Source organism: Pyrus communis, chromosome 16 (assembly GCF_963583255.1).
Source record: "Pyrus communis chromosome 16, drPyrComm1.1, whole genome shotgun sequence".
Classification (NCBI taxonomy): Eukaryota; Viridiplantae; Streptophyta; class Magnoliopsida; order Rosales; family Rosaceae; genus Pyrus; species Pyrus communis.
Window position 1 is genome coordinate 13,555,181 of NC_084818.1, and position 72,089 is coordinate 13,627,269.

General features: G+C 37.5%; 4 protein-coding genes and 1 pseudogene across 8 annotated transcripts; 2 read left to right on the forward strand and 3 right to left on the reverse strand.

Moving 5' to 3' along the window:
- Positions 1-3,120: 3,120 nt before the first annotated feature.
- Positions 3,121-4,373, reverse strand: LOC137719842 (protein ALP1-like; annotated as a pseudogene).
- Positions 4,374-7,527: 3,154 nt separating this feature from the next.
- LOC137721504 (protein RMD5 homolog) lies at positions 7,528-11,839 on the forward strand. 4 transcript variants are annotated; one of them, XM_068460598.1, is made up of 2 exons: positions 7,528-7,678; positions 10,182-11,839. In XM_068460598.1, exon 2 carries the CDS (start codon positions 10,246-10,248, stop codon positions 11,404-11,406), a length of 1,161 nt encoding a protein of 386 aa, XP_068316699.1. In that variant the 5' UTR covers positions 7,528-7,678; positions 10,182-10,245; the 3' UTR covers positions 11,407-11,839. The 4 variants fall into 4 exon arrangements, with proteins under 4 accessions (XP_068316699.1, XP_068316698.1, XP_068316700.1 ...); XM_068460597.1 differs by having other exon boundaries at positions 7,530-7,678; positions 10,232-11,839; XM_068460599.1 differs by having other exon boundaries at positions 7,560-7,678; positions 10,158-11,839.
- A 1,827-nt stretch (positions 11,840-13,666) lies between these two features.
- On the forward strand, positions 13,667-17,304 carry LOC137720678 (protein RMD5 homolog). 2 transcript variants are annotated; one of them, XM_068459774.1, is made up of 2 exons: positions 13,667-13,797; positions 15,513-17,303. In XM_068459774.1, exon 2 carries the CDS (start codon positions 15,577-15,579, stop codon positions 16,735-16,737), a length of 1,161 nt encoding a protein of 386 aa, XP_068315875.1. In that variant the 5' UTR covers positions 13,667-13,797; positions 15,513-15,576; the 3' UTR covers positions 16,738-17,303. The 2 variants fall into 2 exon arrangements, with proteins under 2 accessions (XP_068315875.1, XP_068315876.1); XM_068459775.1 differs by lacking the exon at positions 13,667-13,797 and adding an exon at positions 13,873-15,192 and having other exon boundaries at positions 15,513-17,304.
- A 2,988-nt stretch (positions 17,305-20,292) lies between these two features.
- On the reverse strand, positions 20,293-22,839 carry LOC137720521 (probable E3 ubiquitin-protein ligase EDA40). The gene is made up of 2 exons (XM_068459603.1): positions 22,273-22,839; positions 20,293-22,133 (listed from the first exon to the last, which is right to left on the reverse strand). Exons 1-2 carry the CDS (start codon positions 22,690-22,692, stop codon positions 20,364-20,366), a joined length of 2,190 nt encoding a protein of 729 aa, XP_068315704.1. The 5' UTR covers positions 22,693-22,839; the 3' UTR covers positions 20,293-20,363.
- Positions 22,840-65,373: 42,534 nt separating this feature from the next.
- LOC137720034 (auxin-responsive protein IAA9) lies at positions 65,374-70,308 on the reverse strand. Its single transcript, XM_068459033.1, has 6 exons — positions 70,168-70,308; positions 67,909-68,575; positions 67,596-67,822; positions 67,348-67,489; positions 66,308-66,369; positions 65,374-65,647 (listed from the first exon to the last, which is right to left on the reverse strand). Exons 2-6 carry the CDS (start codon positions 68,559-68,561, stop codon positions 65,610-65,612), a joined length of 1,122 nt encoding a protein of 373 aa, XP_068315134.1. The 5' UTR covers positions 68,562-68,575; positions 70,168-70,308; the 3' UTR covers positions 65,374-65,609.
- Positions 70,309-72,089: the final 1,781 nt, after the last annotated feature.

Consider the following 72,089-nt stretch of genomic DNA (forward strand, 5'->3'; position numbering starts at 1 on the left):
TTCATATAGGGAACTTGATAAGAATAATTTGATTGCGTCACTGAGTCCAATTCAATGAACTTAGGAAAATCTGAGAGTTAATTTGTTCAGTTCACGGTTAATTTGGGGCATTGTCATTCGTTGTTTATAAGAATAATAACTAGAAATTGATTTGTATGCATATGTTTCATGTGTGGAGAAGAATCCTCTAGCTCGCCTTTCACCCAATTTTCACACCAAGCTTAATTTGTTTCTTCAATTTACTTGTTTTAAGTCGAAATTCATCCAAAAACCTCTCCCCTTTTTGTTTTGTGTCAGTTTAGCCTTGTTTTCAGTTTTTAAGTCTAATTTGTGTTAATTAGCATCCCTTCTAATCCCCGGCCTAGAACGATCCCTACTTGCTCATACTACAACTATCTAAAAAGGGTTTAATTTGTGTGTTAGTTTCTACCACATCAGAACTCACATCTTTCCTTACGGAAAATCGTGACGTCTTTGCATGGTCACCTTCTGACATGCCCGGCATTGATCACAAGATAACTTGCCACAAGCTACACGTCGAACCTGCTGCTAAACCAATGATCCAAAACAGAAGGCATTTCACACCCAAACGAGTGGCGATCATCGAATCGGAAATCGACAAGCTATTGGAAGTTGGATTCCTAGAAGAAGTAGCACACTCAACATGGCTTACCAACGTCATGATAGTAATAAAGAAAGTGAAGGACAAATGAAGGGTTTGCGTAGACTACACTGACCTTAACAAAGCATGCCCAAAAGATCCTTATCCAGTTCCCCGAATCGATCTACTAGTAGATTCAACTTCCGGGAATCACTTCAAGAAAACATGGATTAGGTGACAAATTTTTTTGTGGCGCATGCAAATTCATCACATTTGGATAAAATAGGTGACACTTTTTTGAAAATCATCACATTAAGATTTTCATAGGATACCAAAATATTTTGCGTCACTTATACTTTTAGATTCGTCACAAATAAATGAGCGGGAAAGTTTGCCGCCCAATGAAATGTTAATATGTGACGAAATTTAATATTCATCACATAACAAAAGAAAAAGCCACCTGACCATTCCTCACATATAACATTAAACTAAAAAAAATAAAAAAATATTGAAATTAATTATCAAAACCACCAAATTGTAAAACCTATTTCATTTTGTTCTCACCCATCCCATCTTTAGTACGCCTTCGTTCTACTCCATCGCCTTCACTCCGAGGACTAGCCATCTGGTGGTTACCAGTGACGACGACCACAACCTCTCATTCGTCTCCCTCCCTCAACCACTCGTCTGTCTGTTTTCTGTCACTATCGAAGTGCCCGGGCATTCAAGCTCTGAAATCCCCAATACAAGGGGCTTTTCTGCATTTCATTCTCCAAAACTTTGGGTATGTTCTCAATCTCTAGATCGTATCCTTTTCCCTTTAGCTTTTTCTTTAGTCTCAACTTTATGGTGCTTTTCTTAGATTTGTTCTATCACTGTAGTTTTAAGTTATTTTAGGTAGTGAATTTGGTTGAGAATCTTAGTTAGGTTTGTAATTTTTTTTCTTCGTTGCCTGGGATGATTAATCCACTTTCTAAATTTTAATTACTTTGAACTTTGATTTTTGGGAAACTACAATTTCAAAAATCCAGACATGATTATATCTCCATAATTTCTATGACAAAATGTTCGCAAAAAGATTCACATGCACTGCCTGATTAGATTATTTGTCCTGAATCATGAGGTAGATCTATAAATGTGGACATTTTGCTTAGACGGAATAGCTTCCACCTTAATGCTTCAACCATGTTTTGTGTCCTTAAATCCAAGAAAACTGACTAAACTAAAATAAACCCTCCCAGTCATTTAGCATGGGTGGTGAGATGAGGACCGGAGGAATTTTGGTCAGTTTCTGGTCCACCAATTTTAAAACAGCCACATAGCCCCAAGAAAATAGACAACAAGTGGTTTTTAGCAAGTTGCCTTTTTCACATCCAAACTTGTTTTCCCACTTTACAAATATTCATTCGAACTTTAATTTGCTATATTGAACCCCCTCACGCATTTTGTTTGACAAGCCTAAGACTTAAGTCATAAGTTGCTAAATCCCAAAAACATATAGCATCTCTAGCAGCTTTAGCAGCTTTAGCTTTACTGCATCAACACAGATCCCAAACTCTAAAGATGAAACAGACTAGTACTAGAATGTGTCTCTCATCATTTCTAGCCCATCATCATCACAAACGTTTATGTTGGAAATGTTCCCTAAAACCAATCATATGATGATACTTTACGGACATTTCACATGTTAAACTAATGTAGTTTAATATAAAGGGCAAAGATTATTGTTTTAAGCTGTCTCATATAAATGTTATATGCTTAAACAATAAGTCTAAGGAATATGTAATTGGAAGAATGTACTACAAACTACGAGAATGAAATGACATTGATATGGGACATTGTCAACCCTTCGATCATCTCAAGAACAATAGTGATGGATAGTTTTGCATTAATCAAAGAATTTACACGGTATCGACAAAATCAGGGGTGGAACCTAGTCTAGTATGAACCCTTGAGCAAATGCGAGTTTTATGGTTGGTGTGGAGCATTCAACATATGTAACCCCTTAGGAACTTAAGGCTTGAGCGAGTTCAAGTGCAAATGCCTCCTAGGGTTTCAACCCTTGTTGGAAGTTGAGTGGAACATGAAAAATGCATCGAGTGGTTGTGTGAGGAAGCACGAGGCATGCAGAAATGATGAAGGTTTCATCAAGGTTGCCAATGTGAGAACTCCTAACACATCATGGGCACTAGTGGATACGAATTCGAGTTGGAAACAATGTGAGGATGAGTGCTTGAGAAACTACTCTTGCTTGGCATACACAAAATTACGAGTTGGCTTAATTTACAAAATCTTGCTTCTTAATAATTCCCCATAATTTACAAAATCCTAGTTAACATTAGCCAGAATATTTCACAGTGCAAAGCTAAGTTAGAAGCCATAACCTAAGATTGTACGATTAACAAAATACATCCCATGCCAAAAGGCACCACATTGACACATTGCCTTTATATTTGAATTGAGACATAACACATTGATAGCTTTTGCTACTTCAATCAAAGTACCTTGTTTGAAAGCACCTACGTCACATCGTTGCCTCCGAGCAACAAAATCCTCAAGAACAGATAGTAATGCTTCCTCCTCAAATGCTTCCGATTTACGCCTCCTTCCTTTTTTCCATCTTCTATTATTGGTAAATTCTCCATTGGATCTATAGACATCTCTTGCCTAATAAGATTGTGCAGTAGGCAACAAGCGGTAATTATTCGACCTTGTGTCCTTATTGGATAGAAAGATAGACTCCTTAGTATCGCCCACCTTCCTTTTAGCAAGCCAAAACAACGTTCAATTACATTCCTTGCCTTAGAATGCTTCATGTTAAAATATTCTTCCTTATTGGAAGGTGTTCGTCCCTCCCATTTAGATAAATGATAAGGTATTCCTCTATAGGGTGCAAGGAATCCTTCACCATTTGTATAACCACCATCTACAAGGTAATAATAACCTAATAATAATAAATAATAAAAAAAAAAGGACCTATTAGTATTTGCAGTTCACAAACAAAACTAGACCTAACTTACAAATTTGAGACTAACTAATAGTCTTACCTGCTGGTACCTTTAAACCATTAGGCCTAGTAATTGCATCATGTAGCACTCTAGAGTCTGATGCGGAGCCTTCCCACTCCGGAAACACATATATGAACTACATATCCCCTGAACACACCTAACACATTAGTTGCGACTCGACCCTTTCTTGTTCGGTATCTAGATTTGTCAATATCAGGTACATGCACATCAATGTGCGTTCCATCTAATGCTCCCAAGCAATTCAATTCTAAAAAATTAAAAAAAAAATAGAAAATAAATAAATAAATAAGGCCTTTTGTTAATTTATACAAAGGGAATATCTAGTTAAAACTTAGAGAAAACTGAAAAAATTATCAATATACCTTAAAACACCGCCACCTATGATATGTAGAATCAATAGGCACATGCTGAGGGACTTTTAGTAGGATACCTTGTAATCGCAAAATTCCTTGCAATACACTATTGAAATATCTACTTATAGTCTCTCCCGACCTATAAAATATAGCACCAATACTACGATTCTTAGTATAATGTGCTAGTATTTGTAAAGTCATACACACCTGCTCCTCCAGAGACACCAAACCATCATCTTTTACCCTCCCATCTTGACGAAGTAAGTCACATAATATGCCAAATGTCCTTCCATCCATTCTCAATTCGTTGACACATTCAATATTAGTATTCCCTATTATACCATTCAGATAACACAAGCCAATATTTGATGCACGCCACAAAGTATACATAAAAAAATACAAATTATTTGATGCATGTAGCTACATGATAATTAAGCAGCCACATGCTAATTAAGCAGCTTACTTCAAACAATTACAAACCCACTTTGCTCCCACACAAATAAATGTAACTGGAATGGGTTCCAAGGGAATTTTAAAACCCAGAAAGAGAAAAAAAAAAAAAAAATAGGCATCAAGATTTAAGCCTTTGGCTCCAACCTAATAATTAAAAAAATTAGGATCAAAAGAATTAGTTACTCCCAAAGAAGAAATCTCAAAAGCAAAATGAATGGATTCCTAGTTCTTGGACCTCTAGTTACTCAGATTACCCGAAAATAGTAGAACTACAACAAAGGTAAATGCTTTCAAAGATTTACACTAGGGTGTCACTTAATGAAACCAAAAGCAAAAAGTCTAAAGATCTCTTCAAGCGTAACTTCTGCATCTTATCCAATACGAATCACGATCTACAACCCAAGTGAGAAAACAAAACCAAATGGAAGAATCTCAAACACTAAAAATTAGGCAGCAACTGATTCCAAACTGTCCAATCTCAATCTTCAAATTGACCCTAAAAATCAAAACCCTAATTTGTTCAAGTGCAGAGGTCTATTATTGAAAATTTCTCAAACCCAAAACAACTAAATCAAATAATGCTCAGTAATATCACGATCTGCAAAACAAATCGAAGAAATAAATCAAAGATTCGAAGTTTACCAGGCAAGAGGAGTAGCTAAGGGCGAGCAGGATGTAGAGATGAGGTTGAGGAGGATGAGGATGAGGGAGCAGGGCAAGCAGGGAGCGATGTGCGACAACTCTCTCTCTCGCAGGATGAGCGAGGTTCTCTCTCGCGAAGGTCTTACGAGTCCGGCCGAATTTGGGGTTCTTCGCTAAGAACTCCTAGCGAAGCCATTAATCTGAGTGAGTCCCCCCTAATCCCATTAAACCTAATCCTTGTGCAAACCAAACATGAGACTACACTAGCAATTAGTCTAGTCTAGTCCAATCCCCTCTAATCCGGTCAAACAAACGCCCCCTAATTGTATTGCTCCCACTATCATAAGCCTTGTGGTTGTCATTAAGATAAATATCATAGATAATTCATTTAAACTCTCTTTGTGTATTGCAATCATATGGAGAAAGTAATGTGTAACAATTATAGATCCATTTTTATCTTAATTAATTAACTTTAAATTGATCTGCATATCACACTTCACAATTCAAATAAACCATAATCTAACAATTATGGAGGGAAACTTTCAAGAATATGCTTCTTGAATTGACAAGGTGAGGTTTGGTAGTGGCTTTAATTTAGAGGAGGAAAGAAAAGTAACCCACTAATAAGAGTGCTGAGTTTCTACCTATGTATTCTAGGTTCAAAATTTTCTCTTTTTCTAGATTAATGTAATATTTTGAACTCTCCCTCTCCTCTTAATAAAAAATTTAAAGAAAAAAAAAAAACAACTGGGATGGGACTATGGGGTAGAGGCAATTATATGTTTATTGTGACATTGATGTGTCAAACTAGAGGAATGGAAGTATGAATATAATATGGTATGGCCAGCATTTGTCTGGTTTGGGGGGAGGTGGCTACTATATATTTCTATTTCTTGAAGAAATAAATAAACAAAACAGATGATGGTGGGAGTTCCAAGCTTGGAGGAGATCAAATTCATATCCCTGAGTGGCCCCAAATTATATGTAATAATTGGCTACATGTCAATCGAGAGAGATGGGATATGAATACGTTTTATCAAATTCAAGTTTTCTTTTTCTTTTTTCTTTTTTCTTTTTTTTTTTTTTGGTACAAAAGTAAAATTCATTACCAACAACACAAATTACAATACAAAGACTCAAAGACAAAAAAGCACAAACAAGCAAAAGTGGACCACCCACACAAACCAAAAAAGAACCCAACCAAAAGTTGAGGCTCAAAACAAAAACCAAAAAAAAAAAAAAAAAAAAAGCTAACAAAACTGAGATTTCCAGTGCGTCTCGACCAGCACAAATCCATCTCCCCAACCAAGCATCTCCTCGTCGATCTCATCATCGAACCCCAATCATCTATTCAAGCACAGCCATGAAGTTAAGAGAACCACCGATCAATGACCACGAGCAACATTGTTAATAAAGGTAGACGGCAAAAAGAAGGTGGTGGTAGCACTGAAGCTCTACTAGTATACACTTATATATATTTAAAAGGATAAACCTACTAGTATACCAAAAACTTAATTGAATTTATACATAAGCATATACCAAATATTAAGAAAATACAAAAAACTGCAAGTATGAGAAAGTCCAAATATATTAAAAAACATAAATGATCTGAATTTTTGAAATTTTTAGAATTACTTCGATTCTGAAAATTCTGAAAATTTGAATATAAATAATCCAATTCGATTCCAAAATTTAAAACGAAATTGAAAAGTTATTTCCGGTTCAATCCGTCCAAAAACATCCCTAGGCCTATATCCTTTGATTTATTTACAAGAAGCCAAGATCAGATAAATATTTTTTTTTTTTTTAACAAACAGAAAGCAGAAAATGGGTAAACAAATGCTCCTCCTTGAAATATTTCGTGACTAATTCATGAAACTTTGTGTCTATAATCGAAATCGTCAATATTATAAATCATTATATAAAGCTTTTTTCTATAAAAAATCAATAAAATATAAAAAAAAATCTAACCATGAAACTATATAAAAATGATAAACAAAATATTTCGTGACTAATTCATGAAACTTTGTGTCTATAATCGAAATCGTCAATATTATAAATCATTATATAAAGCTTTTTTCTACAAAAAATCAATAAAATATAAAAAAAATCTAACCATGAAACTATATAAAAATGATAAACAATTTTGGTAAAAGCATTACAAACTGTCAATCTATTTGTTACAAGTTATCACTAAACAACCTTAGTTTTACTTAATTTTTTTTTCTTTTCTTTTTCAAAGATGATTTTTTACACAATAATATATAATACGAATTATTTTGAATTATAAACACGAAATTATTATGTAAATCGTCTATGGAGTGTTTAGAGTATGAATCCTTCCTCAACCTTGATGAGCTAACCATTATTCAAAGAAAAATATTACTCTGAGAAAAATAAAAATAAAACAGAGTTTTGGTACCGTTTTACCCTTTATAATAATTGTTCTTACAAAATCGACCCCTAAGAATTTTAACTGACAAAACCTAAATCACACATATCCACCGTCTCTGACGCTGATCTGCAACTCTCCTTCGCCATATCTCCGGCTGATGTGCAGAAACCCTTCGCTACTCTCCCAACTTTGAATTCATCTCACGGTACTCTCTCTCTCTCTCTCTCTCTCTCTCTCTCTCTCTCTCACGGCACAGAAATATGAAATTTCTTTCAATTGCGCAAGTTAAAAAAGATGAAAGATTTAACGTAATAGCAGATGTGATTGTTCAATGAATATTTAGTTTCCATTAATCAATTTAATTCATATGCATCACTTGAAATCTCAAAGAGAGAGAATTATCGATCGCTTGATTTCTGAAACAAAAAGAAAAAAAGCTTCAAACTTGTATTGGACTTCTCTATAAAGCAGTGTTGCTGTTGGTGTTCAATCATCGTATTTTATACTTGGTATTACGTTAATTACCCTAAAAAAATTGACCCAACATGTCGAATTAGGTTCTTTTTATATATCAAGGCTTTCCCTCTTCATACCATATTGCCGATTTCCGCTGTGGATTAGGCTAGTTGGCCAGTACAGTGTGCTCCCTCCATTGAATCTGAGTTCAAATCTCTCTCCTTGTAGATTAGAGTAGTTTAAAACATAGCCGTACAAAATGTTAAAAGAAAAAAAAAATGGTTGACCCTTGTACCAGTTTGTAATCTGGGGAGGATATCATAGAATTCCCGTGCCATAATACGCCTGTAAATGATTTACAATTTCCTAGTAACAACCAAGAAGAAGCCTAAATAAGTGCAAGTGATTATTCAAAATCTTTTAATTGACTTAGATTTTTAACCCTTTTAAGCTCTCTGATTTTTACCTTGCTAACTCGAAAGGCGATTAGTGTAGGGAATTAACTCTCTCGTTATATTTTACAGAAATGCCATAGTTCTTTCACTTTATGTACACTGCATATCCAAATTATTGTATGTTAAGGTGGCTGTATGTTTTTTGGGGCAATAGACAACTGTGGAAAGAATTTGGAAATACACTGTCAGTCTTTGTTTTTTCTAGTGTGTAAGATGACTTATGCCATTGCCCTTGCCGTATGGGTCCAATGCCTAACTAGCTCCAAACTCATATGGTTGATGTGTATCCCCCGTTGGGAGGAAACAAAGCATAGGGAGACTAAAGCCACTTATAAATCACATGGTATCCAAAATATGTGAGAAATACGATTTTCCATATCATTTGAATGAGTCAAGGGACTCTTCTACATTTTGATAAATTTGTGACACCTGATTACCTGTGTTTTCCGAAGATTTTCCATAATCCGAAGATTTTCCTTGTAAGAATTTTTCGTTTGCTTAAAGCCATCAATAAGAACTTTGATGCCCATTATATTCCCATATTGTTATTTTGTAAATTAGAAAACACCTCAATTGAAGAAAGAAAATAAAAACCCTTGTCTATCCACTTGTCCTGTTCTAAATGATTCTTAGTTGTGAAATTCCTATGGAATTACGAAGTAAGTTAAGTTTTTCTCTGAAGTGTTGAGTTTTAACTATTAAGGCCTCGTTTGGCACACCGTATAAAGCACCGGATAGTACTAATTATACGGAGTCCGTTCGTATTAAATAGCCATCGGATTAAATAATCCGATCCACCTATTTTATCCGGTGACTACCCGCTTCCTTATACTCTCCAAAACCACGGGACAATTTAGTCGGGGCTCTCTCCCTCCCTCTGTTCTTCTTCTTCGTTTCCCCTTTCTCTCTTCTTCTTCCCAGCCGCTCTCTCTGCTTACAAAAACCAACCACACTCCCTCCATTTTCCCAATCAAAACTCCCCAAAATTCCAAGTAGCTTCCAAGAAACCAAAGAATCCCACAAATCCCAAAACCCAATTCCTCCGCCAGCCACCATGAACCACCACCACCAGCAAGTTCCATCCAACCACCCAGAACAAGACTCTTCTCTCCCTGCATCTTCTTCTGGCTACTGCAGGATCTCCCTCCCTCCTCTCCGCAGCTGCATCTTTCTCCGCCGTTGCATCTCTCTCAACTTCCTCCACCGCAGACTCTTCGATTCTCTCCCTACATCTTCTTCTGGCTATTGTAGGAGTTCCCTCCCTCTTCTCCGCCGCTGCATCTCTCTCTGTTTCCTCCACTGCAGACTCTTCGGCGCTCCGTCTCGGATCTCAACAAACAAAGAAACAAAGATTTGTCAATTTTTTTTCTTCCCCTTTCTTATCCGTTCAGTACCAAACACAGTATAAATAATACGGTTATTAGTCCGATACTGCACCAAACGCCCGATTAATTTAGTCAGTACTATCCGGTGGCTATTTATCCTATCCGACAGAAATAGTCAGTATAGTCCGAGCTGCCAAACAAGGCCTAAGTGTGATGTTATCAAGGGCTTAAATTTGAAAAGCCCTATCCCTTTTTTTGGGGTTTATATCTCTATTCGTATTTTGAGAATACACTATTTCATGTGAAGTTAAGCTAACCTTATTTATGTTGTTTCTTAATGTCTCTGTATTGGAACTTATTTGGCAGTTTCCAATCAGGCCTTTGATTTCTCGTGTGCATTTTTATCAGATACAGTTGTACGCTATGCTTTAACGTTTTAAGCTTGTAGGAATTCTTTCCTCTTTTTTTGTAGATCCTTTCGTGTTCATTTCTCATCCCAAACTACTGCTGATACCGATACAGTGGTATAAATAAAAATGGAGCTGACCACCATTAAAGATGCATTTGATCGTGTTACAAAGAAACAAAAGCTGTCAAGCTCTAAAGCTCAAGAAGTGTTCGATCTGATCGACAAAGAAATCAAGCAGACATTACAGAAGCTACAATCATCGAATGATCGTGAATCTCAGATTGATTGTAAGTCTGCTCTTGCTGAACTTAAAGCCAAGTTAAAAGATATAGCTCCACTCAGTCAGTTGGAAAGCACACAGAAGGAACTGAACCTAGCACTTAGCAAGTATCCAAAGATTCTGGAGAAATCCTGCATTCCTGATATATCCAAGGCTTATAGAAACATTGACTTTGATACCCACACAGTGAATGAGATAATTGGCAGCCATTTCTATCGGCAGGGCCTATTCGAAGTTGGTGACTGTTTTATAAATGAGACTGAGGAATCAGAATCTGCAGCCGTTATGAAATCTCAGTTTCAGGAATTGTTTGGGATAGTTGAAGCAATGAAACATCGGAATCTAGAGCCAGCACTGAACTGGGCCGTGACCAACTCTGATAAACTCAAACCAAATGGATCAGACCTATTACTGAAACTTCACAGTCTGCAATTTGTCGAAATAGTGCAAAACGGAAATAGAGATGGGGCTCTCCAGTATTCAAAAACTTGTCTTGCTCCCTTTGCTTCTGACCATATGGCTGAAATACAAAAGCTCATGGGGGGTCTTCTGTGGGCTGGAAGGCTTGAGCACTCCCCATACTCTCACTTATTATCACCAGCCAATTGGGACAAAGTGACGGGGGAGCTAACCAGGCAGTTCTGCAATATTCTGGGTCAGTCTTACAAGAGCCCATTGAGTGTGACAATGGAGGCAGGGATTCAGGGTTTGCCACCTCTTCTCAAGTTTATGAATGTAATGGCAGGAAAGAGACAGGAATGGCAGTCTATGAAGCAGTTACCTTTACCAGTGGAGTTAGACCGTGAGTTTCATTTCCATTCTATTTTTGTGTGTCCAGTATCAAAGGAACAATCAACAGAAGAAAATCCGCCTATGTTGATGTCATGTGGACATGTGCTCTGCAAGCAGTCGATTACGAAGATGTCAAAAAACGGTACAAAATCTTTCAAGTGTCCATACTGTCCTTCCGACGTCAATTCCGTTCAGTGTAGGCCGCTTGTTTTCTGATGCATCTGCAAAAGGAACTAGTTGCAACCGTGTTTCTCCCCACACTGGGTTCAGCTTGTAGAAACTAGTCATGCTGTGTTGTGTAGTTACGATATGTTGTTATGGTGCCGTGTCAAAAGTGTCAAAAACCGGTTTGTTTGGTTTGTTGATGCATTTGTTGTAAACAGAAAATTCCTTTTACTGGCCGGCGGTTAAAGAACTCCACTTCCCCTGGGGCTAATTTGAATGCATCATGATCTGGACCCCAAGACAAGGACATGCTGCCTCATCCGTCTGAGTAAGTTATACTGCTCCTGCTGTCTTCTGCTGGGTCATGTAAACTCTAATGTGCTCCTCAGGCTTTGGGGCCTAAGTGTTGACCCGATATTACAAAGCTGCATCATTTGGGTCATGTAAACTATAATGAGGAATATTATCAGACCGGTGTTCTAAATGGCGCATATATATATATATATATATATTAAAAAAGGATAAACCTACTAGTATACCAAAAAGTTAATTGAATTTATACACAAGTATGTACTAAATATTAAGAAAATACAAGAATTTTCTTGCATTTATGAGGAAGTTCAAAGAAATATCAAAAAATATAAATGATGTGAATTTTTAAAATTTTTAGAATTACTCCGATTCTGAAAATCCGATCCCGTTCCAAAATTTTGAAATGAGAATTGAAAGTGTTATTTCCGGTTCGATCCGTCCAAAAACACCCCTAGGCTTATATCCTTTGATTTATTTTCAAGTTACCAAGATGAAACAAATAATTTTTTTTTTTTTAACAGACAAAAAGCAGAAAAAGGGTAAACAAAAGAAAAAGGAATTAACTTGGCGTTCCTCCTTGAAATATTTCGTGAGTGATTTACAAAACTTTGTGTCTATGATCGAAACCGTTAATATTATAAAGCATTATGTAAAGCTTTTATTATCAATAAAATCTTAAAAATTTACCCATTGAACTATATACAAACAATTGGACGAATTCGATAAAAGCATTACAAAACATCTGTGACATCCCACATCGTCCAAGGGAGTGATCATTATATGTATATTCTCATCTCTACCTAGTATGAGGCCATTTGGGAGTTCACTGGCTTCGGGTTCCGTAGGAACTCCGAAGTTAAGCGAGAAGGGGGTTAGAGTAATCCCATAATGGGTGACCTACTGGGAAATTACTCGTGAGTTCCCAAAAACAAAACCGTGAGGGAATGGTAAGCCCAAAGCGGACAATATCGTGCTACCGTGGTGGAGCAGGGTTAGGAAGTGATCCGCCCCAGGCCGGGATGTGACAATTTGGTATTAGAGCCTAACCCTGGTCGCGTGTGTGCCGACGAGGACATCGGACCCCTAAGGAGGGTGGATTGTGACATCCCACATCGCCCAGGGGAGTGATCCTTATATGTATATTCTCATCTCTACCTAGCACGAGGCCTTTTGGGAGCTCACTGGCTTCGAGTTCTATGGGAACTCCGAAGTTAAGCGAGTAGCGCGTGATAGCATTCCCAGGATGGGTGACCCATCGGGAAATTCTCGTGTGAGTTCCCAAAAACAAAACCGTGAGGGCGTGGTCGAGGCAATATCATGCTACGGTAGAGTCTGGCCCGGAAAGTGGTCCCGCCCTGACTAGGATGTGACAATTTGGTATCAAAGCCTAACCCTGGTCGCGTGTGTGCCGATGAGGACGTCGGGCCCCTAAGGGGGTGGATTGTGACATCCCACATCGCCCAGGGGAGTGATCCTTATATTTATATTCTCATCTCTATCTAGCACGAGGACTTTTGGGAGCTCACTGGCTTCGGGTTCCATGGAAACTCTGAAGTTAAGCGAGTAGCGCGCGAGAGCATTCCTAAGATGGGTGACCCATCGGGAAGTTCTCGTGTGAGTTCCCAAAAACAAAACCGTGAGGGTGTGGTCGGGGTCCAAAGTGGACAATATCGTGCTGCGGTAGAATCGGGCCCAGTAAGTGGTCCCGCCCAGGGCGAGATGTGACAACGTTTATTTATTTGTTATAATTTATTGACTAAACGACTTTAGCTTTACTTGATTTTTTTTTTTCTTTTTGCAGAGATGATCTTTTTGTTCTTTTCTTTTTTACAATAATATATAATATGAATTGTTTTGGATTATAAACACGAAATTCTATTAATCGACCATGAAGTGTTTAGAGTAGAAAATATTATCCGGGGAAAAATAAAAATAAAACAGAGTTTTGGTAGCGTGTTACCCTTTACAATCATTGATCTTACAAAATCAAGCCCTAGAACTTTAACTGACAAAACCTAAATCACACATATTCGCCATCTCTTTCTCCGATCTGCAACTCTCTTTTGCCATCTCCGGCTGCTGTGCAGAAACCCTTCGCTACTACTCTCCCAACTTTGAATTCATCTCAAGGTATCTCTCTCTCTCTCTCTCTCTCTCTCTCTCTCTCTCTCTCTCACGGCACAGAAATATGAAATTTCTTTCAATTGTGCAAGTTAGAAAAGATGAAAGATTGAAGGTAATAGCAGATGTGATTGTTCAATGAATCTTTAGTTTGCGTTGATCAGTTTAATTCATATGCATCACTTGAAATCTCAAAGAGAGGGAATTATCGATCGCTTGATTTCTGAAATAAAAAGAAAAAACAAATCTTGAAGCTTGTATTGGACTTCTCTATATAGCAGTTTAGCTGTTCAATCATCGTAATACTTAGTGTTATGTTAATTACCCTAAAAAAAATTGACCCAGCATGTCGAATTTTTCGGTTCTTTTAGTATGTCAAGGCTTTCCCTTTTCATACCATATTGCTGATTTCCGCTGCGAATTAGGCTAGTTGGCAAGTACAGTGTGCTCCCTCCATTGAATCTGAGTTCAAATCTCTCTCCCTGTAGATTGGAGTAGTTTAAAACATAACTGTATAAAATATTAAAATAAAAAAATGGTTGACCCTTGAACCAGTTTGTAATCTGGGAAGGATATCTAGTATTCTCGTGCCATAATACGTCTGTAAATGATTTACAATTTCCCAGTAACAACCAAGAAGAAGTTTGATTAAGTGCAAGTGTTTAATTCTAGTCTTTTAACTGACTTAAATTTTTCACCTGTTTTACGCTCTCTGATTTTTACCTGGCTAATGCGAAAGGCGATTAGTGTAGGGAATTAACTCTCACATTATATTTTGCACAAATACCATACTTCTTTCACTTTATGTACACTGCATATCCAAATTATTGTATGTTAAGGTGGCTGTCTGTTTTTGGGGGCAATAGACAAATGTGGAAAGAATTTGGAAATGCACCGTCAATCTTTGTTTGTTCTAGTGTGTAAGATGACTTCGCCATAGCTCTTGCTGCACGGGTCCAATGCCTAACTAGCTCCAAACTCATATGGTTGATCTGTATCTCCCGTTGGGAGGAAATAAAGCATAGGGAGACTAAAGCCACTTATAAATCACATGGTATCCAAAATATGTGAGAAATACAATTTTCCATATCATTTGAATGAGTCAAGGGACTCTTCTACATTTTGGTAAATTTGTGACACCTGATTAGCTGTGTTCGCCAAAGATTTTCTTTGTAAGAATATTTCGTTTGCTTTAAGCCATCAATATGAACTTTCGCACCCATTATTCTTCCATATCGTTATTTTGTAAATTAGAAAAACACCCTAACTATAAGGTTTTTTTATTTTATTTTTTAGAAAAAACACTTGAAGAGCTCAATTGGAGAAGGAAAATAAAAACCCTCATCTATCCACTTGTCATGTTCTAAATGATTCTTAGTTGTGAAATTCCTATGGTGTTACGAAGTAAGTTAAGTTTTTCTCTAAAGTATTGAGTTTTAACTGTTTTTCTGTAAAGTGTGATGTTATCAAGGCCTTAAATGTGAAAAGCCCTATCCTTATTTTTTTTTGGTGTGTATTTCTCTATTCGTGTTTTGAGAATAAACTATTTCATGTGAAGTTAAGCTAACCTTATTTATGTTGTTTCTTAATGTCTGTGTATAGGAATGTATTTGGCAGTTTCCAATCAGGCCTTTGATTTCTCATGTGCATTTTCATAAGATATAGTTGTACACTATGCTTTAACATTTTAAGCTTATAAGAACTCTTTCCTCTTTTTTGTGCAGATCCCTTCATCTTAATTTCCCATCACAAACTACTGCTGATACCACTACAGTAGTATAAATAAAAATGGAGCTGACTGCCATTAAAGATGCATTTGATCGTGTTACAAAGAAACAAAAGCTGTCAAGCTCTAAAGCTCAAGAAATGTTCGATCTGATCGACAAAGAAATCAAGCAGACATTACAGAAGCTACAATCATCTAATGATCGTGAATCTCAGATTGATTGTAAGTCTGCATTTGCCGATCTTAAAACCAAGTTACAAGATATAGCTCCACTCAGTCAGTTGGAAAGCACGCAGAAGGAACTGAACCTAGCACTTAGCAAGTATCCAAAAATTCTGGAGAAATCATTCGTTCCTGATATATCCAAGGCTTATAGAAACATTGACTTTGATACCCACACAGTCAATGAGATAATTGGCAGCCATTTCTATCGGCAGGGCCTATTCGAAGTTGGTGATTGTTTTACAAGTGAGACTGGGGAATCAGAATCTGCATCGGCTATGAAATCTCAGTTTCAGGAATTGTTTGGGATACTTGATGCAATGAAACATCGGAATCTAGAGCCAGCACTGAACTGGGCCGTGTTTAACTCCGATAAACTCAAACCAAATGGATCAGACCTATTACTGAAACTTCACAGACTGCAATTTGTTGAATTAGTGCAAAAGGGAAATAGAGATAGAGCTCTCCAGTATTCAAAAGCTTGTCTTGCTCCTTTTGCTTCCGACCATATGGTTGAAATACAAAAGCTCATGGGGGCTCTTCTGTGGACTGGAAGGCTTGAACACTCCCCATACTCTCACTTATTATCACAAGCCAATTGGGACAAAGTGACGGGGGAGCTAACCAGGCAGTTCTGCAATATTCTGGGCCAGTCTTACAAGAGCCCGTTGAGTGTGACCATGGAGGCAGGGATTCGTGGTTTGCCACCTCTTCTCAAGTTTATGAATGTAATGGCAGGAAAGAGACAGGAATGGCAGTCTATGAAGCAGTTACCTGTACCAGTGGATTTAGACAGTGAGTTTCATTTCCATTCTATTTTTGTGTGTCCAGTATCAAAGGAACAATCAACAGAAGAAAATCCACCTATGTTGATGTCATGTGGACATGTGCTCTGCAAGCAGTCTATTACGAAGATGTCAAAGAACGGTACAAAATCTTTCAAATGTCCATACTGTCCTTCCGATGTCAATTCAGCACAGTGTAGGCCGCTTGTTTTCTGATGTATCTGCAAAAGGAACTAGTTACAACTGTGTGTCTTCCACACTGGGTAAAGCTTGTGGAAACTAGTCATGCTGTGTTGTGTAGTTAGGATGTGTGGTTATGGTGCCGTGTCAAAAGCCAGTTTGTTTGGTTTGTTGAAGCATTTGTTGTAAATGGTAAATTCTTTTTACTGGCCGGCGGTTAAAGAAATCCACTTCCCTGTGACTAATTTGAATGCATCATGATCTGGATCCCAAGACAAGGACATGCTGCCTCATCCCAAGACAAGGATGTGTGGTTATACTTCTGCTGCTATCTCCTGTTGGGAAATGTAAACTGTAGCGGGCTCCTCGGGCTTCGGCCTTAAGTGTTGATCCGATACTACAAAGGCTGTTCAATAATTTCTCACTTTTCTCTTATATGTATCTGTTTCACCAACACAACTCAGAGTAAATTTGTACTTTTAGTAATTCAATCAGGTCAGCTTTCTCCATTTCTTGTCTTAGCAAACAAATTTTAGATAGATCTTTGGATTCTTATCTTGTTTGTTGTTCCGGAAAGATAATGAGTGGCACTTTTGGCTTCTTTCCTCTTTTCTTGTTGCCTCCATGATCTGAGAAAAGTTTCATTCATCTTGGATATTTCTTATGTTTACGAGGGTTCTTTGCAAATAAGCCCTCGAACTCCATTCATAGCGAAAGACCCCCGTTTTGAAGAAAGAACCCGTGAACTATACTGTTATCACCCCGACTGTTATTTCACTAGAGAGTAACGGTTTTACTCTATAGTTTAATCCTTTAGTTGTTTCTCGCTAACACGAACAAACGAATTACGTAATCTTATGAATCCCTGTTCATGTCACACGTTGTGGTAACTAGGATACCCCCACAGTTCCACACGCACATGTAATCATACCATGGTGGTGAATTATGTAGGCAGAGTTATAGTGTTAAGCTTATATGGATATGCCTTTTGGGATATAAATTATTTTGGTGGTGCTTTTGAGATGAGCACATTTGAAAAGCAGCAGCAGCAGCAGCAATAAAAAAAGCAGCCACTCATGGAAAAAGTGCTTCCAAATTGTGCGAAATTTAAGGAAATGATGAGTTTTCCCCCTAAAAAGTGTTTCCAGTGACCAGAAGAGAACCATGGAAGAAGGAAGAGTGTGTGATTCAGAATAAATCAAAGCCCTTTTTGCAAGCTTAAGTTACTGTCACCTCCCTTCCTTTATGTAAAGATTTAGCCTTTTAAAGTGTTTGAGAACCTTTTTATTATTTTTACCTTTTTAACTTTTTACTAACGTGCAACTCAAGTCATAGTATTAGGAGTAAATATGATGGGAATGTAAGTGGTCCATGAATATAAGCATGTGATTAGTTACTTACTAGTTACTTCCAGGGGAGGGGAAGATTATTTCTTAATTATACGAAGCATGTGATTATTTCCTGGTTAAAGGTGGAGATTTGGACATCTTGATATATTTACAAGTTTTGTTTTGTGAGTCTTGTTCTCTTGGTCGTATGGTGACTAAGAATTGGATTGGATATTACAAGTGGAGAATGAATGAATGTGCTTTCACTTGGTGACCGGAGAACATTTCTGTTTGTTTTGGTAAATTAGGTTGCTCGCAAGCTTTCAATGTACAAGCTTTCAATGTTCGATTACAAAATGACATTCTCGGAGAGTGAATATCCGCAAACAAGTTATTTGAGTGAGTTTTAAATATCAAGTTGTAGCCACTTAATATTACAATTTAGTGATATTCCTCTTCATTTGTAAGTGAGAAATCTTAAGTTTGATTCTCGCCGAAAGCAAATTTGAACAACATTATTGTTAGTCTATTATGAGGCTAAACTCGCCCCTCTCCCCCATAGTATGATCATATCATTTATTCCAAAAAAAAAACACATCAAGTTGTAGGACGTTGCCAATAATAGTTGCATCACACAGATTCACACAAACCAATATATGTTATATGAAGGAGGGAAGATGGCATGTCAATTCAGAAACTTAAATGTGGTTGTGGTGATACAATCATACAAACTTATATACATACACACACACACACACTTATATATAATTTGTATTAAAGTAACGTGCATGCATCGTATCCAAACAAGTTCTCATGACCCCCATTTCATTTGTGACAATCGTGGGATCTCCATTGATTGGGAATGACCCTCCTCTCCTAACATTATGATGGAAAAGGGAACATGTGCACATCTCTCTCTTTCCTTTCCTCCTTTTGTTTTTATATTTTATGTATATTTTATTTTTGTGATACAAGTGAGAGAGGTGAATCCAAATACAAGACATCAGGTGAATGGTTAGACGTCTTATCTACTTGAGCTTGAGCTGCATGTAATAATTTCGAAATAATAAACTAACAAATGAATTGGGATTTACAAAATAGGAACTGATTTTCGCACTTCCTTTTTAATCTTTTGCACTCTTATGCTTAATTATATTTATGGATTCTCTTTTGATTAATTCAATCTAATAGCTAGAGCAAGATGGGAACGTAGAAATCACTACCCTTACAAAATAGGATAATAAATCTAGAAGTGCCCCACACATGATAAGCCAAAAAAAAAACAAAAAAAGAACAAAAGAACAAAAGCAGTCAAATTTGAACACATGCAATGTATCATCCATATCTAGTGCTAAATTCCCCTTTCATTAAATCAATCACTTGGTGTCCATTAAAAAAATCCAATTTGTTCATAGAAGGTGAACACTGATCAGGCCTAATCAAATCCCCTCAACTCTAAAATTCTTAAGCAAATGCAAAAAATACAATCGAAAAGTCCCAGAAGTATACTCTGAAACAGCATAGAATTATTGAAAAGAAAAAGAAAAAAACAATCTATATTCAAACTGTTTTGGCCCTTGGCATCAGCTGCAAAAGCATGATTGTTTGTCATGGAGTCAGTCATTTGGTGGCCAAGTTGTCTTTAAACCCACCAAAAACCACACCAACATCACACCAGCTCAGACTAACTAACAAAACCATTTCCTAACCCATACATTATCACCTGCACCTCTTTATTGATTAGACCCAACCACCATTTCCAAAAAAAGCCGAAAACAAAAACATGCATCATCGTTTAAAAAATCCATAACCCATCCCCTTCTGCTTCTTTACATAATATATATATATATATATATATATGGATTAAATAAATATCACATTATTGGGGTTTGAAGTATAAGATGTGCTAGCTTCAGTCGCATGTAAATGCTGATATAGCCGTTGATGATGATCGATCCCACTGCAGCTCTCGCCTTCATCAACGGCTAAGACGCCATGCGACTAATAAAGCACAACTCCTTGGGTTTTTGGTGGGGAATATACTGATTGATAGAGACAAAACCAAAAGAGTTACCCCCACCAACAAAACGTTCCATATAATTTTTTTCTTGTGGGGTTTTGTTCAATGTTTTTTCCTTTTTTCTCTCTTTCTCTCGACTATCACTATCACCATCCACTCCCTTCCAAAAGGGCCACGCCGTCCGTTACTGCTTGTCGCCATTATGGGCCTGGGCCCATTATTTGAAATATTTTTTTCTCATCATCATTTAATTTTTAATATCATTATATTCCTTTTTGTATTACACTTACAAAATATATCAAAAATTAATTAAACTAAAATCTGGCATTTTCGAAGCCGTGTAAGTCGCTTACTCTGTTCATCGACTTCCTCATCGTAGCCACCTTAGCCAATTTCTCAGCCGCGCGCCAAGCCGACGTCGGCGTTAGCGGCTCTTGCTTCTCCTCCGCGTGTCCATTATTGCATCCCTTCTTGCTTTGCTTCGCCTCAACCTCCACCAGCAGCTGAATCTGCCGCCGCCGCTGAAGCTCCGCCATCTCCCCCTCCAAGCCGCGGAGGAACTCCTCCGCCGATGCCGAGCACGACTGCACGAGCAACGTTCGCGCCGACGATAGCAGGTGGTACGCGCCCGAGAAGTCGCTGCTCCTCTCCACGAACCTCCGCGACTCCGCCACCGCTCTTGCCGCCAAGTGGAGGTTCCTTAGCCGCTCGATGTTTGGGTTCGACGATGACGATCGGACGGTCTGTGATCGAGGTACGAGGAGGACCAGCTCTTTTGAATACACAAGCTCATTGGACGACGGGTCCCTGTGTGTGGACCTCACGGACATCACGTTCTGGGATGAGTGGGGCCCGCCGGTGGCGGAAACCGGTACTTTTAGTTCGACTAACAACTCTCGCTCCTCTCCGGCGTAGAGATCTCCGAGTCGGATTGACCCGGATCCTAGAGCAGCGGGCCGACCCGTGAGTGAATACACAGCGGCGATCTCGGCCGGGCTTGAACCCGAAACGAAACCAAGTTGGAGACTGAGATCCTGGACCATGACGCGTAGTAAGCCTCCGAAGCACTTCGCTAGCTCGTCGTCGCAACCATCCCCGAGTGCGATGGTGTGGACAGGGATGTCGAGGTGAGGGAGGCGCGTGGAGGACACGACGGGGGAATAAGATCGCTTCTGAGTGGCTTCTGGTTGTACGGCATCCAATAGAAGCATGATACTCGCGACGGCGTTTTTCTCGCGCCGGTCTTGGATCACCTTCGCGGCCTTCTTGAGCGCGTCATTAACACACATCCCCTCGCCGACGCCGCAGAGCGCGTCCACAATCCGACGCGCCGAACGACGACCAGCAGAGGTCATTCGCCGGAGAGGTAGCAGCCTCTTCGAAGTGGAGGAATACGCGACGATTGAGAGACGGTCGGTGTCGCGGAGTGACGAAACGACAAGTCGCATCGCGCGCTTCATCATCTGAATCTTCGCATTGCTCGCACTTACGCTCACGTCCACCACCGTCACCAAGTCAATCGGAGCTCGACGCTCTAAAGACGCCGTCTTGGACTCATTGGTTTGCGGTGCTTTGAGCTTCAGAACCACCGCGTGCGTCTCATAACTCCTCCCGATAGCCACAACCGCCGATTCCGGCAACAGACTGACCTCCACATTCTTAACATTCCGGTCAGCCGAGGCAAAACGCGATTGAGGCTTGGAACTCGTATTCACAAAGAAACCCTGGAATTCAACGGCCTCGTTTTCGTCGTCGTTCTCTTCTGGTATTGGGTTGAAGCGGGAACCGGAAGTTGGGGACGAAAGCGGCTCATCGTCATTGTAAACTCTCAGAGGCTTGGTCTTGACGTCTCTGGGCTTCTTGGGCGATGAAATGGGCGGCGGTTTGTGTTGGGCTTGTGGTTTGTGGACGGAGATTAACGGCAGCTCCTTCCAGGCGGTACTGCAGACGGGGCACAGGAGGAGGCTGTTCTTCTTGACGTGGGCGGAGATGCAGGCGAAGTGGAAGGAATGGGAGCACTCCGCCGTAAAAATGGCGGTGCCCTGACCGCTTTTCACACTCTGTAAGCAGATTCCGCATCTACTCTGCAAAAAGAAGGAAAAAGAATCGTCACTATAATGTTTTTGGTACTAAAAGTTGAATTTTTTTTCCTCTGTTTTTTTTTTTTTTAATAAAAAAAAAAAAGGAAATTATGAAAAGGGGATTGTGGAAAAAGCAGCTTACTTTGGAGAGGCGTAGGGTGGACTTGAGGAGGGAGAAGCTGGAGGGGGATTTTGGGGACGATGGGTTGGAGCGCTGGAAGTGGAAAAGCAGTCTAGGGCTGTAGCTGCTGGCTTTTTTGGGGGTTGTGGCGGCGGAGGAGGCGTTGCATTGGAGTTTTGGGGAGTTGGGTAGCGAGGAAGTGGGGGTGTTGGTGGCGGTGGTTCGGCAGCGGAGGCCGGGGCTGGAGACTACAGATTGAGCTTGGGATTGAGATTGGAGGCGTGTGGTTGAAGTGATGGAAAAGAATCCAAATTTGGAGTTGATTCTGGGGCTCTGCTGATTGTCGTTGTTGTAATGTTGCTGCTGCTTCTCAATAAGCACTTTTGAGTTTCTGTCTTTGGTGATGGATGTGCAGAAGGCCCTTCGCCAGCCAGTCACCATTTTCGAGCCTCTCTCGAAATCTGCTTCTCGAATAAGCACTTGTGGAGAAAGAAAAAGGGGGGTTTGATTTGGAAAGGAGTGGGATTTAGGAAGAAGCAGATGGGCTTGTCACCTTGGTCTTTCGCATGTTTCCATTTCCCTTATTACTCTGCAGCCTCTGAGTAAGAAGTACTTTTGCTTCTGCTTTTCTTACTGCATCAATTGCTCTGCGTTCTCCTTTGTGCTTTCTCTTTCTTTCAGAACACAAAACAGCAATCGGAAAGTCTTTCGCTGCTCTTGCCAAAATTCAATGCTCTCTCTTTCTCTCCAATGTTTCTCTCTCTAGAACTCTTTCTCTCTCTGGGCCTCTACGGCTCTACCTATAGGATGATAGATCTAGGATATAATGCCAATATACAACAGAGGCATCCTTTCCCTTCCATTATTATCAACATTTATTTATGATATTTATACTTTAATTGGGAAAAAAAATTAGAAGATTGATGCCATTGGGATTAACATTTTTAATTAGGTGACCGGCAAGTGGAGGTTGTTTTTAATTTTACCTTTCTAGTAACATGTCAACGGGACCCGCTCTTGGAATTGAGGCATCACTGCCCCCATTTCCATGTTTGGACCGGACACCGACCTCTGCTGCACGCACATAACGATGAAGTAGGCCACGTTTTGAACCGAATAGTAACTTTGGTATACCGTGTAAATCATGTTTTTCAACTGTTAAATCTTTTACGTTTTGGCTTTGTTAATATACCGAAAATTTTAGTCATTAAATCATTAATCAACAGTCTAACTATCAGGATGTAATGACTAATAAGTTAAGATCTTGAAAATACACCGAAGTATAGTACAATTTCGGACCTCTTACAGTACCATATATTTTTTCCTACTCTTGTACACCCTTTTACCTTTACTTGACAAAGCAAAATACAAAATTTCCAAATTGGTGATTCCTTTTGAAACGACTTGTTATTGCCATGGCCCATGAATTGGTTATTACTCAACACAGTGAGGTTGGTGTTACTGCAGTGTGCAGAGAGTCACAGGCTAGGAGGATGACCCCAAAAAGCTTTGATCCCTCACTCTCTGCTCCTATCCGTTCCAGTGTGGGGTCCATTCCGTTTGAGAAAAATAATGCCCATATTGAATGCGGATGAGATTCATTCTAGAAGTTTGTATTTGAAGATTGCGGACTGAAAGATCTGGATTGTTCAAGTTTTTAGAATTTTTATCAAGTGAGAGAATGTAATGAGCTAATAAGAATCGTATGATTGAAATTGAATCATTCGAATTTTTTAGTCCATGATTTTTTAATACAAAGATCCGAAGTTGATCTTTATACTATTGGGATTTAGATCCTCTCCTGAGCTAATGGAGAGGCTGCTCTTGATCAATCATCGTGGACCGTTGGATTTCTATCCAACGGCTACAAACAGGAAATCTTTTTAAAGTTATAATAATTGTAACCGTTGGATAAAAATCTAACGATTCACGATGATTGGTCAGGAGGATCCTCTCTATTAGCTCAGGAGAGGATCCAAATCCATATTATTGAATGGTTGGAATCATTGACCGGAGGGCTTTAATGGTCATTTCGCTGACTGATTTGTGATTGTGTATTATTATTGCTGCATCGATCCCTAGGAATCCAAAATCCCAGAGAAGCTACAGACAGAGAATCAAGCAAATCCTAGCCCCATGAAATTTCAATGGCACTGTTGCCTATATTATTTGACTCCATTATTTGTCTTATTTTTAGGTTTTACAAGAGGGATTTGGATCCTCTCCTAAGCTAATAGAGAGGATCCTCCTCATCAATCATTTTTTGCCGTTGAATTTTTATTCAACGGTTATAATCATTATAACTTTAAAGGGACCCTCCTGTTTGTAGCCGTTGGATAAAAATCCAACGGTCAATGATGATTGATGAGGAGGATCCTCTCCATTAGCTCAGGAGATAATCCAAGTCCTTTAGCCTTCTATAGTTGATCGGAAAAGTTAATCTTCAATTTAACTCAGCTCCATCAAACTCGCACTAGAGTTATAGAAATCGAACTCATACCAGATCGGGTTAAAAAAATCGAACTCGCTCAAGTTATTGTGAATGACATTAGCATCCTATCCAGTGTTTAAAATCTCGGAAACGTAATTCATTAGCAAAGAAAATATGTTAATTAGGATGAAATGGTCATATTTGGGATGCTAATGAGCTTACTAAATTGCCTATAAGTTTTGATAGGTTGACCGTAGCATAACCAAAACCTAAATCATTAAATAAATTTGATCTAATTGAACATGTATTTAAGTATGGCAACCCAGTTTTTCATTGGCCATAACAATTTAGAAAGCAAGCTAGGTGCCTACTTTTGCCAAAATAATTATCTAATTATTGAGAAAGCTATGAACTAACTTTGTTTATGAAAAACTTAGGCACGCCATTAATGCGATAAAGGTTTCTGAACCATATAAATTATATGCAAGCAGCAGCTTTTGTTGAATCTGGTGGCAAACCTATCATCCATAGATTTTTGGAATGGCCCTAAAATATGATGGTCAACACATTTTTTTTTTTCATGAAATCAATAATTAGTTTGGGTAGAAAATATTAATGTCTCATGTTTTGGTGCTCGTTTGTATGTGCTTTTAAAATGACTTAAAACATTTTTAGAAAAAATGTGTTTAGGTTTCAAAAGCACTTTAAGTGCTTTCTACAAGAAGCACCAGTTATATGCTTCTTCCAGAAAGCATTTTAAGTGTTTTTTCAGGATTTATTGACATTTTTACTAAGGATTGTTTTCAAAAATATTTACACCAAAAGCGTTTTTAGTCATTTTAAAAGCACATCAAAATGAGCTCTTGGTTTTTTTGGTTAATGATCTCTCAAATTTTCAATCTTAAAGTACAAGTAAAAGAGTTTATTTGTACGAATAGGACAGCATAACTTATACTTTGGAGATGCTATCAACCTTCTTATTTGTGTGTTGTACGATAATCAAAATCGTCTATATTTAAGCACCGTTTAAGTTTATTGTTTAAAGAGGAAGAAAGTGAGGGTTTCACCATAAATATAATTAGCAATATGGAAAGTAGCCAACCTTTTTTTTTTTAACTCTTGCATGGTTTGGTCTCTCGTCATGTGTGGCGAATTCTCAATGCTAACACGTAGGCAACACAAATTAAGTGAATTTTCAATCGTAACAAGTGAGTAACACAAATTGAATGACGTGAAGCACGTGTGAATTTTCGATCAACATTGTTAAAATTTTAGTGCTAATTGACTATTATGGTTCGTCTATTTATTTAGTAATATTAAAAATGACTATTTCAAATTAATTTATTTTTTATAAAACTGATCGTTAATGAGTAACTTTAATTAATTTATTTTTCCGTATTGTCAACTGATCTCGTATAACATTATATAATAAATTAGAGAATGGAGAAAGTCAACAGAAAGATTGCTAGAATTCCCCCACTGGAAATTACTCATCTAGATCACCATTTAATTGAAGATTTTATGGATAAAAAAATAATTCAAGAAGTTCATAAATATTTTTAAGTTAAAATGTTCATAAAATCGGCATTTAGTACTATGGTCTGATGATAATCCTCTTACTTGTAATTGAGAGGTCTTAGTTCGAATCACGTGAATGACGAATTCGATACCAAATTAGGTTGCCCATGTGATTTAGCCAAACTCTCCATCTCCTGAATATAAAATATATCGTTGTACTTAAAAAAAAAAATTATAACATTAAATCAGGATAATCTATATAGTTTTTTTAGAAGTTACATTAACAAAAAAAATTATTCTAAATTTATTTTTTATAATCTCGGATTAAGAATTTAATCTAAAAAAATTAGAACATGAAAACTTTTTTTGAGTCAAAATTTAAATTTTCTGTGTTAAAAATTTTAAATATTAATTCACGCGTCGGAGAGGTTGTTACAGTAACTTTATGAAATAATTCAACCTTTTTCAGCTAAGCTGAAGGACAAGTGAAGTACCCTTCTCAAAAAGAGCAACCGCGGAGGGGCTTTGATTTTGACTAATCACAGCGTGTTTTACAGACGACTGACATTCACGTGCCCTATCCAATCACAAACGCCGTTATCTACTCGTTAACCCTCTCCCAATTGGGAAACCGGGTTAGCTGGACGGCGTTAGTCAACTTCCTCACAAGTCACAAATCCACATTTTGGTCCTCTTTAATTTTACCTCGGAAGTTGGAAATCGCTCAGTCATCATTAACGTCACGGTTAAAACTTGTGCACCGGCTCGACGACGTACTTAACAACAAATAATTAGGAGTTAGCAATTGTTTAACTTTAACCTTCTCGTTAATTGGTACAAACCTAAAAGTCACTTTATCTCGCGGTTCACGCTGTTTTTTTTCTTCCTTTTATCCTATTTTTGTAGTCAGAGCTTTATAAATTTTACCGGCCACCGGCTACAGTGGACGGTTCAGTAAGTTACAAATTTATTTTTTTTAATATATTTTTGTTTGGGGGCAAGAACGACAAGAAGGGATTTATATATGTGCCATGTGGCACGTGATTCCTCCCTACGAACAAGCCTAGGCTTTGGTTACCTGTCAGGGGTGACTAGCGATTCTGGTCTCACTTCTCAAGGTTGAGGAAGCATAATATAATAATTAAACCAAGAATCCTAGTTGTTTCTTTTTTTATTTGAGCGTTGCTAAATCCACATCATTGTCTTATTATTATTTTTTTTTAATAAAAAAATAAAATGCATTAAAGAGAAGAACCCCTTACATAGCCATAGGCATTACAATCGAAAAGAAAAACCAATTTTGCTTCATTGGGAGACAAGCATCCCAAATACAAAGCTCCTTTCTCTTCAGCCCAACAGACGCTATGGCATCCGCAACAAAGTTTGCTTCCCTAAAGATATGCCTCCACTTGATATCCTGGAAATTTGTAGCACACCACCTGATGTCTTCAATGATGGATCTTAAGTTTCAACGCACATCACAAGCACCATGAACTGCATTAATGACAAGCTTTGAGTCACCTTCCACAAACGCGTATTTCAAGTTCCTCCTCCTAGCCCAGATCAACGCTTCACGTAAAGCTAGAGCCTCGGCAACATTGATGGTCACAGAGCCTAGGTTCATTGCTCTAACAAGGATAGGTTTGCTATCCTAGTTTCTAATAACGAAGCCTTTGGCCACCACAGAGTTTGAAACTGAACCATCAAAGTTAATTTTAATGTAAGGGGACATTGGGCATTGCCACTTAATCAAGTTTTCTTCTGCAACTGCTTCTGCTTCCTCTAAGTGACCAGAATTTTCCTTGAAATAATCATTAACCGTAGTCATGGCTCGAGTAAAAGATATGTAATGAAAGGGATTTTCATTCTTGAAAATACTAGCATTTCTATCATTCCAAATTTGCTAGCAAATTACAAGAGCTTTGCTTAAACTACTCACTGTATTCTTATCATGTTGTGTCAAGCCACCTAACCATTCACTTACCTTGAGGTTACTGTCAAAATTTGATAATAAACTACCATCTGAGCAGTTCCAAACCTGTTTAGCATATGAGCAATAGAGAAAAAGGTGATCCTGATCCTCCTCATGGCTATTACACAACGAACATTGGGTACTTATATTTGCTATAAACTTGCTAAGTCTCTTTCTAGTTTATAATTTACCCTTAACAAGACTCCAGGCGAACAACGTAATCTTTGGCGCTACTACTTGCTTCCATATCTTATTCAAAAGCTTTTGCGTTGAAGAGGAACCTGAGTCCTCCATTTGGAGTCAAGTTGCTGATTTAACTTTTGCCATTGTTACTTGGGCCCTAAACAATAGTGTCCATGGAGGCAGTGAGAGGGAAAAGGATGTCACATATTTTGTTCACAATGTCACTATCCAATACATGGCTTAGTTTGTTTCTATCTCATTGACCGTTAACTATCAGGAACCTTGATATCCCATTGGATATGATGCGTTTGGTTTTCTGGTATGAGGTGAAAAAGGGGGTAAAGAAAAACCCAGCTGTGGGTCCAGAACAAAATGTCTCTGCCATCATCGACTACCCAACTCATACCCTTTGAGATAATATCCCTGGAGCCTAAAATTCCTTTCCAAGCAGTCGAATGGTTTTGCTTTGTTCTAGTCTCCATAAAAGAATCACTTCTAAGATATTTCCTTCTAACTATAAAGACACCCAACTTGTTTAGGTCTATAAACACTCTTCCACCTCGCTGTATTACATTTACGAGCATTATCCTAGAAAAACTGTCTGCGATCTTTATTCAATTGACTGGATAGTTTATGAGGACACTTGAAGCAAGACATTATGTGATTAGGCATACCTATAAGGTTTGATTGGATCATAATGAGTCTTCCAACCTTACACAAAGTATTTGCTTTCCAACCTGCCAGTTTTTGCTTAACCATCCTAATAAGCTCACTTCCATTCATAGGGTCTTTCCAAAACACAATATTATGAATGCCAAGGTATTTACCAATAATAGTTTTATGCGGGATTTGAAGAATAGTAACTAAATCAATTTTAACCTGGTTACTTGTATTAGAAGAGAAGTATAGGGAAGATTTATTGAAATTTATTTGTTGTTCTGAAGCATTTGCAAACTTATTTAAGACCTCAAGAACTTTCCTAGCACCCTTAGTAGTTGCTTTTGCAAAAATAAGACAGTCATCTGCAAAGATTAAATTTGAGACTTTATAGCCAGAAAGGAAGGTGAGCAAACCAATATAGGATTTTGGGGTAATTGCTAAATCATTTAAGCTTCTAATTAAAGGTTCTATGCAAAGAATGAAAATATAGGGAGATAGAGGGTCACTTTGTCTAATGCCCATACTTGCATTAAAATATCCATGGGATTCACCATTAATATTAACTGAGAACGAAGTAGAAGTAATGCATTCCATAATTAAGCTGATCCACCTTTGACAGAAACCAAACTTTTCTAAAACACACTTGATATAATCCCAATTAAGCAAATCCTTAGCCTTTTCCAAGTCATGTTTAATGGCTAGATCTCCCGTCCTACCCTTCTTCCTATTAAAACTTGTAAATAATTCATGAGTGATGAGTATATTATCTTGTATAGATCTCCCCGGTGCAAAAGCTCCCTAGTTATGTGAGATGCATAAATGAAGAAGGGATTTCAATTTGGTAATCATAACTTTTGTGATAATTTTGTAGCTAACATTGCAAATACATTGGACGACAATTATTGACCATCTTTGGGTTTTCCACCTTCGAGATTAAAGCAATGTTTGTATGGTTAATTAGCTTAAGGCTAGTATTATTTGCAAAAATAAAAAATAAAAAAAATATTTTACCATGTTGCACACTGAGGGTTCAACCAACTCTCAACACTCCTAATAAAAGCTGGCATAGATACCATCCGATCCCGGGGCTTTAGAGCACCAATACTCTTGACAGCATTCCAAATCTCATCATTTGAAGGAATAACAATTAACATGATAATTTGATCATTTGATATACACATATCAATAACTTGAGAGGCCAAACTAAGCTGGTCATTGGTAGGATTGTGATAGTTAGTGAACTGCATTTTAAACTCATGCATAAACATTTGCTCCATGCCCTATTCTCTAGCCCACCAAAGGCAATTACTGTGACGACCCGTCCCTACTTTTCAATGTGATTTCTTTTATGTTGATGTGAGTTGACTATTTTACACTTTTTGAACAAAAGTGGAATCTAACGTGGATATGGTTTTCGACTTTCAATTTCATTTTCTTGGTTTCATACTTGATTAGTACTTGTCATCACGAACGCGTAGACATGAGTTAGACCCAAATCGAATTTGTAACGAAAAAGTTATGCTCCGATAAAGTACGTTAATTATGGGTATTTTTGTACACATTCGTACAAAATATCAGTGTCGGAAACACTGTTAAGGATACAGATTTTGTACATTTAAAATGGTACAAAATCTGAAAATCCATCCATCCATCCAATCTCATTCCTCAAAAAAGGGATTCGTGTCCCCCTATCTCATCCACCAATCAACCTTTTGCTTTTTCCTTGAATCCCTCCTTACCACCCAATCAATTGTTTTCCCTCTCTCACTCAACCAATCAGAAATGCTCTCATTTATATCCCACCAATCACAACTCAAACCTCACACTCTCTCCCCCAAGGTCTATCTCTCACATTCTCTCTGCAACTCTCTCTAACGACGTCCAAACCTTATAAACGTGACCTGCAACCTACACCTTTGAACTCCTCTCAACCCCACGAACACAACCGTGTAACCAGATCACGATTTGGTTGAGGTTTGACTCACCAACTCGAAAGGTCCGACTAGGTGAGTTTTGGGTCGACGATTTTCAGATCGAGTCACGGCGTTTTAGGACTTGGGGAAGCTCCTACTCAACTCCCTAAGGGTCCTAGTCAAGGTTTGAGGAAGAGTTGACGTGAAACAACCCGGTTTCAAGAAGTTGAGTTTTTGGCTGAACCTTTCGAGGCATTTACAGGCCACTTCCCGTTCATTTTTGGACTTCCAAAAAGTACAATCGTGTTCTACTCTTAAAGAGCTTCATTTCCATATAAATCCCATAAAAAATGGTTGAGAATTGCACAAGTTATGAAGCTTTGAAATCTTACCCAGAAACTGGCAAAAATTTCCTGATATCGGCGAGTTCAGACGATGGCGATCAGTGAGGACCACCGGAGAAGACGACAGAATATTCCCATCAATGTTGACAGAATATTCTAACGACGTCAAGTAACACCGTTAAACTCTGTTAGTTATTTAACGGAATATTCTGTCAAACTGACAGAATATTCCTGACAGAAGTCAGGGCCTTGCCTATGCGTGGTGAGGCATATGGCCTTGCCTTAGCCGACGCATAGCTGCGCGTCCAGCCTCCGATTGATGTTCTGTCAATTTGTGTAGGTCTGTGACATCGAGTAGATCGATTTCGTATATTCAAACCCTATGTTTGAGCAATCTACGGAGGTTTTATTTAAGTTTCCATTGATGTGTTATTAAACTAATTAAAATAGTAATTTCACATTTAGGGGAAACGTATCCCGAGGGCGTACGGGTCAAGTAAGGCTCGAAGGCTTCGTTTCGACTACGTAACTATGAATGGGCAGTTTGTTTTTATACCTATATATAGGTATAGTTTCCATAAATGCGTATTTACTTCATTTTTACGCTTATATTGCCAAGCATTGTTATTGTGATAAATGCTGATATATGGTTGGGATATTACTGTTATGACATTCATACATATTTGTACATGCTCATCTTGTTGCACCTCAGTGTTAGTACTCCGCCTAGGACCAGGGCCAGTCCTTCACGTGTATGTTCACATCCGCACTATTGGCTTGCCTTGGATCCAAGTTAGGTGATAGTTTTGTCGTACAGATTGCATTAGGCAATTTCGACTCGTATGTGACAGCGCCTTGACCCTGAACACGTGATTATAGTAATAAAGCGTATTGATTACACCCAGTCTTGTAGTACAAGTTGCATTATGCAACTCTGACTCATGTGCTAGCATAGATAGATGAGCAATTGATCATACTTGATTATCATGATTATATTACTGTGGCATTTGATATATCGTGACTTGACATATTTTTGGTTATATTACTGTTGTATTGTTGTTTACATACTTATGTAGTATGTTTTATGTAAACTATACGTGTTTTACAGCGATGGGTTACTATGCTCGAAAATAAAGGTTTTCTCATAAATGTTGTTTTGTTGACCCACTCAACCTTGTTTTTCGCCCCTCCAGGTTTAGTATCTGTGCTTATGTGTAAACAAGGATTCTGGCAAATCTTAGGAGATGGTTATCTTCAGTGGTATAACCCTCATCCTATTTACTATATTGTCTTATGCTTTGACATCACGTGTGAAATGGGTTCAATCCCACTCACATGCGCACTTTTTTTATTAGGCACTTTTAGGTTTAAATTTATTCATATCTTTTTTCCACTACACTACACTTTATGGCTTCGTCACCTTCTAGGTGTCGGCCATCACAACTTGATTCGGAGTTTAAGGGGACATTCTGGGTCAGGGTGTGTCAATTACCATCCCTAATCCTGTTGATTTCATTGCGCTTCTTCCTTATCGTGCCACTCAGTTGGAAAAATCTTGTATTTTTATCTCCATATTTTAGCCAGTTAGCTTTAGCTTTTTGAGCCCACATTACCTCTTCCTCCTTAAGAACTTGAGTAAGTTGCTCATTTATATAAGCCTCTAATTGGATTTTATCAAGATGAGTATTTGTAACATTTGAATTGTTATTAAAAGACATAATTTCCTACTAAACTCGGTCAAGATCATTTAAAATCTTTTCTTTTCTTTCTTTGATCGAACCAAAAATCACACAGTTCCAATTTTTAACAAGGAAGGAGATCTTACCTAAGTAGCCCCTAAAATGATCTATAGGAGACATCCCCTCACTACAACTCCAAGCACCCTTCACAAAACTTTTAAAGTCCGATGTAAGTTCCACATGGCCTCAAACTTGAAAGCCCTCCTTTGTTGCCTAGTTTGAGAGCCAACAGTGTCTAATAAAATAGGACTATAATCTGAACCCAAGATAGGATGATTATGGAGGGAGTTGTTAGGGTGCATTTCAAGGCAGTAGGAATTAGCAACCACTATATCCAATCTCTCAAAAATAAGCGTTTCATCCTTGTGTTTATCTGTCCAAGTAAAAGGAACACCCGGAAGCTTGTAAGGAAATAAGGCCATCATTGTTTAAGAAATTCACAAACTTTGTCATATAAATATTTCGACTCTGATTTCCACCCCATTTTTCCTGAATACTAGTAATACAATTAAAATCACCTAGAACCATCCAGGGTTTATTAACGGGGTTAAGACCTAATACCTCATCCCACATGTTCTCTTGAAGAGACTTATGGGGATAGACATAAACAAAAGTAGCAAAAAAAAACAATGTTCAAGCACACATCTTTGACTAAAGCGTGAATAAATCTAAAAGAGATAGAAAACATAGTAACATTCATCATGCCAGAGTTCCAACAAATATAGACTCCCCCGGATCTCCCTTCAGGGTTACAACCAAAAAACTAATCAAAACACCTACTAAAACAACTAACAGGGGGCCTTTTCTACATCAAATTTAGTTTCAAACAAAAGAAATTTAATTTAGCCAAACTACAAAGATAACTAAAATTAATCTTGAACTTTGGTCTTCCCATACCCCTGCAGTTCCACACAATTCTTTTCATCAATCTAGCTCGTCAAGGTACGCAGATGGTCCAACCTCATCGACATTTTCCTCTCGGACGCGTTTCCTCGGACTCAGTATTCCCATAATTGGCCTAGCACTTGTTGAAGTTCCTTTAGCCACAAGTATCGCAGCCACAAAACTCTCAGAGTTCTCCCTAGCCTCAATATCACCACTTCCCACATTTGACATCACAAAATCCTGATTTTGTTCCAAAATACACATGACATCAACGAAATTTATTTTGCCTAAGCTAAGATCACTAGCGTAATAAGACTCAAACTTAGGATTTAAATCAGATAGATCATCAAACACAGCATAATCGGGCAAGACCCAATCATTAAGGAAATTAACAACTAGTCGAAATTTGAATCTATAAATGCCCCAATAATCTAAAAACCCTACACTTACCTGCTGATCATGTTCATTTGCTTTCCCAGGTTTCCTCCAATCCTGCACCAAGTCCGTCTTAGCCACCTATTTTGGCTTCGGGCTAGTAACCACCTCTTTATACGATCTATCTTCCCTAAAACTATCACCCGATTTTCTCTTATCCCATTTTCTCCTCCACCTTGGAATCACTGAAGTCTATCCCTCCTCATCCGGGCCCTCATCCTCCACTCGCTTTCCAGATTCCTCATACTTAGTAAAATCCTTCTCCACAGTTGTAGCATTAGGAAAGCAAAGCATCACATCCTTCTGTAAGCAGGCTTTGACATCCTCATCCACAATCACATCCTCCGGGTAGACAAACAGCTCATCCTCAAAAACTTTATCAATCATAAAGCAGCCACCGTCCACTTCTACTTCTAAACACACATGTCTTTTAATCATTCTTCTTCTGCAACAGAAATAAACCTTAAAAAAAAAAAAAAAAAAAAAAAAATTCATAGATAATCAGGATTGGACAATCCTCATCATGGTTGACAATGAGCACGCATTTAAGGGGGAAACGCAAATCCACCTGTAACAGAACTTTTACAAACAGGTCATTCAATCCCAGCGTCACTTCATCCACTTTAATCACTCGTCCAATAGGTTGAGTAATATCCTTGATAATCTTTTCCTCTTTATATTGCACCGTGAGCCAAAGTAAACACTCTCACACAACCAACATAGTAATGACATCAGTATCCTTAAAGCTTGTTGTCCACCTTTCAAGATGGAAGATTTGGCCACACACATACCACGACCTATTTGTTATGACAAATTTTAGATCATCTTCATTAATAAACTCGACAGAAAACCATTTTCTACCGAAGTGATCTAGATAAAATATGCTCTTCACCTCATTCTTCCATAAGAGTCCTAGCTTCCACTTGATCAAGCGAGCGTCAAGTTGTTGACCAAACATCTTCCCTATAAATACCCTAGAAAGTATATGCTCAACATTGATGGATGAGCAAAGGTGGGTATTAACCCTAGTCACACCACGTTCCATAGTGAAAGTGCTCATAGCTTTTTCGACAACCATTAGGTCATGCCTAGGCTGAGGAACAGAAAAAGGGTTCTACCAACTCGGGATATAACCCTCCGAGTAAATTCTAGGCCTACGGGCATTGTTAGAAGAGGAAGCAGCAAGCTGCGGGTATGTCATTGTGAAAGCACTAGGAAAGGAAAAGATCAGAACCAAGGAGTTTTGTGGGGAGAACAAACACCCCAAAGGTTGAAATATATAAAGCCACTTAAGGGGAAACCAACTATTAAACCCTACTAACACAATGAAACTAAACAAGCTAAATAAAGCTAGAAGACCTACAACATAGGTCATAATTACAAAAAAACACCAAAACCTAGGAAAGAAATCCACGTGCAAGACATCATGACCAAAACACTCCAAGGTAATCAGTCTAGCTCCAATCAAAATAAATGAGTCTGAGCTTGGAAAGACCAACCATCTCCATGGAGAACAGACCCTAAGGGAAGTTAAACCATCCTAACACCCCAAGTAAAGCCAGTAACGATTTAAAAACTCTCAAACAATTCAAGCGCAGGGCAACAAGTTTTCCAGAGCACATCACACAAAGAGTCACCAAAAATCACAAGCCAAAAAAAGCAAATACCAAAAACACAGCCAATCACACAGACCAATTAAAAAGTGGAAAACACAACAAGCAATACTTAACTAAGTCGAGAAGCCTAAAAACCCTAACAAATCATACCACTTCACCAGACACCACCGAACCCTTTTAACCCTTAGGAAACGAGAATACCTTAGTTCAAAGGTCTCCTTGGGGTTCTTTCCCCACTCCACTAGTACCCAATTATCAATCCATCCTACCCTATTCAAGTCATGATTAACTTTTTCCCAATTATCAAGCATCCAATTAGGTTTTCTAGGAACTCACCCAATACATAATCATCAAATCTCACCTTACCCCAAAGCCACTCAACTTCCTGCCAGTTGATCATAACCGACGGTGTATCCTGGATATTAGCGCGATAGCGCCCACAACGCCTCGCACCCAGAAACCCTATAGCCCCCATTCTTGTATTTTTTTTCGTTCATATTATAATCTCATCTACTATAAAAATAAAAATGAAATGATATTTATCCACCGTTGTGATTCCAAAAATAACCTCGAACTAGTCCCATTCTTCTGCAACAATTTTTTCTCTCCCTGTTACCTCCCATGCTTCTTTTCAATTGAACATTTGTTGCCTAATTTCTGATTGCAAATTTGCTCTATGGTATGAGACTTTAAATCAATGTAGCACCAAAATTTTCTATGTCAAATTCCCTATCAAAGTGTAAAAAACCTAAAAATCACAAGACTCGAAGAACAACGTCATTAGCAAGAAGGCACCCAACACTGGCATCAAGAAGGATGAGAAAGTTGTAAAAAATCATGTTGACCAACCTATGTTCAAGAACCGGACCGAATCGCTCGTACCAGTTCCAATTTCAATTTTCATCTTCGTAGAACCGCAGTAACCAAACCAAACCTTTTTTTTTTTTTTTTTTTTTTTTTTAAATATCTAATTCACTTAGTCCATTTTATATATAGACCCAAGCCTAAAAGCCATAACTAAACCCTAATGTTGAAAGCTGGTATTATTGTTTTTTTTTCCTCATCTCTTCCTCCCTTCTTTTTTTGCACCGCAACACTTTCCCAATTTTTTTCAGTCTTTTTCTTCATTTTTTTTTTCTTCAATTTTTCTCCTCATTTTTTTTTTCTTCTTATAATACCCCAAACAAAGTTTTTTTTTTTTTTTTTTATCCAATAAGTTGTGCTTGATGTTTTCTAATGGTTTACCAATATTAGAATTTATTTTATTTTATTTAAGAGTGTTGCGTGATGTAGTATTGTTAGTCATTAGTTGAATATATACTTCTTGCTGGCACTTATTTGTGTATTTATGGCATGCTTTAGCTTGGTATTAGGGTAGAGTAAAACTAGCTAGGTCATGCAGTATAAGACTGCTACAACTTGTCAACAACAAAGTTGATCAGCAAAGTATCCTATACATGTTCCATAGTAGGAGAGTCTTTCTACATGGGCCTCTCTGCTCCTTCGGTGGTTGCAACCTCAGGAGTTTCGTTACTCACTCCTGAAGTAGCGTCAGTGGTGTCGGGGGTTGGTTGTTGCCGACCTATGCGAAAGAGACATCTGTAGCTGGGCCACCATCAGCTGCCTGGGCAAGGCTAGCATTGAAAAATCTTTCTTTGGCGTTCATCGTTCAGGGGTAGAGTGATCTAGTCAAGAGGTTCTTGAATTCAACTTTCAATAAAAGCAACAATTGCTGGAACCAAATTCACGCAACATCGTGATTGACAGAGATGCTTGAATCCATTTACTTGTAAAAGAACACACAATCGTTGGTACATCTGGGTAGGGTGTGCCAGTTAAAGGTAGTAAGCAATATTAAAACTCAAGCAGTGGACGAGAGAATAATGTGTAATGTTTGCGTTACTAGAGATGAACCCTAGAATGGTATATTTATACCAGTCGAGGAGAGGACTTTTTAGGATAGTAGAATCCTTACTAAACTAAGAGAACTCATGAGGATATCTAAGACGTAGTTATTACATCATCTCAAGAGTGTGATTACTTGCGACGCACCCCAACCCTGAGATTGTAAGGCCTCCAAGATTAAGGGAAACTTGCTAATTCCATACTAGATTGGATTACTGAATGTTGCGGAACCAGAATGGTCTATCTCAGCAAAGTCGACGAAATTCGTCCACTGATTCAGGAACAAGATGATGGTGGCATCGCTAATCTGTTTAGTTAACCCTACTATGAAAGCTATGAAGTCTATGACCGGTCTTCTGAGGTAAGCGTACTTCGATCCATCTTACTCCAACCTTAGGAAATCATGGTCCCACAGCCTTGATTTCTCCTCCAACCCACGATGGACACATAGTCAGCATGCATCCACGATAAGTTGCACTAATCTCCAACTCCTAAATTTGAAGGCTGATGAAATTCCGAGTCGAGCGTCCAAGGCCTTAACCACCATTGCCCTTACTCTCGGGATACTACACAAATTTCAAAATGCCATTTTTAGGTCCCAGCCAACTCTTGCAACGCCTTGCTCAAGGACTCTTGGGCAAGGAGTTGGATGGATTTTTAATACAGGGTCTTTTTCGACCCTGACAGGTGCAAAGAAACACGGGACCCAAATGAGAGTCAAGGCCCAAAGAATTTGCGCGCTCTGAAGGGCCCATGGCCTCCGAGCATCTTATCAATAATCAAGTTGAGTGCTTCCTCTTAAGGCATTTTCCGAGCACCAGAGAGCAAGTTGGCCACTAACAACTTTAAGGCACGAGGTCCTAGAGAAAACAAGAGCACACCTAGTCAGACGTCAACTCCAAGTCACATGGTATCTAGACAAGAGAACATAAGCTTACAAAGGGACATAAAGGCTGATATGTAGGGCACTTAAATACAAGATCTACCAATCAAAGGTTGAGCAAGGCGCTCGGCTGCATCATCTTAGAAAATGACAAATGGACTTGCTCCAGTATCCCCTCATTTCCACGTGTCAGCTAAAGAACTGAGGGACGGTTAGTAGGTCTAGTATATGGATTTTGCACATTAAATGCAAAGAAGTGGGGGACTTGGACCCAAAAGCTGAAGGTATAGAAGAATGCTTATATAAGGAAGACGAGTAATTCTTTGAGGGGGGTCCGATGAATTGAGAGATGAATTATACTATTCTAGCTGAGTGCTATTTGTAACCTTGTCCTCAGTTTATGTAAAAAAACTCAATGGATGTTGCCCAGTTTTGAGGGGTCAATCACTTAAATTCTATGTCTATTCATATTTGTTTGCAAAGGCTAAATCTATCAAAGATAAACACTCGATCCATTCAACTTTTGTTAGCCTCATTAGTTTTGAGTATTAACAACAAACTTGATAAATTAAAATATATGTATATAAACGACTAGTTCGGCTATTGATAAAACATCACACTTGCTGCCATGTTAAATCGGTCAAGTTAGATAAAGTACTCGTGTTGGACTAATTAATAGGAAGCAAGCTACCAACGCTTTATCGGCGAAAACCAAGTTTGGTTAATAGTGTCCACCAATTCTGTCTCGTCTGCCTGTTGGCCCATGAATTCTTCATATCGAAATTACTAAATTGTGTCTCAGTGAAATCTATCTTTATTTAATTTTTTACCACAAGTTAAAATTTCTATAATGTTGCGGCTTAATTTGACTATCAATGCAACTCATGCATATGGCAACCATTTATCATGCTCTTTTGCTTGAGTTTTACGAGGACACAAGATCAAAAAATCGGCCACAAGTTGCTTGGTACTATCTAAATCATTTTCTCCTCAATATTTTTATCGACTGTTTGAATGATTAAGTAGTGTATCCCCACGCCCATACACAGAAAAACCACATGGTAAGGCAAATATTGCCAATAAGATAACCCTTTTCTCATATATTAAAGGGGACACATGCCTTTGACCACACTCCATGAATATACGTAAGAAAACGACTTGATATAAAATATATAGCAAGAAGGTTATGTATTGGTGAGCTTTATAATAATTAATAATTATCGATATTAAAAATAATAAAGGGTCCCAAAATTGTGACCACTGACCAGCCCAACTTAAGCTACCCCATTTCTCTTTTGACCTATAATAATGAGAGATTTTGATTTTGTTTTTGGCTACACAAAAGAGTATTTGTATCAAATCAAATGAGAGATTTTTCAAAACACAGCTCGTATATCACGTATAATAATAATATAAATAAAGAGAAAATGCATTTTGTAACATTCTTCTATTTATATTATGACGGTTCATGTTCAAAACATTAAAAAATCTCTTGTATCAAGGATGGGTATCTTACAACTTCAATGTCATTTAGGCACCCACATCATTGCCATTCTTAATCTATATATAGTTTTGTTAAATCACCATGGCACATGAAATTTGAACCAATGCACATGACAGATCGATCCAATAACAGTTGAATAAGTTGATCCGGTAAAAATAAAGTTTTGCAAAGTTTAGGACAACATAATCATATCTGCTTAGATCTTAGTTAGGCTTTAAGCCTACACGATTACATATTTTACAGATTGATGCACATTCCTGCAGCCATCAATGTCTCCCTCCAAAATTTTCTTTTATGAGTATCATTCTCATCATGAGAAACTTTAGTGCTGACCCGGTTGTATTCGACTATCTATCTTTCTTATTTTTTATCACATAACCAGTCTCGCAACAAAATAGATAAACACATAATTACATATAAGGTGATAGAGAAGTTTTTTCACCATTCTCAAAAGAGAATACCTCATGTGTAGAAGGTTACATATTATAGACAAATTATGCTCATTTTTCTATTATCTTTTTTTTTTCTTTTTCTATCGTTCTCGTCACAAGCAAACTTTAGTCTTAACCTATTGTATACGATTGTCTATCTTTCTCGTTAAATGACTAGTCTTGTGATAAAAGAGAGATACATAATTGCATACAACTGGTGGTAAATTATAATTTTTTTTTCTTTTTTTTTAGAGAATATCTCAAATGTAACCAGTTGCATATAAATCATAGGTTAAAACTCAAAAATCTTGATGTTTACATTTTCTAACCCACCCCATGTTATAAAAAGCAACATTTGCATAATGAGGATGTGGGGCGGATAAGCACTAATGTTGGAAAGGAACACCAAGATAACACTTGAAAAAAAGGATGATTAATAAGCATTTGTCAGGTTCTTAAACAGCTGGGGCTCATAAGAATTTGGTGAAGAAAAGATAAAGGTTTATAGTAAATCATCTCTTCCACCAGCATCTGGTGGGAATATTATTTCTCTCCTTGCTAAAAGTCTAAAATTCATCCCAAAAGGGGCAGAACCCAATGATGGGCTAACTAAATTACTCGGTCTACATGTCCAAACATAATAATAACTGTTTTATATTTTTTTAATCCAATCTTGTTTTTAACATACATATCGACGTGCATGCATCCAATGATCCAAACGTATGTACGTATAATATAAAGTATGTGGTTAAGTTGTACTTTAGGCCTAATTTCTTACAATCTCTATAATTGCATCCAATTAGATTTATTAATCATTATGTATAGTTTGCTAATATTTCAAAGTGCTCTAAAATGTATATCTCCCTGGCATTGATGGGTGGGAGACACACAATTTTTCCCTAACTTAGTTAACCAGGATAGAAGAATTAAATTAATCTTTTCACTTTCCATTTTCTTTTAACTAATGTGGCGATAATAATGTTTGCGACCTCTTTTCAAACAACTTTCTCAGCTTTGCTTTTAGTTCTACAATGTTGCCTTGTGATTTGAATCGTTTACTGTTTACAACACTCTTTAAGGATCAATTATGCAAAAATAAAGATTGGATCATTCTGCAACTTTTCAAGATAAGAAGAATACTTAATAAGATAAAATGAGAAGGTCTAAATGAGAAAATTGTTAGCATTTCTCTTATAAAGATTGGATGGATGAAATTAAGTACCAAAAGTACTGTATTGATTTCACATAACTGTATTCAATGGCGTAGCCATGTTAAGGGCTACCCTGGGCTATAGCCCAAGTAGCTTTCCGTAAAAAATTAATATTTTACATGTAATTTTTATTGATTTTCAAATGTGGCTCATTATATATTTAGTCACTAATCTTAATTCTCTTGGTTTAACCATATAAAATGATATAATACAGTTTACAAACCATCTCTTTTTGTTACATCCTTTTTCTCATCGCTTCTTGTACATGTATAAGTTTGGATTTGTTTGAATTTTAACACATATTTGTTTAATAACGAAAATTCTTGGCTCACCTTGTGAAATTTTCTTAAGTTAGAGCATACTCTTAAAAATACAGTATTAAGTTTATTTGTTTATAAAGATTTAAATCTTTAAACTAACCCACCTGGTAAAAATTTTCTAGCTCCGTCACTAAATGTATTAGGTAACCCTCTCAGTGCCATTAGATGATTAAAACCTAGCGAGGTAAAGTTGCATGCATGCATAGTTAATCATATTACGTACATAAAGGATTAATCAAAGTAGCTAGATATAATTAATCAGTTGGCAAATACATAATAAATAGAACTATAATAATCCTTCAAAATTGAGATGAAACTCTGAACGATTATCCCCGGCCCCTGGTTGGTAGATGCGAGAAGTTGTCACTGTTGAAGCACATGCCAATGCCATGCATATATAACTGCTACGATCCCTGTGGCTGTCACCCAATCATAATAATTGCATCGAAAAAGAGAGAATGTATTTAGAGCACGTAGCTTCCCCCATCAAGATTATCATTCATCAGCAGATGCGTCGGACTCTTTCACATTTGTTATGAGATTCCAAGGCCTCGATTATCACGTATTTAAGTAGTGCATGAACGTTTCCTTGTTTCATTTCCGCGGGACGTCGATTTCGTGAAAAACTGCTGAAACTTGGTTGATGTGGATGAAGGAGAGAAATGATGACGTCTTAAAAGATTTGTAACGAGAAAATTTATTATTAGAATGGCATATTTTTGCATCAAAACCAACATATGGCATACACAAAATGATTGATCGATTTATATCGGAAACGTGTGAGAATATTTATTTCTAATTGAGCAGAGGTCTTTTGTGAGACAATTCAACATCTGTCGACATGTGCAAAAAGTTAAATTAGAACAACAATGTAATTAGTAGTTAACCACTAGCTAGTATGTCTCTAAAACTTTGACGAAAATTATCATTAAATACGTGTCGTAAGTAGCTAGTTGAATAAATTATATACGTAGATCAGTGGCACGAGCATGTTTCACTGAAAGGGAAACTGAGAGGGAAAGATTTCCAGCCATTTGATTAGTATAGAGAGCTAGTAGCATTGTGGCATAATACAGAGCACATAGCAATGACAGCAATGTGGCAGCATAGAGATCATGTATATCCACAATATATAGTACGTGACTGAAGCATCATGGCACTGGTGAAAGTGAATGCTTTGATGAGCTTAGTGAATGTGGTGGGGGTGGACCGGGTGGTCAGGGCTGTATTAAGAAGGACACGAAAGGAATGTATGAATTTGCAACACTGCAATGGGAAGAAGGATTATTAATTGCTGCGCAACGACTCTCATTCCTACGTTAAAATCTTCATTTTTTCTTGTGGACCTACTATTTAGGGCATAGGTATTGATGAGAAAGATGGACAACAACTACTATTGCGATACAAAATACTATCAGACCATCCTCTGGAGACGAGATTTCTATTCTCGTTAAACTTAAATACTTATCTCATCCTTTAACAGATATACCGTCCCAACCAAACTCCATGTCCTACAATATTTGTAAACAAAGCATATGCTCTCCATCGATGTCTATTTTTCAAAATTCTATATGCTAGAGAGAAAACAAAGCAAAGCCTCCCCATCACCGACCCCTTGCCTTTGATCTTGGGATCGGTGACAATTTCTCTTGGTCTGCTCCCTCTCTTCTCTCTCCCTAATTCTCTTATCCTCTAACTTTATTCATATCAAGGTTTTGATTACTCTTTCGCTCCATTAAAAAGAGCAGTTGTGGTTGTAGTCGCTCTCTCCTCTATTGAGGACAAACTTTTGTAGCGGATATGACTCACTGTTCAATCATAAATCATGGAGCAATGACTTTTGATCATATCTTGGATTGTGGTTTGTGCGCTTGGTAAAAGATTATGAAGAGGAAGTTTGACATTTGTTGGAAGTAATTCATAGCAATGCTTCTTTGTCGATCATTACAAGATCAACAGAGTTTGGCCCAATTTTTTTCCTCATGGTGCCTTTACGGTAGTTCATTGACTTGCAAGGTTTATGTCTTGGGAATATTATCTTGGCGTTTTTGAACTTTAATATTATGGGGTTCTTGAACTTTAATCCTTGAAGAAGATTAAAATTCAATAAAAACCTAGTGTTGGATTAGATATTGATTTTAGTCCTCTAATGTGTACTTAATTCAAATTTATATTATATTTTTGTTTTAATATTTAATAGATATCTTATTTAATGTCATTACATTAAAATTAAAATTATTTATAATTATATATTTTTTAATTCATTATATTTATTTTACTTCCTCTAATTAGTGTACCTAAACGTTCGTATCATAATATATTTTACTAAATTAGTGTACCAAAATGTCTACACCTAAATATATTGTAGTGAATTAGTGGCATATAAGAAAATATGCATAAACATAAGTGTACCGAAAAATTCCGTACCTAAATATATGATACTAAATTAGTGTACCGAAATGTTGGTACCTAAATATATTATAATAAACTAGTGTACCGAAATGTCTATACCTAAACATATTATACTAACCTAATGTAACAAAATGTTCATACCTAAATATATTGTAATGAATTAGTGGCGCATAATAAAACATGAAAGAACATATGTACCAAAAAATCTTTACGAAAATTTTTCTTATATAAGATACTTACCATAATGAGAATTAAATTTATAATATTTTCACAAAATTTAATTTACGAACATGATAAAATTATAAATAAATAAAAGACATTTAATATGTTGTCATTAAATAGAGTCTATGGACTAAAATCAAATTTTAATCTTGTATAAGATATTTTCTAAACTTCATCTTATTTAAGAATTCAAATCTAGTTTTCTATATTATGTTTCTTATAATTTGGATGTGAATCCACTGTGGCTGAGAAATTGTCTTTTATTTGTGGTGAGTTTGTAATTGTAGAGTTATGATGTTTCCTGTGGCATGTGTGGCCTCTTATTCATACTCCAAGAGTTGTGTGGTTTCTCTTTGACACACGTTTTGACACGCATTTTCTGTGTTAGTCTTAATTGTTCTTAACGAAGATTTGTTTGATATTAAAAAATAAATATAAAACTCCCTCACTGATTGGTTTAGGTTATATAGTAACAAATCTTTAAGTTATCCAATAAATTAAAGAGTTGTTATTATTGGATAAGTTAGTAAATTGGTGATTTTAAGTCACGTATTTTAGGAATTTTATGTGCTAGAATTTTTTAGTAGGATAAGAAATATGATCACTTTCCTATTATTTACTAACATTTACTATTGCTTTCTTGTTTATTAAGAATTTGGTCTTTGTAATTACAAATTGTGACTTACTTGGCCAACATTAAGTTCGACAAACGTAGTCTTTTCACGTCATGCAACCGTCATTGCAAATATATAAGGTCAATGAAATAATGATATGAGTTTGTAATCAATTTGTTCTTTTCTTTCTTTGAATTTTAATAGCTTTTGTCAAGTTTTACCAAGCCACAAAGGTGCAAAATTTGGTAGTTTTCATTTAGGCCAACCCAATAACCAAACCCTAAATCTGTCAAGGGCATCCATCGTACGTGTATAAGTGGCAAACAGGTCCTACGTACCAATACTTATATTTAATATTTATAACTTGACTTGGAAATGTATCGATCTATGATTCGGGCAATTGCTCTTCGCACTAACCTTTAAAATTTGACTCAACCAGTTTCATTTCTTCTCCCCCTTCCATATGTGCCTAAGTGCGTGCTGATCAGTGCCACCATCTGGTTTAAAAGGGGGATGTATTTGTCAACTACAACTAGAAACTTCAACTTTACGGAAAAATAAAAACACCAGATTGGTTTGATGTACCGAATGTCAACATACATGTGATCCAATTTCTTTTCCGAATGATGAATAAAGTTTCATCCACAAATATTTGCACACCAACGAAATTTGGGTAATAATATAACACACGTGGTAGTTTTTGATGTTTCTAAGTATCGGATACTATGAACCTTTTAACCATTAGATCGTTAATAAAAAATACATTAAGATTCAACAATTAAAAACTTCGAAATATCTTATACTCCGAAACATCATATGTAAAATTTTTGACATAAAAAAGGTGAATATGTAAAACTCCTGTTTCAAAATCTTATCCTGTCCTGTATATGAATCATTGCTAATCCTAAAAAGCACATAAGACAAAATAAAATGCATATGTAAATACATATAGTTGTTGTGAGATGCCAACACCAATAAATGAAATGTCACACTCATGGCAATTTCATAAATGTGAGTTGTTTTTTTGAAAATGATCACTCAACTCCTCCCATGTCACAGCTTTGATCAAACGTCCCATTTTAGAAGGACTTCTATATCACTTATGGTAAAAAAGGAGAGATGATCGTATACATTTTCCACGCAATAATTTGAACATCTTCGGATAACATTGGGTGGCCGAGATCCTAAAGCGATGGTTCAATACATTACGTTTGATATTTAACTTGCTTAGCTTTCGTCACGTCCACGTAGTTTCATTTTGATAAGTTCTATCCTCGTTGTCTAGAGTTTGCAATTTAAATACAAATCTCTTTTTTTTTGTGAATCAATGGACGGCATGATTATGTCTTTACACATTTTTACACATGTTAAGTTATTCAAATAATTTTAAATAGTCGAGACGACGTTAGTGAAATTGCCAAATTATAAGAACTTGGTTGAAAATAGGGCAAGTTAACTACAGAAATCTCTAAATAGTTTTTTTTTTTTTTTTGGGAGGAAATTGAAGGCGGCAAAAATTTCTACCATAAAATTAGAACCATAAGAACTTTTGGAGAATTCAAGTCAAAGATTAAATTAAATGTTTTTTTTGTTGAGCGCTTCACCGATGTTAGTGCAATACACCGCGTGACAACATCTAGCTGATGAAATAATTATGATCACATAATTAGAAGTCTTAACGAAACACTTTCGGTACTGTTCATTTTAACGAAAAATGATATTTTTACTCTAAAAAGTCATTTATGGTACTATTCACTTACAACACCTTTTTGTCCTTTTGATTAAAACTCAAAATTTTCAAACCATTTTCATTAGTTTTCCTCACATATTTCACTAAAATGATCATCATGATATATTCCTCTTTTGGGTTTGATGTTTAAACGATGTTAGTTATGATGTCACATTTGAAGATTGGAAATAAAATGGAAAGAAAATTGCTAACATCGCAAGATGGATCGACGTTAGTGGGATTATATGTCACCTTTCCACCTCCAGAATATCACACGTTTAGGAACAATCTACACGAAGGGGAGAGTACTTCCAAATTTTACCAATCCTTAGAGCAAGTCCAGCGTGGGCGCATGCTCGGGGGACAGGGGACAGAACAAGGGCCCGAGGCCCGGTGGATCAGCTTCAGCGTGGGCAAGCCCGAGTGAAGGTGGAGGCCCGAGCTCCGGGCCCGTGGGGAATTGCCAGCCCGAGAGCCTGAGGCCATGTGACGTCAGCCTGGCGTCAGGCAATATTTAATTTTTTTTGTGTCAGGCCCGTGCACCCCACTCACGCGTGGGGGCGCGTCGCCGACACAAAATCAAAAAAAAAAAAAAAAAACTTTGTCAGTTACTGTTGGGAAGCCACGTGGCTTCCCACTGTCCGTTAGATCTCAACGGTTATTTAATTTGGACCGTTCGATCTCAACGGTCAAAAAAAATAAAAAAGTCTTATTTAATATCCACCGTTCGATCTGAGATCAACAGTGGATAGTAATATGCTTTATAAATAAAAAATAAAAGAAAAAATAGTTTTAAAATTAAGAAAAGTTACTGTTGTGACACGTGGCACAATCTGGAGTGTTGGAATTCAAATTTTTTTATATTCAACGGTAGAGATTAATTAATTGAATAAAAATTTTAAAAAATTCAAAAAAATTCAAAAAAAAAAAATCTGAAAAGTCTGAAAAAATCTGAAAAATCTGAAAAAAATTGTAAAAAAAATTGTTTTTACTTTTCTATAAATACCTTCTCATTATCATCTACCTTACACAACATTTTCATATTTTCTCAACTACTTTCAATCACATTCCTTTCTTTGTCTCAAAGTTTGAATCCATTTTTTTTTCAACAAAATGACCACTGATGCAGGTACGAATTGGTCGCTTATTGAAGATGTTGCGTTGTGTACTAGCTGGGTTGAAGTTACTCATAGTTTGCTTACGGGTAATGTGATGCAGTTGCGAGAAATGTGGAGTCTTATTCATACCAATTATCTTGAGAAAATTAGTGGGAAAAGAACCAAAGAATCGATGTCCAATCGTTGGAAATTACTTAGCAAATCGTTTAGTACGTGGAGAGACGCCTTGGCACAAGCTAGTAGTAATATTCGAAGTGGGGAAAATTACTCGGATCAGGTAACAATATATTATTTATTTGATACCCAAATTTACATTATAATTATTTGTTTGTATTATTTATTTGTTACCTACATAATTTATTATTTATTGTTTGTATTATTTATTTGTTACCTACTTACATTATAATTATGTTGTTTGTATTATTTATTTGTTACTTATTTTCATTATAATTATTTATTTGTATTATTTATTTGTTACTTATTTTCATTGTGTAGGAACTTCAAGCACAAGCTTGGTACGCTGCCAAAACCAAAAGCAAAAATAAATCATTCAACCGGTGGGAATGTTGGAATATTGTCAAAGATTGTCCTAAATTTAGAGTTGTGCCAGTTGGTCCAGAAGTGCACATGAACAGCACCCCTCTACACTCTACACCCGATCATGTCTCGCATGTTCATGAAGATGATGCAGAAGAAGTGCCCGAAACGCCCCTCCCTGAACAAGCGTCGGGTTCGACCCATTATCCAATTAGGCCTCAAGGTAAGAAGGCTTCAAAGAGAAAAGGAAGTGCTTCCAAGAATGATTATGCAAAGTTCATGGAAGAACTTACTTGCCAAGGTGAATTGACTTTGGCGAGGGAACTGGCGAAATATGAGGCTGATAAGGCTAGAGAGGACGCAAAAGCTGCAGCTATTGAGAGAGAATTTCAGGCTAATGAGAGAGAAAGAGAGCTACTTAGGCAAGAAAGGGAACATGTTAGAGAAGAAAGACGGGCTCAACGAGATCGTGAGATTATGAACACGCCTTTAGAAGGGAAGTTTCCAAATTCCAAATTTTTTTGGAAGTCAGAGAAAGCGGACGTGGTGTGAAGGAGGCGTGCAAGAGAAGCGATAGCAAGCCAATGTGGTCCTAGCACCACAAATTGGTTAAGTGATGATGAATAGAGTACTTTTTGTAATCGGAGCCCATAATTTTCCAATCACTTTGGGTTGTAATTTATTATTTATTGTTTGTATTATTTATGTTGTTTCCAATTTATTGAATATTTATTCAAATTAATTTGGTAAGTTATTTATACTAAGAGAATATTTATACTAAGAGAATATTTATTGGAATGACAAAAACACACCAAATAAAATTACATAAGCATACGGAATAATTAAAAACTCACTAAAAAAATTACATAAACATACAAATAATAAAACACACCAAATAAAATAACATAAACATACCAAATTCAAAAAAACACACAAAATGAACTTAATTATCTTCAGCTTGTTTCAATGCCCACTGGTGCTCTATCAAGTCAATTTGTTGGGCATTGTGCATGTCTAGCATTTGAAATGCAGTATATCGTTGAATGAGCCTTTCATTGTAACTTCCATCCCTTTGTAATGGCTCATGTTGCACGGGCTCATCGGTGGCGTCATGAGCACAATATATACGTGTTCTTGAATTGTTCATCGTGTCTGGCTCATATTCATCAACGACTTCATAATCGTACTCATCTTCCACAATCATGTTGTGAAGAATGATGCACGTCATCATGATGGATCGAAGTGACTCTACATCAAACAATCTGGCAGCACCCCTGACGATCGCCCAGCGAGCTTGGAGGATACCGAAACAACGCTCCACATCCTTCCTGCACCCCTCTTGACAGCTTGCAAAGTGTTTTTCCTTTGCACTTCGCGAACGTGGCACTGTTTTGACAAATGTTGACCATCGCGGGTAAATGCCGTCAGCTAGGTAGTATGGCCCGTCGTACATACGTCTGTTGACCTCATACGTGACTTTTGGTGCCTTTCCTTGCAGGACATCATTGAACACAGGGGATTGGGCAAGGACGTTGATGTCATTTTGAGCTCCCGGGACCCCGAAAAAGGCGTGCCAAATCGATGTATCAAAAGATGCCACCGCCTCTAGAATGATACTTTTTGCTCCTTTTCTGTCCCCATAAGCGCCTTGCTATGCACTTGGACAGTTTTTCCACGTCCAGTGCATACAATCAATGCTTCCAATCATCCCAGGAAAACCACGCATCTCGGCCTTCTTCAACAGTCGTTCCAAGTCCATGTTTGTAGGTTTGCGGAGGTACTCAGCGGTGTAGATAGATTCGATTGCTCCATAAAACCTCATCAGGGACTCAAGAATGGTTGATTTCCCCATCCTCGTTATCTCATCCACTTGGTCTGTAGATGCTCCATATGCAAGCATCCGCAAGGCAGCAGTAATTTTTTGCTCAGGCAGTAGACCCATAACACCAAAAACATCTTTCTTTTGCACGAAGTAAGAATCATGGTTGCAAACAGCAATCATGATTTTGTTGAACAAATGTCGTTCCATTCTAAAACGACGTCTAAAGTACGTATCAGGGAATGCATTATTAGGAACAAAATAATCATCCAAGAGTTCCATACCTCGTCGTTGTCTGCTTCTATCAAGGTTTCCGGAACGGCTAGGCCTGCAGATCTGAGCCATAGCTTGGACGACTCGACGGGAATGTGAGGCTCTGCCCATTCTTACTTCGTCATCTCTCCTTTTACGTTCCTCATCCTATTCCCTCTCATTTCTTGTCCCCTGGTGATTAAACATTGCTTCTGATTTGTTAAACAATTCTTCCTCTTCCTGATCGAGTTCCCACATCATCCTTGAGGAAGAAGAAGACATTGTAAGAAAGAAACAGAAACTATGAATAATGATACAGATTTTTGTGAAGAAGGAAGCAGAAACTATGAATAATGATAGAGATCTTGAGAAAATTGGTGTGAGATTTGTGAGGATTGATGGTGGATTATATGAAGGATTCATAAATGATTAGGTTGTACATAATGCCACGTGGCATGCCGTCATTCGTTACAAATCAGATGGAAATCTATCCTCAAAGATTGTGAACAGATTATGACACATGGCATGCCGTCATTCGTTAAAAATCTGATGGAAATCTATCCTCAAAGATTGTGAACAGATTATGACACATGGCGCGACGTGATTGGTTAATAATCTTATCAGAAATCCATCACCAATAATTGTATTTTCAGATAATGACACGTGGCATAACGAGTACGATTAAAAAATTTATCGGAAATCCATCCCCAATAATTGTCTTTTTGGATTTTATGACAAGTGGCGCAACGACAACGATTAAAAATCTTATCCGAAATTACAAATAAAATTATTTTGTATTATTTAATAATACTTCGGATAATGACACGTGGCGCAACGAGAACGATTAAAAATCTTATCCGATATTACAATTAAAATTATTTTGTATTATTTTATAAATAAATAAAATACTAATATTTTATTGCCTATTGCCAGGGCTATTGAAGTGTAACGGTGGATATGCAAATGCTACTGCCAGGGCTATTACTATTCATTAAGGGCAGTTACTGTTCATTAGGTGGATTGAATAGTGCATAGCCTTGGGGGAGGGCTCCAACGCTGGAGTTGCTCTTAAAGATTACTGAGTACGAGTGTGACATCCCACATCGCCCAGGGGAGTGATCCTTATATGTATATTCCAATCCCTACCTAGCACGAGGCCTTTTGGGAGCTCACTGGCTTCGGGTTCCATAGGAACTTCGAAGTTAAGCGAGAGGGGGGCTAGAGCAATCCCATGATGGGTGACCCACTGGGAAGTTGCTCGTGAGTTCCCAAAAACAAAACCGTGAAGGAATGGTAAGCCCAAAGCGGACAATATTGTGCTACGGTAGTGGAGTCGGGCCCGGAAAGTGGTCCCACCCGGGCCGGGATGCGACAATTTGGTATCAGAGCCTAACCCTGGTCGCGAGTGTGCCGACGAGGACGTCGGGCCCCTAAGGGGGGTGGATTGTGACATCCCACATCGCCCAGGGGAGTGATCCTTATATGTATATTCCAATCCCTACCTAGCACGAGGCCTTTTGGGAGCTCACTGGCTTCGGGTTCCATAGGAACTCCGAAGTTAAGCGAGAGGGGGGCTAGAGCAATCCCATGATGGGTGACCCACTGGGAAGTTGCTCGTGAGTTCCCAAAAACAAAACCGTGAGGGAATGGTAAGCCCAAAGCGGACAATATTGTGCTACGGTAGTGGAGTCGGGCCCGGAAAGTGGTCCCACCCGGACCGGGATGCGACAACGAGTTTTACCAGCATGTAAGTATGTTCCCCAGTCCATCGGCCCAACAAATAATGACCTTTGCCGTCTATCACATTTACTTGGTACTGCGCCCAATGTGCAGCACATCAAAGAAGATTTGAGCCACTTTATAGGCCTATTATTGGTCACCGTAAAAAAATAATAATAATAAAAACTCATATTTACTTATATATATATATATATATATATATATATTTTTTTTTTTTTTTTTTTTTTTTTTTGTCAAAAGGCAAACTTTATTAAATTCTAATAGGAATGTTTACATCTTCAGCAAGAACATTAAATAAAAATTCTGGACCAATAGCATCTCAACGGAAGGCACCTCCATGTGAGGCAACGTATGAGGCTACAACATGAGTAGCGACATTTCCATTCCGCTTGACAAACCCAAACCGAAATTGAGATACCAACTGACCAATATCATGAATATAGCATTCCAAAGTTGCATTTACCACATATTTCCCATTAATCATACTAATTATCACATGAGGATCAGACTCAATTTCCACTTCCTCATAACCCAATTCTAGACAAACTAGTAATGTCGCACGAATCGCCGTAGCTTCCGCCATAGCCGCCGTGTTGAAAAATAAACCGCCCACCCCCCAGCCACGCGCAACAACCCAACAAAATCCCGCATAACCCAACCATATCCACCTTTGCATGTCTTAGCACACCATGCACCATCGTAATTGACCTTAATCACTCCAAAACCTGGTCGCTTCCATCGTACTGGCTGCCTAGCAAAAACATCCCCAGCCACGGCCTCTCTCCCCCAGATTCTTGATTTGCCGCAGAAGAGCAAACTTTAAATTCCAAAAGTTGCTTACGTACCAAGTGAACCATCTCCATGGGATCATTTAACACCTCATGAAACACCGTTTCATTCCTACTCTTCCATATTCTCCACATAATAAATACACACTCCTGCATCAACTCATCTTTCCTATCATTTTCATGAAATCTCATACATAACCCCTTCCACGTCTCATGAAAATCTCGCCCAATAATAGTTGTGATATCTAACTGCAGAGAACAACAGTACCACAAAACATGACTAAACTCACATGCAAAAAATAGATGGTTCTCTATCTCCTCGACGGCTCCACACATCACACAATTACTTTGTACTCGCATTCGCCGTCAAAGTAGGTTAACTCTAACTGCTAACGAGTTATTCAGCAGCGCCAAATAAAAAATTTCATTTTATTTGTCATAACCAAACTCCAAATTTCCCTTTAGCCCCAGTCAAAGTGTGAAATCTCGTTCCCGGATTTCACTGTTATAATCTACGTATTTGTATTATTAAGATTTTATATTATTTTTGAGAAATTATATTAATTTATTTGAAATTAGATTTCAATTAAACTAGACATGAAGGGTGAAGTTTGGAAAATTATTATTTACTCGTTGATCTTTTGAGGTCACAAGTAAAGTTTTCGAATAGGTCTTGAAGCCACGAGCGAATAGGCAAAAGCCATTTGCGAGTCTGAATTATAATGGTATAGTTACGGACGTTTGAAGTTGTGAAACTATAGATTGTGGAAATTATTTTAATTTTCACTTAGGGGTATAAGTGGCCCAAACCCTTTTTGGGATGAAGGGGGGACCGGCCATTTTAAGGGGAAAAGGAGGGGGGGAAAGAAAAGAAAGGAAGAAAGAGATCTCCCTTTCCCGTCCGTACACCCGTGCCCCACCCCAAGCAAATTCCGGCGATTTTCGCCATCTTTTCCGTTGAACCACCACCATTAACTACCTGCAATCTCTTCCACTACCTCCCTTCTACCTTTCTCGCCTAGGATTGAAAGGTTTTGGGTCCAAAACCATGTAAAAATCATGTGGGTGACCCATGGAGTTTTGACGGCGAATCCGCCGTTCCGGTGAGTTTCACCACCCACCACCACCCTTAGTCAACTCCCCTTGGACCTAGGATCAAGACCCAATAGGTTATAGGGGCGTTGGGATACCGAGGAAATCGAATTGAAGAGCACCCATCTTTGGGTTCCGGCGGTTCGTGGCCAGTTTGGGGTGTTTTCCGGCCAAATTGGCCTTGGCTGCAGGTATAAAGTTTACTCTACTTGTTGAGATCTTCATTCTTGTGAAATTTGAGAATTTTTGGGAAAAGTCGAATTTTCTGATATGTAACATTTGATTTATGAAATGCTTCTTTCGTTACCAAGCTTCTAGACCTAGAAGGGAATTCTAGTTGAAATAACATCTTTGTTAATTTTGTGCTTATTTCAGTGTGTTTGGTTGGGGTTTAAGAGTTTAGTTTGTTTACGAGTATTTATATTCAAATCAATGGTAAACGAACCAATTTCTCTTATATATGTATATATGTGTGTCTATATATATATATATATATATATATATATATATATATGTATGTATGTATATTTGCGGCTTATACATGTTGAAAAGGGGTAGTGGCAAGAGTGAAGAGTTAGTGTTTCGAAAACCATTAACTTTAGGTTGGTTTATTAAAGGATAAAGAAAGAAGGTTACGAAACATAGGCATAGAACCTTACGATGTTGATTGCATAGTTGAGAAATATTATGCATGCTTACTAGTATGAAAATGTGAGTTGGTTTTATAATGTGATTTCTATTGAAATGTGAATTTTATATACTTATAAACCTATGCTTATTAAATAGGATTTGGCTTGTGTACTGATGAGGATTGATTGTACTTGGTACATTTTGTAGGCGATCATATTTGGTTTGGTTCCGTTGAGTGGTCCGGAACCCGAGTCATTGTATTTCATGGAGTGGCCTAAAATCCCATTATTTGGAGAAGTAAGCTTGGCCTAACTAAGTCACTCTAGCCTTAGTTTTTACATACATTTTTGTCAATAGTTTCCAGAGTCTTATGAATTGAGTTAGAAAATATGTTGGATGTCTGAGTGACTCATTCGGGAGGTTTCATGATTCGATTATGATTTCATAAGGTATGAATTTAGAAGATATGGGAATGATTGTTATTACTTTGATCAAATTAATTAATTAGTGCGGCTAGAGAATGGTTTTGTGTTTCGTCGGTTCTTAAATATGATGTATGTTGTGAATTGCGATGTCATGATGAGACATAATGATTTATATGTTGGATGGGTGTGAAATCATGATTTCATAGGGGTTGCTTATGTAGCCTGAGTCCAGGAACTACATGTTATCAGGTTATAATAAATGTTTGAGGAATGCTTTGTTTTCTTTCTGAACTTAGTGGAATAAACATCTGATTTTGTGTTAATGAACTACGAATGGCTTGATCCTTATTTGAGGGTATGTAGGCATTCTAACGAGGAGGTTAGATGCAGCCATAAGGTAAACGAAAAATTTCCTTGAGATTTGATTCTCAAATTGTGAATTGCCATATTTATGAGGCGGGGTATGTGAGATTTACGAATATTTGAGTGACGTCATGTGTCGATCCTGGACGTATGTCGGGATCGGGGCATGACACAAAGTCCTCTTGCCGGCTGCTAGTCCCCATCCCTTTCCTTCCAAGTTCCCCATTTTCTTGCATTTCCATAGCAACAACATACCCTGTTCGAACCATATAATCACCATTTTTAGAATAATGCCATATGACTCTATCAGAACAACCTCCAATACTCACTGGTAATCCCAATATAAGATTAGCCTCTTCTTCCATAAAACATCGTTGAACTAAATCATGCTTCCAAACCCCCACCTCGAGATCAAGCAGCTCCTCTACCATTACAAGCATGTCATTAGGTTCAATCGAACTCTAAAAGTATGTGGTCGAGAAAGCCATGGATCATGTCTAATCCAAATACAACTCCCATCACCAATCCTTTATCTCATGCCTCTCACAAGAATCCTTCGTCCTTGTATAATACCTTTCCAACCCCACGAAGACCGTCTACCTAACTTAGCCTCCATAAACGAACAATCTGGAAAATATTTTCCTTTAAGGATTTGGCCCAAAAGCGAACTCGGATTATGCAAGATACGCCATCCAATCTTTGCTAAATAAGCTAAATTAAAGGAAACTAAGTCCCTAAAACCGAGCCCACCAAATTTTTTTCCTTCTTTTCATTTTCTCCCACGATAGCCAATGCATGCCATGTTTATCCTTGTTCCCCTGCCACCAAAACTTAGCAATAGTAGACTCCAATTCCTTACACAGACTCACCGGAAGTTTAAAACACAACATCACATAATTTGGCAATGCCATAGCAACCGCTTTAATTAGGCACTTCTTTGCCAACAGGGGAAAGAAACTGCTTCGCCCACCCATTTATTCGCCCTTCCAACACTTCCCTAACCCCTTCAAACACCGCCTTCTTAGAAGAACCAAAATCAGCCTTTATCCCTAAGTACTTACCAAATTCTTCTTTGCCCGTGATATTTGTACAACGAATAATTGCCTTCCTCTGAATCCGCGAACATCGCGCCCCAAAATACAACGAACTCTTCTCTCTATTTATAACTTGCCCCAAGGCTTCCGTATAGCATTGTAAAACATCCATGACCACATGAGCTTCATCCTCCTCGGCTCTAAAGAAGATAACAGCATCATCGGCAAAAAATAAATGGGATAATGACATTCCCCCAGGCACCACCCACATCCCATGCAACGCACCCCGCTCCTCCCTCTTCCGCAGCAAAGCCAAGAACCCTTCAGCACAAATTAAAAATAGAAACGGAGACATATGATCCCCTTGTCGTAGCCCTTTTTGCGGGTGAATAGACCCAGTGGAAGAGCCATTAATCAACACACTATAAGTAACTGTCGTAATGCATTCCGCGATTCTATTCTGAAACTCATCCAGAAAGCCCATAGCTTCCATCATTGCCAATAGAAAGTTTCATTCAACATGATCATAAGCCTTCGCCATATCCAACTTCATAGCCACCGACACCTCATCCTCATCGCCCTGTTGATTAAGAGAATGAAGTATCTCATGTACCACCAAAACATTATCCTGAATCTGCCTCCCAGCCACAAACGCCAATTGATTCGTACTAATAATATGCGGCATAGCGAACTTCATACAATTCGTGAGAATCTTTGCAATTACCTTATAAACCACATTACATGAAGAAATCAATCTTAACTGAGTCATATTCTGTGGACTAAGGACTTTCGGAATAAGAACCAAATGAGTATGATTTAGTTTTTTCAAGAGTTTCCCAGAAAACCAAAACGCCTTCACCATCTTCACTATATCACGACCAACCATATCCCAATACTCATGATAAAAACTCCTCGTAAATCCATCTGGCCCTGGAGACTTATCAGGTGGAATTCAGAACATTGTTTGTCGTACCTCCTCATCCGTTATCAGTTGCAACAATCTTCTCTTATCCTCATCAGATATCTGAGCCTCAACACAATCCGCTATCTCATCTACCCTACGCGGAGTACACATGAGGAAAAGATCTTTGAAATAATTTACTGCAATCATATCTACCCTATTGGGATCGGTACACCAAACACCTTAATCATCCTCCAATCCAATAATTTTATTACATTGTCGCCGTTTCACAGTTTGAGCATGAAAAAACTTAGTATTCTTATCCCTCACCTGGATCCACTTGGTTTGAGATTTAAGCTTCCAATACATTTCTTCCTCTCGCACCCAAGCCTTTAACTCCTACTCCTTAAGCCACACCTCATCATTCACAAATGTCAAAGATTTATAGGCATTTCGAATTACGACAATTTGTTCGCCTCCAATTCTGCAATCCTCAACGTACCCATTTCAATTTTTCCACCACCTGAAAAGCACGGGAGCCCACAAAACTATGCCGCCAATTTTCCTCCACAATGTCGTGACACGCCTTCTCCTTATTCCACCGTGGATCATAAATAAACCGTCTCCATCTCTTTGATGATATAACGTTCATATCCAAAATAAGCATTGCATGATCAGACCCTTCTAACACTTCATGTAGAACTTTCGCATCTGGATACACATTAACCCATCCATTTGTTGCTAAACCACGATCCAAACGTTGTTTATAGGACCTTCATCCCTACGATTCCTCCACGTAAATGGATAACCAACAAAACCCAAGTCAAGCAACCCGTTACAAGAAATAAACTCTCTGAAATCCCTTGTACTAGCGACAGACCGATAATTGCCCCCTTCCTTCTCCTAATCATCCAAGATATCATTAAAGTCGCCCATAACCAAACATTTGTCACCAGCAACCTCAAGCTGTTGAGACAACACCCTCCATTGATCCCTCTTCTTCTTATCTTTAGTACTCACATAAACCGCAAATAACCTCCACGTCTCAGTTTTTATTCCATCATAAATTCCTACCTCAATAAAGAAATCTGCATACTTAACAAGCAACACTTGATCATAGTCCTTCCAAAAAATACACATACCACCCGCAATTCCTTTTGGCTCCACAGCGTGCATGAAACTCATCCCAAGCCGTATTTTTAAATAAACATAGCGATTACTCTGATTTTTTGTCTCCAATAAAATCACTATGTCGAGGATGTGAAGCCTATTCTGCTCCAGCAAATTGTCAATTGTCAAGTCACCTCCGATACCCTGACAGTTCCAGCAAAATTAGCTTCATGGGGACTTGGGAGACCCCTCAAGGCTGGTCTCCTCCGCCTTAAATAAAGACATCTTCCGTGGTCGATTTTTTACTAGTTCAAAACACGCTACAAGCTCCACATATTCCACCTCCTGAAAGGAACGTTTTTTCCCTTTTGTCTCACTCATGACAGCCTCAATAATGGGAGCCAAGTCAAACGGATCATCATTTAGAACTTCATGACCTCCAAGCCCCACTTCCACTGTCTGCATTTCTATCCCCACCACCGTGTCCTCTATATCCCCGACAATGGCATTAGTTAATTGCACCTCCACATTCAAATCATTCCTTGCCATTTTCCTGCGACATACACACCCCATTGACTTGTTCCTCCCCTTCAGGCAACTTCTTAAGGATAACTTTCTCTACCCCATCCGCAACCACTCCCCCCGGGCCAATTAACCCCGCATCGTAGGCCACCTCCCTATCCCTCCTCGCCCTCTCTTCTTCCTCTATCCGACATCGAATTATCTCGACAAGGGAAGAATCATCAGCACCAAAGATAAATCATTATCCTCCCTAGCAGTAACATAGCCTCCACTTAAAGAATCCTCACCCTCAGTATTCCCACTGCCCCACCTCTATACCGCCAATGAAGATCTCGCACCTCTCCATGATCCATCCTAATCATCACTCATCGTCTCCCTCCATCTCCTTAGGCTACGCTGGCTCCCTTCAAACCCCCCACTTCGAAACCCGAATCACAGCGATTTACCTCCAAGATCGGTCTCTGCATCCAAACCGCGGTACACCAGGTTATCCTCCAAGTCCCCAAAATCTGTACCACATGCCCTATCCACCTCCAGGACCTCATTACAAACCCTAGTTACATGCCCCATAATCCCACAGATAAGGCAATACTTTGGCAAAGCCTCATACTTAAATTCCACCCAAACCTTCCCTTCGTCTGGGAAGTGGACAAACGTCCTGCTCATTAATGGCTCACTTACATTAAAACGGATTTTAACCCGTAAGAACCTACCAATGCAATCCCGACTCACCGAAGTATCTACCTTCCAAACACTCCCCATAAGCCCTCCAATGGACTCCGCAACCGCAGCAGTCATACTTATAGGTGGAACATTATAAATCTGCACCCAAAAAATACCAAGGGATAGTGGCGCCCATCTGTTCAAACCCATCCCCATTCGATTTGCCACCATCACCAGATCACCCTTAAAGGTCCAAGGCTGATCCATATCCATCACCTTTTGCTGATCACTAGATCCAACAAACCTGGCTACAAACCTACGGTGCCCAATGTCTCGAATGAATACACCCTCCCTTCCCCACCACAGCAATGTAAAACAATCAATGAAAGCTTCGCCATGCACGTCCTTAAAAGTAAGCACTTCTGCAACCAAGGTGTATTGGAACCCAAATAGCACATTCCTCCACATCTACCCGATCACGGTCCGCTGCCATAACAGCAAACAATAACCCCCGCGCGCAAGCACCATACTTACACCCGCACTACAGCATGCTCACCATATCCCAAAACACCCTCCCACACCCTCACTCAGTAGAATTCCTCAAAAGTATTGCAGAAAGCAGACGCCGTTGGAAACAATTGCAGAAACCCTAACCCTAGGCCACACCCTAAACCCTCATTTCGAGGAAACAAAAGCTGATAAAATGGAGCATTTTACTAATTAAGGTTGTTGGTGCTCACTTTTCTTGTGGTGCATGTTGTTCGTTACACAACAATATGCAATTAGATTGAGGTTTGTGTGGCTCAATAGTCGGTACAAGACATTGGGAATCACTACTAGCATCAATGTATTCTTACACATTGAAGATAAAATCAAGATCAAATTTTGTTGTAGACCCCAAACTGTTCCATTGCACACTTTATGCAATTATTCATATTTACTTATATTAAAAATTGTAGAATGGTCCCTCAACTCAAAATTTATGACTATTGGTCATTTAACTCATTAAAATAGGCAACTATGGTCATTTTTGTCAATTTCGTTAAAAGTTTCATCAAAATGAGTCACGTGCCACGCACATAAGGCTGAATCAAGGGACAAATATGGGAAACTAAATGAGAAAATTGTAGAAATGGTCCCTGAACTTTAACTCAATTGAGGAAATTGTCCCTCAACTTTAACCTAATTGGAGTAATGGTCTCTTAGTTTTAACCCAATCGTAGTAATGATTCTTTCAACATAACTCGTTTTGACAGAAATTCTAACGAAGTTGACGAAAATAACCATCGTTGCATGTTTTGAGGAGTTAAGGAACCAATGGTCATGGATTTTAGTAAAGGAAGTATTGCTACAATTTCCTCTTACTTATACTTTAAATCCCCCTATAAAATTCATTTTTAAAGCCAGACAAGAATATTCCCAACTGAACAACTTCAAATGAACTCATAATTAACTACAATGGATCTTACTTCACTTCAAATGAACCCATAACAACAGTTAAAAATTCGAAATATCTAATACTCCGAAACACCATAAAAATCGCTTATTTTTAATCTATCTTATGATATTATGTTGTTTTGAAATTGGACACGGTAATAAACTTAATTCAGATTCTTAATGTTAAACTCTGAACCTCAAAACAAGTACCAAGTTTAGTAGAAGATATTGTTCAATTTTTTTTGTTACCATGAATCAACGTACCACAAAGTATACGATAAATTGTTTTTATTACCCAATTCCCACATCGAAAATGCGCATAAGAATATTTTGGGTAATGAAACAAGCAAGGGCTAGGAATCCAAAAGTCAATTTCAGTTGACTTTTTTAAATACGTGGAAGATTTTGAGATCCATTAAAAGGTGAACTATGATATTAGAATTCCAAATTGAAAATGTATTGGGAAGATTTTGGGTGCTGAAGCACAATTGAGAATCTAAAGTAAAGATTTTGAAATCATATTAGCGATATATTACTAATTATTGTCCAAATTTAACAACTTGCACAGCTCGACAAGTATTGATTTTTATCGCAAAATGTTTGATGCAAAAAAGAGTGGAATCATATATAAATTGCAATCTTTTATGTCACGTTTCTGATGTCAACTTAACAAAATTCAAATTATTAGTTTGATTTGATTTGATATGCAATAAGATTCATTGTAACCACCCTTAGATATTGGATATCCTTAAGCGTTACCATTAAAGAGAAGTGCTACTTTAAGCTTGTACTACAAATCAAATACCACAGCCTTGTTGAACTCTCTTTGCCTTAATTTGTCACACTAATTAAGTCCCACTCTCCTTAATAGATGGAAAATGGGAAGACAATGACAAAAAAATTCATCTTAATCAAGTGATTAGTCAGAAGCAGCATCATAAGCCACCCACTTCATATGATTGAAATCAAAAGTAACATGATGATTGATGGAATCTACAAATTAACAAACCCAACTCCAATCCAAATATCAGTTTGGAAATTATATTATTAAAATGCAATGTTATGATTATGCTTAACACTAACTAACTCACTGACCTCACAATAATTAAATTAAATTAAATTAGGCTTAAATCCACAATAATTCAAGATCACAAGGCTAATAGTTTTGCCATCCAAAATGATCAACATTTCACAAGAAAAAAAAGTCAAAAGGTTCATTAATCAAAGTTCAGATAATTGTCACATCACATATAATGACAAATCAAGCTTAATTTATGATAATGCATTTTTATTTTATTTAAGAAAATGTTTTTTTAATTTTAATTGTTGACATACATACATATATACCCATTAAATATTGAATTATTATTGATTCCACTTAAGAAGATGGATCATACTATATACTTTATTAGCAAATCTACCAAATATTGATCTTCTGCCACAAGAAAAGAAAAGTAAAGGATTTGCTTTTGCTGCATCAAAAGTCAATATATCTATCCAACCATGTGCAAATATGCGCTTTACCTTAGTTACTGAATCTTATAGATTCACCTGAATCATAAAATAAATTGACAAAGCGGTCCACAAGCGCAAGCTCTACTTTTGGCTTCAATATATGCAATTTTTTTTAATAGTACGTAAAGTCTAATGAATCTTTGCAACGATTAAATCTTGTATAAAATTCGTATTATCTAATTGGTACATATTATTGTAATTGGACCTTAATATACGATACCATTTTGATTTAAGTGAATTTTGAACAATGGGTTTGTCATTGCCACAATATATTTTTCTTGAGTACATGAAAATCATCCTATAATTTCAAATATGAAGTTCAAGTCCCCTCAGAAAACCAACAAAAGAAAATGAATTTCGCACTCTTTTTTCACCTAGCACTACTCTTTTCTTTTCGAGCCTTTAGATGAATAAATTATAGAAGAATCAAGGAATATTTTTCTTATTGTCACCATTTTAAAGAATCGAGTTCAAAAATATTTTTCTTATTGTCAATTTGGTACTGCTTATATTTTTTTAAAGTGCTTATAGAGCTACCCCATTATCCTATTTTTACACCCACATTATGTCTCACCTACCATTAAAATTAAAAAGTTAAAATGTTATTTCTCCACCCACCATTATTCCTAAAATAACATCTTTTTTTTTTTTCAAAGAATAATATTAATACATTTTCTAAAACACCCGTCATCCTTCCTTAATTGCAACACCGCACCTGCATTACCCTAGCCACAGAAACACCTCCACCCACCCAATCAAAAACCCAAACCTTTGACACCTGCTTGGTGGCATCTCCTTTGCAAAAAGAGAGAAATGGGAGGGGGAGGAAGACAAAAGCACACGGGACGAAGAGAGAGAACTAGGAGGGAGAGGAAGAGAGAGAAGCACGAGGGGAGATTGCTCGAATAAACAGACAGATTGCTCCAAATCGATTCATTCCAATAAGGATTATGGCTGCCTCATTTGCTGCATCTCCATTTTGCACGTGACTGGTGGCCATTGGTGTTCGTCTAGGAGGAAGAGGGGCTGGAGGTGGTAATACCGGAATTGAAAGGGAGAATGGGGTGGTGCTTGTCGATGGATTTATTTTTATTTTGGTAAGTTTTAGTTTTTCTTTATTCTGTTTTAGTTTATTTAATTAAAACTATAATAAATTTATAAACATGGATTTATAAGTCTTTTGCTAGAAGGGTAAATATGTGATTAACATTTTCATTAAATGGTGGGTAGGTGAGAAAATAAGATGAAGTAATTTTAATAGCACTCTTTTTTAAAAAAGCAAGAGAGAAAAAAAAAATTGAGCTCAAAATTGTATTTGGTAACGGAGTAAAGGCCCACTAATTGAAAAATTATGGGGAGAGAGAGCGAAAAATGGAAGCAGCTATATAGCTGCTTTCAAAAATTAACTTTTTATCCCAAACCATGAGTGAACAGTGCTCAAACATCGTATTTTTTGCTACAACCATTGTTATAACTCGAGTTTACCAAATACTCATCAACTTTATTCTAAACCTATTATTCTTACAACGCATCAAGAGTAGGTTTTTTTTTAAATTGCATGAGAATACCAAATAGCCCTAAATCCCACCGGCCCAAAAGAAATGCAAGAGAAAAGGACAGAGAAAAACATCATAAAAAAATAACAAATTTCTGAGTGCAAAATTATGTCGGATCATCCTTCTGATCCAAGGGACAAACAAGTTCTGTCGAATTTCACATTTGACGGACGAATCGGGGATTAAAAACTGTTTAAGAAACTAATTAAGTTACTAAAAGTTAACAGTGGCAAAAACAAAACATGATATCTGTTATTTGAAGCTAAATCTTATTTAACCAACACGACAAATGAAACCAAATATTAAGACAAGACAGACACTAAGTTAATAGTGGCAAAAACAAAACATGATCACCTTGAACAATGTCGTCCACCAATTTTATATAACAGGCCACCACATGGGGCGGTAGTCAAGGCGCAGAGAGGAAGAGAATCCAACACGACGGAGTCGGTCGGTGGTTAATCCAATCTGCAAGTTATGAAAACTTAAAACACGTGATGTTCGAACATATTTTTATGCATGACATTTGACCAAGTTTTATATGTAAATCTGAGTTTACTGGGTCGGGCCGCACAATGTCCAAAGCGCAGTTATGTCGCAGCCCGAATGAATGAAGAATATTATCCTTACTGAAAAAGGGGTGGATATGCAACGAAGAATTATCAGCATCACCAATTCATCAAATTAAACAACTTCAACTAAATTGGCTATAACATTAATCAACTCCACAAATTACTAACAGTCTTAACCAGTTTTAAGATGTTTTATAATAACAGACTCGACACGACCCAACTCAAACATCAATACATCAACAAGTTACTCGACATGATGCTACCATCCAGCCAGCGTTCTTCCTTCCAAGTTCCGACTTTTGCAGCTCACTCCTCTTTCCCCACAGCTCAGATGTTCACTTTGATATCAGCCACTGGCTAGTTCCGGTTCTTGGATTTCTCCATGGCCCTAGGAGCTATATATGGAACAAACAAACAGGATAAGATGGGATAAGAGTACAATTCATCATTTAAATCAAAAGGTGAAAAGATCAAACGTTTATCTCGTAAAACCATAAGCTGAAACCAGTAGTAATCTAGAATTTTAAGACATTACAATTATGCACAGCAGATCCATATAAAACTTGAACAAAAAAATGCAAGCGTCTTCTGGTAAGGCTAAATGAAGTGCATGGCAACAAAGCATGAAAACTGAAACCATCGCGTTCAATCATTCTACTTCCCACAGATACCGCAGTTTTTATGCTATGAGCTGTACTAGAAAATAGTTCATGTCAACATACCAACTTTACTTGTTAGATTGTTTCATTAGGACTCCAAGGGGCCACATAGATTGTCATAAATTTGCTTTAAGTTCAAGTCAATTAAGAGGGATTTACTCATTGCACGGCCATCACACCTAATGAAGTAAATAGGAAACTCACTTGTCTACAAAATTCACCCATTTCGTTCAGTGCCTCAAAAATCTCCCATTTTATCTTTTATAAGTAATTTTATTTTCCCAAATATCCATCTGACGTGGAACTGATATTGGAAACAAATCATAAGATTATTGTTAAACACAATCAGTACAAATTAAGAGTAGTCGAGTAGATCGCTAAAGTAGAAAGACAAACCTAAACCAATGGCATCGGAGCCCTTCATTATCTTCAACCTCTTGCATGTGTCAATAAACATCCTGTAAAAAAACAGAATATACAAGATAAGCATCATGGACCATAGGATTTAGAATATCCAACGTTATAGTGAACTACTTTTGTTGTTTCACTTTTTACTCTTCCTCTTTCGGCTGGAGCAAACTCATGATATGTTCTTAATACTGAAATCTATTGAAAATATTGCATTCATAAAAGTTCTATAAATAGAAACGAACAGAAGAACTTAATTCCTGAACAAGGCTATCACATTTTCAAAAGTTTATGAGTCAGTTTAGCAATTGAAATACTTTAATTTTAATTCTACAAGTTATTATCTTTTTGTACTTTATTTTAGAAGAAATACTAAAAATAAATGTGGAAATAAAGTGTAAATTAAACAGTTTATGCAAGGGTTCAACTGGGCCTCAAAACTTTATATGTTATGTAAACAAGATTCATGTATGCTTTCACAAATTTTGATGTTCCTGTCAACATAAGCTTTAGTCGATGAATTGGAGATTAAGGACTAAATGTAGATTAATTTAGATTCCAGACTATCAAGTCCCTCAGACGATTAAGATCTCTAGTTTCTTGCAAGTCTACAATACAGTATCGCCCTCCTGACAATGGAGTAATGAAGCATTTCATTAATAAAACTCTCACCCTTGTCATAATTTCTTTTTTTTTTTTTTTTTTTTTTTTTTTTTTTTTTTTTTTTTTTTTACGGTTCATTAAAAAAAAAAAATAAGCATCACCCTCCATAAGGGAAGTCCTCCCTCTCATCGATGGGGGAATCCTAATATTCCCCGCTTATAACCCATACATGTAAATTGTACCGCGATACATCAAACTTTTACAGTTGTTTGTGTGAGAAGGGTCATTTAATTTCAAAATATATGTTGTACAAACAAAAGGCTTCAACTCTGGGAAATAATGAAACAATGTTTCTGCACTATAACAGTTTAAAAAATTCTCCCTGTGGAAACCAATCAGAAAAATACAGGAATATTAGAACTTACTCCCATGGGACATCCCCAACAAGCATCCAGTCACCATCCTTATCCTCATATGTAAGCACATATTCTGATCCGTGAAGAAGATCTCTCAGCTTACTCTCACTCAGTCTTTCCCTCCCCGGAGCTCCATGGGACCCATATTGCCCTGAAATCACAATAGAAAAGTGTGGAAATTGGGTCCATGCAGAAATGGAATGTTTTTCTATATGTAAAGACATGATATCAATATTAAATAAAGTATAGTAATTCACCTATGGTAAAACAGCTGAACATCTTTTCCAGAGCAGAAGACAGATCTTGATATGTAGAGTAGGTTCTCAGGTCTACCTTCCTCAGGTAGGGAGCCCCATCCATGCTGACCTTGACAAAAAGTCCACCGGGACCAGGTTTTCCATTCACTTCATCATTGTTCTTTGACGTAGTGGCTAGAGAATTCTTCCTAAATGATCTAATTGGCGGCCATCCAACAACTTGTGCCCTGCCAACCAAATGTAGATACAATTACGAACAAACCACAGATTTCATATAAAGCTTCAAAGTCGTCCATCTAAAATTCTAACTTACTTAGCAGCTGGGGCACTTCCATTGTTAGAAGCACCCAAAGGGTTATGGCCGCCTCCGTTTGTAGCATTAGATTGTTCTTGTTTAGTGCGTGCTTCTTTTGTTATGGTTGGCTGACTCCCAGAAGGCCTGGATGATAGCATTACATTGATTGAATTCACAGGAAACTTCCCTTGTCCAACAGATTCTGGAGATTCAGAATCAGAGCCAGCTGCATGAAACATCCAATTTCCTTCAGTATATGCATTACTTTTCACCTCTGAGAATCCATCCAGAGTGTCAGCAAAGCCCCTTTTGTTGCCATTCTTCTGTGATGAGGAGCAGATTCCATCTTTTGAAGGAAGCAAAGGAAACAGTGGCTTCTCGTTAAGTTTCCCCGAGTTCAACAAGCAAAGATCAGGTTCCCGTTCTGGTGATTGGGATCCAGGAAGACCGAGCCTCAACTCCGTAGCCTTAAAGTTCAGATTGTTCTTAGTCCCCTCTGACAAGTTCGAGACCGTGGAGCTGTCGACTGAAGAACAATCTGACAATCCTAGGTAGTTACGTTCTTTCAGTCCAGAACTGTTATGAGAGATACAGTCCATAGAGCGTGAAAAAGCTACCATAGACCCATTGCTCTGCCCTTCCTCCTCACCACCCAATAGTGGTGGAGACATTAGCAACTACACTACTGCAAAAGGGAAACAATATGAACCAAATTATCAGATTCATTGCTTGTAAAACTACCAGCGAAACCAAAACATGAAAATCCCAACAGCACAAGATGGAGAAAGCTTCATTAGTTTAAGGTTTAACTGTCTCATCTAATGGAAATTAAATTCACATCAAGTATAAATAGAGTCCTAGAAAATTTTACGAACAGAGAATCATGAATTTTCTCATCATGATTTTCCCATCAAAATAATTGTGAGCATGACTAAAGGGGTTTTCAAAAGACAAAAGTCACAAAACTATCTGATAAAACAAACAGTGGCTATCCAGAAACCGGTAACATGTAAACCATATTAAACCAAGACAGATCAATATCCCAATGGAACAGATTCAAGCTTCTCCTAGAATAGTTTCCGGTGAGAAATGAAACTCAAAAGGATATATATATGAATAATCTAAAGAAAAAATAGAAATATTTGACAGGATCCATTTGGGAAATGTAGATTAGTCGAAATACAATCAAATCCATGAAGGGGAAAAAAACCCAAATTGGGAAAGTGCTCACTGGTCTGCCCATATAATCAATGTACCAGAGAACATATATTTATATGGCTTCAGATCAAACCACAAGCCACCATAGTCCAAGCTAAAGGTTCAGATGCCAGAGGTTTGTAGCTCAAGCGCTTAAGAGCATTTGTCCTTGCACCCGAAATCCTAGGTTCGATTTTCCCTCCCCCAAATACCGCTCGTATAAAAAAACTCCGTAAATTCAAACAAACCCGAACCATTACACAACACGTTATGAACAGCCTAAGATAGTTGCAAAATTGAAAGAATCTCAAGAAGAAACTAGGACATGAAAATCCTAACAAAAATGGAAAAGTTACATTCACCGGCAACGAAAGGTTGTAACAAACACAACAAGTATCCTCCACAACTTCAACCTCACAAGCTTAATAGGAAATTTTGCTACTTTATGATGTGATTCCATCAGAAACTAAACCAAATGCACATCAAAAACAAATTGAAAAGTGAATCCGTATTTATACTTTCTTGGAAAGGAAAAAGGTCAACTGGGTATTTAGCATTTTGTTTGCATGAGCTTAAGCTTTACCATTTAAAAATAAATAAAATAAAATAATCTCCTTTTTCTCATCTCCCTAAATTTTCTAGGAAACCAAACAGAAAATGCAAAAAAAATGTTAAAACAACTTTTAAAAAGAAAATTGTACAGATCCACTGCGATATATAAAAGTCCAAAAAAAGTATAGCAAATTAAGCTGAAATGCTCCAGGAATTTACTCCGAATATTGAACAAAACAATATGCAACTGAAAAAACAAAAAACCCAAAATAAATAAATAAAAATCAAACCAGAGAGAGAGGCAAGGTTACAGAGAAACCACAAAACACTGAGCTTTCAGAACGAACCCAAAACATACAGAGCATCAAGATCTCAGAACAAAACGACCCAGAATTCAAACAAGAAAAAAAAGCTCAGCTGCAAAATCATATACTAAATTATACACAAATATTAATTAAGACTGTAAAAACAAAAGTTTTTAATTAGCAGGAAAACAAAATAAAAAATGGGAATATTGGTAGCACGCACCTGAGGAACTTGTGTGGATCAGACAAGGAAAAGAAGACCGACGAACCCTTTTTCTGAATTCTCAAGGAAAATGCAAACAAAGCATCAAAGTAAAAGCAGAGAAAGAAGAGAGAGAGAGAGAGAGAGCTTAGGACCCTTCCATTAGGCAGAAAGCAACAAAGCTGTATTTTTTAGGCTGAGCTCGCCGAGGAACTCGAAGCCCAAAATAATTAATATATTTTGTTGAAAAGAAAAAGAAAAAAAGTAGGGGTAAAACTGAAAATACGGGTAAAAGGTGGGGTTTTGTAATTATATTAATCTATGCTTTGTCTGTGAAAATACGGACCGGCTGGTTTTGCACGGCGCCGATCTGGGACAGGAATGGGGAGAGGATTGAAGGCTCAGATTGACTCTGTTCACTGAATCTGAGCCGTCAATTTTTGGTTCCGCGAAAATATGTAGTTCTGGCGCAAAGACGTTCTCCCTTTTGCTGTAACTACTCGTTACGTTATTGTTTGTTGCTTTGTCAATGACAAAATGTTTGTTAATTGGCTTAAATGTTAAAAATGGTTTGTGTATTTTACCTGTTCGGTCAATTTTAGTTTTCGCGTTTTTATTTTGGCCAATTTGATTATTGAGTTTCAAATTGTTAGCCAATATAGTCAATTTCATTAATTTACAGTTAAATATTTCATTTAAAATTTATTAAAAACCCTATTTATTTAAGAAATCTGAAAAGCTTAATGTAAAATTTAAATAAACATAACATAAAAGTTCAGATTAAAACTCAAGACAGCATCTCTAACCACGAACGTGCAATGGAAAGGGAGATCCACAAAGGAGTAGAAGGGATGCAGATCAATGCTACGAAGATGGTGGATGCGGATATGACGCGGAGTTGTATGGGGTCAACACTAGCGCAGGAGAGCAAAAGATGGAGAGCAACAGAACATCGACCTCACTAGAGAAATAATGCGGAATTTGATGGCAGGTGGGAGACCGTGGGGTGAATTTTTTTTTCTGAAAGAGATAGGATGGGTAGTTACAAGGTGACTCGTAGTGGTGGCTTTGGATGGGTGGATGATGGTGGTGGCTGGGATTGAGGGTAGAGGTGGAAGGGTTTCAATTTTGTTGTTGTTGAATTTTTATTATTTTTTTCCCTTAATTTTTTCTTTCTTTTTTTTATCAATTTGAAACATGTTTGGATGGAAAATGAGCACGTTGACTAACTGAGGAGCCAAATCGGTCGTAAGGGTAAAACATAGGACCATTTTAACATCTAAACCTTATTAATTTTTTAAATTATGAAAAAAAATATTATTTTAAGATCTTTTGTTTTAAATTATCAATTAACAAAAAAGTACCAATAGAAAAGACAACCAAAGCAATTTATGAATACACTATAATTTAAAATAATTATAGGATTACAACTCAATTCTACCACGTTTTCCGATCGCCCAATTTTTCCGAGGAACAGACGATCATATTTTTTTCATCTCAAGGTCACTGTCCTTTTTCAAAAAAAAACGTAATGAATTTTTCTCAAAGTTATTGATTTTATTGTGTATGCGCCACTTATTACTACGATTGAATGATATTCGTTTTCATCTATAAGTAGAAGTCTTAGGTTCGATTCTCGCCAAATGCGAATATGAACCAAATGACTGTGGTTAGCCCATTGTGAAATTTAGCTCACTCTCACACCCCTTAGTATAGATAATATCAAATGCATTAAAAATAATTATTGAGTATACATATGAAAAAATAAACTCACACAACAAACATAATTGAAGATGAAAATGTTGTACATATTGCTACTTTTCTTGTGAGATCAAGCATTCTAGTGTTAGGAATGTAAAAAAGTTAGACGAAGTTGTCTAGATTACCTCTTCATTAAATATTTGTCGAAAGATGTGTTACAAAGTACAATGAACAGTTGCAAG

Excerpts from the sequence above, each read along its gene's own strand:
- LOC137720678 (XM_068459774.1), top strand. The coding sequence starts at position 15,577 with ATGGAGCTGACTGCCATTAAAGATGCATTTGATCGTGTTACAAAGAAA.
- LOC137720034 (XM_068459033.1), bottom strand. The coding sequence starts at position 68,561 with ATGTCTCCACCACTATTGGGTGGTGAGGAGGAAGGGCAGAGCAATGGG. Across the intron at positions 67,490-67,595 it reads GTTCAGCTGTTTTACCATAG|GGCAATATGGGTCCCATGGA; the intron begins GTGAATTACTAT and ends TTGTGATTTCAG. Across the intron at positions 65,648-66,307 it reads CTCCGATGCCATTGGTTTAG|CTCCTAGGGCCATGGAGAAA; the intron begins GTTTGTCTTTCT and ends TTCCATATATAG.
- LOC137721504 (XM_068460598.1), top strand. The coding sequence starts at position 10,246 with ATGGAGCTGACCACCATTAAAGATGCATTTGATCGTGTTACAAAGAAA.
- LOC137720521 (XM_068459603.1), bottom strand. The coding sequence starts at position 22,692 with ATGGTGACTGGCTGGCGAAGGGCCTTCTGCACATCCATCACCAAAGAC. Across the intron at positions 22,134-22,272 it reads CCACCCTACGCCTCTCCAAA|AGTAGATGCGGAATCTGCTT; the intron begins GTAAGCTGCTTT and ends TTCTTTTTGCAG.